The sequence below is a fragment of the Schistocerca piceifrons genome, chromosome 1 (assembly GCF_021461385.2).
Source record: "Schistocerca piceifrons isolate TAMUIC-IGC-003096 chromosome 1, iqSchPice1.1, whole genome shotgun sequence".
NCBI lineage: Eukaryota > Metazoa > Arthropoda > Insecta > Orthoptera > Acrididae > Schistocerca > Schistocerca piceifrons.
Genome location: NC_060138.1, coordinates 812,277,350 through 812,349,438, shown reverse-complemented (window position 1 = coordinate 812,349,438; position 72,089 = coordinate 812,277,350). Strand labels below are relative to the sequence as shown.

The window sequence follows — 72,089 nt, the reverse complement described above, 5'->3', positions numbered from 1 at the left end:
CGATATTGATGATTTAAACGAACTCTTAAAACAGTCAGAAAAAGGTATTGAACTACGGGCATACATTAATACCCTCAAATCTGAAATACGGACAGAGAGTGCTACGATCGACTTTACACAGAGTCATTCAATTGGTCCACTGCTAGGTTTTGCGAAGGATCGTGTTTTGGTGAAGGACGGAAGTAAATTTTACGCATCAGATCATGCTGTAGATATACTCCCAGTGAGTACAATCCACATTGAGTGTAATATTGCCACAAACTCATACCTGAACAATAAATTGATTCACTCAATTTACGGATTCTTTCCTACAGTCGGCACAGGGTATAAAACAGTTCAAGCCCCCACAAACGCTATATATCTCCCGGTGACTGTTCAGACACTGGACTACCTTGAACTGCGTATTGTGGATCAGAATAATCAGCTTATTAACTTTAGAGGAGAAGAGATTATTGTACGCCTGCATCTAAGGCGAGATGGGAATAAGGTATAAGGCTAGCACACCAGGCTCACAACCCGTTAGTGCAACGCGGAAGGGCAAGGTGATAATACGCCTTAATTACGAATTCCTCATTTCAGCAGGTTTAAAACCGCAGAATAACGTCGCTCAACGTAACTCAGTCAGTAGAGTATGATGACCGAATTATTCGCCATGAATACCACTCACACAAACCCTACGCTTCAAGCACATTTAACAAAAATGATGAAATTAGAATAGTTATCCAGCATCAGGACGCGGTAACACTGCCTAGCAAGAGCTTCCTCTATCTGGACTACACATTCAAGAAAGCTGACGGTGCTGCCGAAAGTGCTCTCGAAGCTCACTCGAAATGCCATAGCATTCCTGTTTCAAGAGATACGCTATGAACTCAACGGAATTGAAATAGACCGAACTAGAAATGTTGGCATTACATCAGCCCTTAAGACATACGTGTCAGCCTCACCCTCTGATTCAAACAGTTTGGAAAATGCAGGGTGGTTCAAAGATGCAGCGGATGGGGAGGGTGTACAAAGCCGATTTACCGCGTGCGTGCCACTAAAAATGCAGTCATCAGAACAACGCTAGGTATGCTTAAGAAAGTAAGATACATACAACAAAGTTATTGTTATACAGCTCTGGCCTCGAACTGTCAGCAGACCGACATGAGATGGCTCTGCCTTTTTTGGCATCAGCGCGTCGGTTGGTCGGTCGGTTGCTGAGAGAGTGGCGCCAGACATGTGGCCGACCAGGGCAGAGGAAACTTGCACTAACAAGGGAACCTCCCCATCGCACCCCCCTCAGATTTAGTTATAAGTTGGCACAGTGGATAGGCGTTGAAAAACTGAACACAGATCATTCGAGAAAACAGGAAGAAGTTGTGTGGAACTATGAAAAAATAAGCAAAATATACAAACTGAGTAATCCATATGTAAGATATGCAACATCAAGGATAGCGTGAGCGTAGAAGTGCCGTGATTAGCGTGAGCAACTGCGGAGTAAGAGGTCCTGGGTTCAAACCTTCCCTCGTCTGAAAATTTTTCTTCCTTTATTTTCGCAAAGTTATGATATGATCTTTCTTTCATTGACGTCTCTGTTCACTGTAATAAGTTTAGTGTGTATGTTTTGCGACCGCACCGCAAACTTACAGTTCGGAAAATATTCATTGACCTTGTCATTGAAGTCGCGAGCTATATTTGCTGGATTCATATTGCCCACGGAATACATCTCACGTATTTAATGCACTCCCGTCCAAAGTAGCGAACAGTCAACTGCCAGCCAGGGAGCCTCGTTAGCAGGAATACTCCTCTTCCGTGCGCTGCTGTCGACTGACGTCGTGTGTTTCGATGTTTGTTTAGGTGTAGTATCCTCATGCTACGGCGCAGTTACCTCGCATCGGACGGACGGACGGACAGATAATAATTGTCTGAAAATAAAATAATAAACTCTTCACTCTAGGGTAGATTTGAACCAAGGACCTCTTGAACCGCAGCTGCTCACGCGGACCACCGGACCACGACGGTCCTGAGCTCACTTCCTCCTTGATGTTGCCTATCTTGCACAGGGACTACTTAGTTTGTATATTTTGCTATTTTTTTCATAGTTCCACACAACTTCTACCTGTTTTCTCGATTGATCAGTTTTCAGTCGTTCAGGGCCTATCCACTGTGCCAACGTATAACTAAATCTGAGGGGGGTGCGATGGGGAGGTTCCCTTGTAAGCTGTAGCCCGTTAACTGGGTAGATGACACAGGCTCAAGATGGACTGAACTACAACAGACTGAAATTCTAAATCAACAAATTGTTAAACACAAGGATGAGCGATTACAAATGGGAAACAAACCAATTCCGCTTAAGGGAAGTTAGAGTGACATTCCTACATTAGTCCGCACAAACAGTGTCTACTCACATTAGCAAATGCTTGAATTTAAGCTACAAGAATCTGGGAATATTGTTCCCGGAACATCAATAACTCAAGATAGAATATTAGGCTTATAAGGCACGGCGATGTGTCTATGACGACTATATAACGTTTTGGCTATCACATACTACTGTATATTGCTTCGGAACATTGGCTGTTTTAAGTGTCAGCTTATTATAGCTCAACAAATGTTATGATTCTTGCCCATAACTCCACTAGAACTTCAATGCAGCGCAGGACATTGTACTTCATATGTACCTATGCACTTACCAGACGAAATGTCTCATCAGGTTCAGAAACTGCAATTGCCAAATGGGCTGACGAGAAGTCCTGGATGAAAATCAGCACCTGATTGTTGTAGCTCCTCCCAACAGAGATATAGGCATCACACACGCTACACTAACGTCAGCAACCCCAATGACCAGGGCACGGCTCCTCACACGCTACTCGTTGTATCCACTTCAAGTTCCTAACGGCTTCTCCTTTTCACAACTTAGTGCCCTCTCTATATCCCGCAACTCACTCGTTGCTGACCTACCGTTCGCACCCTCTCTTGGACCTTCCTCATCCCACCAGCCAGCCAGTTCTGCATGCACGGATCGTGAACCAGCTCGCCAGCGATATACTGAATCGAGCGCCGTGGCGTACTCTTGTATTCCCTCTCTGGACGGGGCACTCGTAAGGGTACTGCCTTTGCGACGTATAAATGTCAGAAGGCCGCGTTCTGACTGTGTTTGTCTTCTGTTACAATAAAGTGGTAAGCAACTGGTTCACCTGCTGAAGTGCACACTATTGTAGGTACGCGTTTTTTGATGATTTAGTGCGTCTGCTACATCAACTGTTAAGTTAGAAATTTTACTGTGTTGTCAGGGTTTGCTCACCCATTCATTTACGTCAGGGAGAGAGAGGGAGAGAGAGAGAGAGAGAGGGAGAGGGAGAGGGAGAGGGAGAGAGAGAGAGAGAGAGAGAGAGAGAGAGAGAGAGAGAGAGGAGGAGGAGGGAGGAGGAGGAGAAGAAGAAGAAGAAGAAGAAGAAGAAGAAAGCGACTACTCACGAAGCAATTATTCGAATGGAACGTAAATCGGTAGATGTGATGAACATGTGCAGACTAACAAGTGATTACAATTTCAGAAAAATTGGATGATTTTTTTCAAGAGAAAGAGCTTCACAAATTGAGCAAGAAAATAACGCATTGGTTCACATCTGGCTCTTATGCAAGCACTTATTCGGCTTGGCATTGATTAACAGAGTTAGATGTCCTCATGAGGAATTTTGTCCAATTTGTGCTTTAGATCGTCAAAATCACGAGCTGGCTTTATGTCCCTACCCATAATGCTCCAAACGTTCTCGGTTGGGAAGAGATCCGGCGACCTTGCTGGCTATGGTGCGGTTTGAGAAGCACGAAGACAAGCAGCAGGCACTCTTGCTGTGTCCGGGCGGGCATTATCTTGCTGAAATGTAAGCGCAGGATGGCTTGCCATGAAGGGCAACAAAACGGGGCGTAGAATATAGTCGACGTACCGTTGGGCTGTAAGAGTGCCACAGATGGCAACCAAAGAAGTCCTGCTATGAAAGGACCATCACTTCCGGTACGAAAGTGCAGGGTGGTTCAAAGATGCAGCGGATGGGGAGGGTGTACAAAGCCGGTTTATCGCGTGCGTGCCACTAAAAATGCTTATGGGTTATTTTGAGGATATGCAGCGAATATTTATCAACGCTAAACAGGAACTTATTTTGGTGAGAAGTGCAAGTGATGCCAATTCATTCCCTCAAACAGCTGCAGACAATGTTCAAATCAAGACTAATAGCATATCATGGAAAATGCCTCACATCACCGTTTTCCGACGAGGAGCGCTTGAAGCTCTTAAAAGTTCTGAATGCTGGCACCTACCTACCACTAACTTTCCGACCATGGGAGCTTTTTGAATACCCAGTCCTACCTACAGTGTCCACACATACTTGGGCTATAAAAACATCAGTGCAGTTGGAAGCACCTCGATTCATCATACTCGCATTTCAAACTCAAAGGCGTGCTATTGTATCAAAGGACTCAACTGAATTTGACCACTGCAAGTTAACTAACGCCAGAGTCTACTTGAATTCAGAATACTACCCATATGAGAATCTATATCTACAGTGGGACAGCAATGTATACAGTCTGGCATTTGACATGTATGCGGGATTCCGAGCATCTTACTACGAAGGTGTTGAAAATGAAGGATGCCTACTCAGACCACAGAGTTTCAAGAAGCTAGCAACAATAATCGTGATTGACTGTTCAAAACAGAATGAGATAATTAAATCAGGACCTATAGACGTACGGATTGAATTTGAATCTTCAGCAAACTTCCCTGATCAGACTTCGGCATATGCTCTCGTTCTGCATGATCATCTCGTTAACTACTGTCCACTCACTGGTGAAGTGCAACGAGTTGTATAAATTAATACGCACTCTGCTAGCTCTAGTGTAGATCACAATGTTACCTGAAGGTGTGAGGATCGTAGCTGACGTTCAAGGATCTTAGTATGATGAGTGCAGGCGTTTCATAATTAAAGACTGTGCATTAATAGTATTCACGCAAAGTGATGGAGTAATAGGAACATTTGTATCAAGAGTTGAATCGCCGAAACCATTTAAATACGTCAAGTTCATATAAGACAGTCAGAAGCACGATGTGGCTAACAAAGTTCTATCATAGTATTATGTGGGATGCCCCTGGCATCTCTAATAAACATTGATCACAAGGAGACAATAATCTACGTTAAAGGCGATGAGAAGACTAGCTGGCTGCATCGAATCTTCAAATATGCGGCTATCCAGAACCTGGAATACTACGATTGTCCATGTATCCATCAACTTAGACAGCGAACATGTGAAGAAGAGAAAAATAGTTTTGTGTCAGCATCTGAAAATGTAAAATTACTTTTAAAATGGCTCACAAATAAATAAATAATTTTTTTCTCCATAAGAATTCTTGTTGTTTTCTTTCTATGACACCTACTTCCACAGAAGTAAGTTTATTGGCGATACTGTTCGTGAAGCGCATTCCACTGGAGCTGTCTGAGCCAGTTTACCTGCTTCCACCTCGCCGGCGCGGCGATGAGTCAGCCATTGAAAGTGACAGGACCTGAAAGAGAGAGTGCTAGGGTCGGCTTCGCCAGATGCCCGCCATTTAAAGTGACAGGACCACAAAGAGAGTGGTGGGGTCTGTTAGTGACCGGTGGACGAAGTCCAGCACGCGTCATTCAGATTTCATCTCTGTCTTTAAATCAGTAAAAACCTTATAGGTCTCTCTCTGTGCCAGTGCAACGTATATGGATCATGATTGAGGGTCAAATAATAACAAACTCGTGCAATTTTTTTTACAATAAAATAATTGAATTTACTATTCAATTCAGATTATGTTTGCGACATCTCAGTTTACAGTAAAAGATTCACTTTTTTTCACATTATATGAGTTTACAGGTACATTAAATGTCTTCAAGTAAAAATATGAAAGTTCTGATCTTTACAGATACACGTTTTTTACATTATTCATAAATATATAAGCACTGTACAGAAGGAACTATATATATATATATATATATATATATATATATATATATATATATATATATATATATATCCACAAAACTAAAGCAGAGGTACTAGAATGTAATTATATTATCTTACAAGGTAAATAGTATCTCTAGTGTAGTTCCACTGGAAGCACTTTTTTTAACTGAGGGCAAACGTATTTTTAGTTGAAGATAGTGGCTCTAAAACATATTCCACTAGCAATTTAAATTATATTTCATTGAAGTAAGTGGCTCTAGACATTTTCCACTACAACAAGCAGGTGAACACATATTTCTCGGTATAAAGATATTTTCCACAGTCAAGTATATATAAAGAATTTAATTGGTGGAACTCACATTCTTAAAAATGACTGGATGGCTAGCGGCAGGTGAAACTTACAACTACTACTCACATCAAAGCAGATACGAACTGCGAAAATTGTATTTTCGTCTTCTTCTATTTAATTATAAGAAGTGTCAAATTTTTATCTGTTTTCAGTCATATAGCCATTGACTAGTAATAGTGGCGAAAAACATATACAAATATATATAAGACTTTTTTTATAAATGGGTTTATTTTAGTTTTTTCTGTTTTTATGATTTTTTGTATTTTTTTATAGAATAAATAATATTTACAAACATGCAAACTTAACACAGCCTCGCACAGATTCACACACACTCAGACATACACAGAAGTACGCAAGCTGATACACAATACAAAACATTCTCATTCATTATTTACACTATGATTAAAGGGTCGTACTACTATTCTGCAGACATCTCGCAGTCTCTCTCTCTCTCTCTCTCTCTCTCGCTCTCTCTCTCTCTCTCTCTCTCTCTCCCTCTCATTCGGAGTCCCCCACCCCTTCTCTCGCTACAAGTGAGTAGTGTGAGTACGGGCGAGTTTCAATGCCGTCATCACAGATGACCCTTTTATCGTCATGAGACGACAGACCGATTTCAAACTGCAGCACAGTGTACAGCTCGTGTGCTATCTATCGAATACTACTTTGCCGGACAATATGCGGCGGCTGCAGCTCAGCACCGCGAACACCACCACGTAGGCACTGCAAATAGTCTTCGATAGACAGAGCTCGTGATGCCATCCGTAGTACCCCCTTAGCCCGTCTCTGAGTGGGACCTTCCAATGTGCGATATGCATACATCTTAGACCGAAGACATAAACTCAACAATCGGCAATCCATTCGTCTCGTCTTTCATGAGACCTATAACCTTCTTGTTTTGCGGAACAATACCATAAGGATTATCTGCCGCATAAGAAGACGTGTCGAATTCATTGGCGTGGTACCTAATTACTTCATATGGATCGCCGTTCTTCATCCAATAGATGCAACTATCTCTATCTATATAAAGCAATTTAGGATCTGTGAAATGAGTTTTCGCAAACTCATAATGAAAGCGGTGCATGTGGAGTTTGGATAGGTCTGTATATGCACATCCCCACATAGGTTTAGTAAACTCTACTGCAGTTTTAGCCATCTCCACAGCAACAAAATTCTTATTGCAAATAGTGACCCGTTTAAAATTTGGTCTGGCAATGCATTTTTGTACACCATAACGCCATCCCATTGCGTTCTAATAAAAATTTCACGTCGTTCTCTCAAATTCTCCATAGTTTTTCCGAAAATTGAATTATTCATTAATTTATAAAAACCTCTCTCAAAGTCACACGATGCGGAAGTTCTCTGTCTCGTATTCAGATCAATATACTCCTTCAACCAGGGGGACTGCTTGAAGGAGATGGCCCGGGTGATTTTAACCAGCTCCATACCCAAGCTGAGGCATTGCTGGAGGTTAAGATAGTGAATGATGTACCTCTGCTTGTCCCCCAGCGTTGTCATCAGTTTCGGTGCGGAACCTCCTCGTGGAACTAGTTGCTCTGGACACAGCGGCAAATCGGCATGCGTGTCATGCAAACTAATAGGATATGTGAGTTCTGCCTCCACAACATACCCTACATCAGAATCGGCGGCCATACCCCCAATGATTATTTCACCTAACCCCTTGCATTCATCTTCGGACAGCCACCAAAACTCCCCAATCGGCAGTGATTGCTGCATGGCATGCCCGTATAAATTATTCACATCTAGATACATTATATAACTTGAATCAAGGGATGCTTTGAACCGGTCCGTGGGTTATTTGCTTTTGCGTGTCTATGAATACATTGGCAGAGCCCCCCACGGATCCCTCGCTCAAAGAAAAGGAGCATGTCAGGATCTGTCAATAATTCGATACTACACTTCGTTTTCTTGAGCATCGCGTCCCAAGACAACCCTGGCGCCGTGTAATAAAAGGCAGGATCCAGAGAATATGTGGTCATACATAGACTCCGGAACTTCTCGAAAACGTCCGCAAGCAAGCGCACGTCTGTGTCCATGTAAAGACGTGCGTACTCTCCTAAATTAGAAATGTTGAATCCCCGCCAGACATTCACGGCATGCTCATACTCTGCTTTCGTTGTGGTGTCGCCTGTGAGGTTGCTGGAGAATGCAGTTATGTCGGGTAGCCTGGTTTCGTCGAGTTTGGCCATACTATTCAGATACTCGTATGGAAAAACCCCTTTCCTAGTCACAAGTTGAAACTTTTCCTCGTCAGGAAATGAAGCTCGAGTGATATGCATATCCGCCGGAGGTAGAGTTTCAACAAGTTTCTGTAGTGGTGCCTGCATAAAACGTAGTGTATCGAGGAAGCGCAGCGTAATTCTTAGCGTCATGATATATACTTCTCGACGGTCTCAGGTAGGACACTGACCTGATCTTTCTCCAAACCGAAATCGGCCAAGTGCTCAACTAGAAAATGAGCGTCATACCCACTTAAATTATGAAAGAAAACTGGTATGTCCCTTGGTTATTGGTACTTCAAATTGCACGCATTGTGAGCTGCACCACGGAATTTCCCTGTAAGATGACAGTGGTCCCTACGAGGAGTTTCCGCTTTTCTGTCCAACGGCTGCCCACAAATATGACACTCGGTGGCCTTATTATACGAATCTTCATTCTCCTTCGATTTGGTCATTGGAACGTTGCCGCCGTACAGCTTATCAACTTCCAGTGAAAATTTTTCAAGCTCAGAGAGCAACCAAATCGATGGATTATCGTCGACGTAAGATTTGTATCGGTTAAGGTTGGTGTCATATGACGATACAATTTGGTACACTGCCGCATAAGGTACGTGTTTTTCTGTAAAGGTAGTGTGTGAGGTCGTAGGATCGCCTTCACAGCGGGTCACAGGAGCGAGGAGGCACTCATAGTCGGCGTACACAACAAACGGACACCGCTCCTTGTGGTGAGCATTCCTAAAGTTTATGAATTTGTTTTCCTCCATGGGCATAATAACACGTACCGCATCCTTGGAAGTACAGTCTACTAGATGCGTAGTTAATAAATGTTCAGAGGAGAAACAATTGAGACACCTTAAACAAATATGTTTTACATTATGATCAGCTGATAGTTGGGCAGAAAGGAGTCGGGACATGTCCTTGATCCAGACATAGTGATAATTGTCACCTTCAGAAAAGAGAAGCATATTTACATGCAGCTATCGCTCACCCGCAAATTTTGAGAAATGGAGGGGGCCGACTACGACAAGCTTCTCTTGCTCGTCTGACTTCCTTTTCTTCTTCTCCAGGCCATAAACGTGTACCGATATTCCGGTATTCTGCGCCTCAAATTTAGATATGTCCTGGATCTTGACAGGGAACTCAATACCATCAAAGTTATAATGTGTGTTAATATCACTGACTTTGTATGGATGATAAGGGCAATCTCTATAATTGTAGTTTCTCTCGCAAGCCAGGATTGACCATGCAAAGCAAGCCTGATCTTTTCTATTTTGGACATTAATGCATGCTTGTTTATTAGCTATATCTTTAGGGAGCTTGATATAGCTAGACCCTCCATTTAACAGATCATGGACATGTATATGGATGTCCAGGTGTAGAATTCTGCTGAGTGCCTTAGCTGAGCCGTTGACTCCCATCTCGGAAAAGCGGCCCAATATGACACTCAAGGTGGATTTACGAAACCATTCGGCGACTGATGTGCTCCGCGTTATCACGCCATTATCCCCTCAAAGATAATGAATGCTGGACTCTTCCTGACCAGACTGAACTTTGGGGGGGGGGGGGGGGGGGAGGGGGGGTGCGATAACTCAATGCAGAGCACTGCACTGCACTTAACGGCGGGATAACGTGGATTATCGACTACCCTGAGGAGTTCGGTTTCCAGGACAGGGAGGCATGCGTTTAAAAATCCAACAGGATCGCGGTACCCCCCTGCAGGGTTTTCGATGCGAGTGACCGAGATTCGCTCCTCGAAGGCGTCGCAATCGCCAAGTACTGCAACTGAGGTATGGTGTCACCGACCTGATCTACTTCACTAAAAGGGCGGGGGAGAGAACTGCCGCTAGCCACAGGGTGATCACTAATACTATTACTACTACTAATACTGGGGGTCTAGCCGGTGGATGATGGTGCTGGCGATGGCGCGTGATCATCGTTTAATGAGACTGGTATTCGTCTCGGCACACGAACCTTGCGCTGGCGGTGTCGTGGCCAGTCAGCTTTGGGAGGTGGAGAATGCGGCGACAAGAGGTCAGTGGGGCAGCCAGGCTGCGTGACCTTGGTAGTGGCGGTGGCGACCGCTTCCCTTGTGGCGGCTGTAGGCGGCCAGTGCGAGCAGCCGGGCAGAGGTTCGGCGATCTTGCCAGCTGCAGCTTCGCACACACGTGCTGGCTGCGAGGGGCCAGACTGTGTGACCTTGGTAGCGACTGCGGTAGATGCAGCTTCACGTGCAGCGACCAAGGGCGCTTTGGCAGGCGAGGCATGTCTCTGCGGGCAGTGTTGATGGCCGGGTTTAGCCACGACAGGCACACGCGCGACTGTCAGCTGGGGGTCGACCGCTGCAGAGATAAAGTAAAGTAATATAAGTACACTGTCTACGGTGGTGAATTCTAACGATGGCAAAGATAGTTATAATGAGAGTGGGCGAGTAATTACCTTTTTGGCTCTGACTCCAGGGCATGAACAGTTCATCTGGGCAGTCTATCGCACCGTCGAAAAAATAATCAATGTCCTCACCCAATAAGTCTTTATAATGGCCTAGAACAAACAAGATATTTTATAAACGGAATTGTTAGAGAAAAAGAAATAAGTATATTAATATTATTAGAGATAGGTAATTTTTGACTTACAAGTAGGCAACTGTTGCTGGACGGCCTGGATCTGTTCATCAATAGAATGAAGGTCGTCGATGGCGTTTCCTGTAACAGAAGGAAAGATAATTTTTAGTTATTTTCAGAACGAAGCTAGAGTGAAAGAGGATTTATTTTTCGGTATACTCACATGAGTGATGTTGTTCTGGAGCTGGGGGGTGAATCCAATTATGTATTGGACTACGTGGAGCAGACCCCAGCTCTGCTTCCAACTCTAGCTGAATTTGCCTTAAATGATCTAGAAAGAACGAAATAATAATAGTAATAATAATAATAATAATAATAATAATAAACCCCGTGGAGGCCCGGGAAAAGAATAGGCCTCCGGTATGTTCTGCCAGTCGTAAAAGGCGACGAAAAGAACAAACCACTAATAGCGCTAACCCCCCCTTTTAGTGTGATTAGTTGGTTCAGGACAGAACTAAAGAAGCCTCGGACAAGCGCCGTCATGGTCGGGGACGACGCTTGATCCCTATGCCCGCCCACAATGGTAACGACACTGCTAGCCAACTGGAAAATGATTTAAATCCAAATAGAGGTGTTTTGCAGGATATGCTTCCTGCAACCACCCTAGAAGGAAAACAAAGACAGAGGATGAGATGGTCAGATGAAGTTAATAGACATCTCATGTTCTGTTATTACCAAGCAACAAACCTAGGAACCAACACAACTGGATACAGATCACAAGTATACACAACATTTATTACCAGATACCCAGAATTAAAATTTTTAACAGAACAACAACTAGCTGATCAGATCCGTGTAATAATAAAAAATAACAGGATACCCCAGTCAGAATAAGAAAACATCAAACAACAAGTACAACAAATACTGGAACAAAATAATGTGCAATCAGAAGAAGAAGAAAATACAGTAATGGACTCAAATATCCCAGAGCAAACAAACAAAGAACAACACGCATCAATTAAACAATCAGAGGAAAACGAAATCTTAAGACAGCCACCAGACCAAGCACAAATAGAACACGAAGTGACACAGATGTTAGATATAGAAGAAAAATTTCAGCTGACATATATAGAATACAAAGACACAAATACAGACATTAGACCATTCTTGCATAGACCACCAAATAACCCACAAGTCGAAACAACAATAAAAACTATCAACACAATCATACACAACAAAATAAATGAAAACACAACTATAAGAGTTACAACTACTGGTTTATATAGCAGCACTCACTACACTAAATATACACACTAGGCAGAGATCAGAACCAACCAACACACATAAGAAACCCACAAAACCAGCATGGCAACACAGACTACAGATCAGAATAGAAAAACTGAGAAAAGACATTGGACAGCTAACACAATTTATAAGAAATGCAATGTCAGAAAAAAACGAAAAAGGTTAGGTAAAATCTCACAACAAGAAGCGATAGATCAATTAGATGAAAAGAAACAGAAATTATGAGCATTGGCCAAACGACTTAAAAGATACAAAAAAAAAGGGAAAATAGAAGGAAACAAAACCAAACATTCAACACAAACCAAAAGAAATTTTACGAGACAATAGATAACACACACATTAAAATAGACAATCCACCAAACATAACAGACATGGAACACTTCTGGAGCAACATATGGTCAAAGCCGGTACAACATAACAGGCATGCACGGTGGATACAAGCAGAAACAGACACATACAAGATGATACCACAAATGCCTGAAGTGATAATTTTGCAACATGAAGTCACCCAAGCAATTAATTCTACTCACAATTGGAAAGCCCCTGGAAAGGATTAAATAGCAAATTTCTGGCTAAAGAAGTTCACCTCAACACATTCACATCTAACTAAATTATTTAACAGTTACATTGCAGACCCATACACATTCCTTGATACACTTACACATGGAATAACTTATCTGAAACCTAAAGATCAAGCAGCCACAGCAAACCCAGCTAAATATCGCCCCATAACATGCCTACCAACAATATACAAAATATTAACTTCAGTCATTACACAGAAATTAATGACACATACAACACAGAACAAAATTATAAATGAAGAACAAAAAGGCTGTTGCAAAGGAGCACGAGGATGTAAAGAGCAACTGATAATAGATGCAGAGGTGACATATCAAGTTAAAACTAAACAAAGGTCGCTACTCTACGCATACATTGATTACCAAAAAGCTTTTGATAGTGTACCCCACTCATGGTTACTACAAATATTGGAAATATACAAAGTAGATCCTAAATTGATACAGTTCCTAAACATAGTAATGAAAAATTGGAAAATCACACTTAATATCCAAACAAATTCAAATAATATCACATCACAGCCAATACAGATTAAGCATAGAATATACCAAGGAGACTCATTAAGTCCTTTCTGGTTCTGCCTTGCTCTGAACCCACTATCCAACATGCTAAATAATACAAATTATGGATACAATATTACTGGAACATACCCACACAAAATCACACATTTGCTATACATGGATGATCTAAAACTACTGGCAGCAACAAATCAACAACTCAACCAATTACTAAAGATAACAGAAGTATTCAGCAAAGATATAAATATGGCTTTTGGAACAGACAAATGTAAGAAAAATAGCATAGTCAAGGGAAAACACACTAAACAAGAAGATTACATATTGGATAACCACAGCGACTGCATAGAAGCGATGGAAAAAACAGATGCCTATAAATATCCAGGATACAGACAAAAAATAGGAATAGATAATACAAATATTAAAGAAGAACTAAAAGAAAAATATAGACAAAGACTAACAAAAATACTGAAAACAGAATTGACTGCAAGAAACAAAACAAAAGCTATAAATACTTATGCTATACCAATATTGACCTACTCATTTGGAGTAGTGAAATGGAGTAACACAGACCTAGAAGCACTCAATACACTTACACGATCACAATGCCACAAATATAGAATACATCACATACATTCAGCAACAGAAAGATTCACGTTAAGCAGAAAGGAAAGAGGAAGGGGATTTATCGACATAAAAAACCTACATTATGGACAGGTAGACAATTTAAGAAAATTCTTTCTAGAATGAGCAGAAACTAGCAAAATACGCAAAGCAATCACTCATATAAATACATCGGCTACACCACTACAATTTCATAACCACTTCTACAACCCTTTAGATCACATAACATCAACAGATACGAAGAAAGTAAATTGGAAAAAGAAAACACTACATGGCAAGCACCCGTATCATCTAACACAGCCGCACATCGATCAAGACGCATCCAACACATGGCTAAGAAAAGGCAATATATACAGTGAGATGGAAGGATTCATGATTGCAATACAGGATCAAACAATAAACACCAGATATTACAGCAAGCATATTATTAAAGATCCCAATACCACAGCAGATAAATGCAGACTTTGCAAACAACAAATAGAAACAGTAGATCACATCACAAGCGGATGTACAATACTAGCAAATACAGAATACCCCAGAAGACATGACAATGTAGCAAAAATAATACATCAACAACTTGCCTTTCAACATTAACTTATAAAACAACACGTTCCCACATACAAATATGCACCACAAAATGTACTGTAGAATGATGAATACAAATTATACTGGAACAGAACCATTATAACAGATAAAACAACGCCACATAACAAACCTGACATCATACTCACCAATAAAAAGAAGAAATTAACACAACTAATCGAAATATCCATACCCAAACAAAAAATATACAAAAGAAAACAGGAGAAAAAATTGAAAAATACATCCAACTGGCTGAGGAAGTCAAGGACATGTGGTATCAGGATAAAGTTGACATTGTACCAATTATACTATCAACTACAGGAGTCATACCACACAATATCCACCAGTACATCAACGCAATACAGCTACATCCAAACTTATATATACAACTACAGAAATCCGTGATTATTGATACATGTTCAATTACCAGAAAGTTCCTAAATGCAATATAACATATACCATACAATTAAAAGGAAGTCATGCTGGATCAAGGTCCGCGTCACTTTCCATTTTTGACCAGACATAACGTCTGAGAAAAGAAAGAAAGAATAATAATAATAAGACATATGAAAGAAGAAAGGAAATTTTTTAAATTGTTAATGTAAATGAGTAGAATATTTTTAAAAAATATACTCACAAGGCAATTCCGACTGTGACTGTAGCACAGGAGCCTGTTGGACTCGAGCCTGCTCCTTGCATTCAAGGATCAAGCCTGCTAGGTCCACTATAACAATGAGATAAATTATATAAGTAATAAGCGGAAATATATATAAGGTATACAGGAAAATGGATAATGAAGAAATAGAAATTATTTACTTACTCGGTAATGGCATATCCTGGGCCTTGGACCTCTTGGCTGATGAGGGCATGCTGACTGAGTTAGCTCTCTTCATCTTGTCGAGCAGCGAAAAAACAAACGAACGATGCGGCGGACAACGGACGATGAAAAAGATTAGCAGGGGGTGACTCCTTATATAAGTGTGATGACGTAGTATCACATGATCTTAGGATGAATGAATGGGTGTTGAGGATTGTGTGGGGGTCGTGAACGAGTTCACTAGCAACTCTGGTGGCTGAAAGCTGAACTACGCAGATGCTTCCAGGACATGGGGGAGAGCTGAGCATTTTATAAAATAATTGATCGTATTTAGAATGGACATTGAATTGAGGATTTAAGATCATAAGATGTGTTAGGAGGTATGATTTATTATTACAAAGTATTTTATATAGATGTAATTGGAGGTTGACTGTATTAAATGGCTCAAATGGCTCTAAGCACTGTGGGACTTAACTTCTGAGGTCATCAGTCCGCTAGCCTTAGAAACTACTTAAACTTAACTAACCCAAGGACATCACACACATCCATGCCCAAGGCAAGATTCGAACCTGTGACCGTTGCAGCAGCGTGGTTCCAGACTGCAGCGCTTAGAACCTCTCGGCCACACCGGCCGGCGTCTGTATTAAGAATGGCGTTAGTAAGGATGAAGGACATGATTTAGAAAGTATAGATATGATTATGGTTAAGTATTTGTGAGCAGATATATAGAATTTGGCTCAGTTCTTATTTTGTGTAGATGTGGATTTGAGTTGCGAAGTTTGCGTTAGATCGACTTGCGGAGGGGAGTAGCTACGAGCACGCGATGGATTGCAGTATTTCGCGGTTAACTACATATGGGGTGAGCGATGTTCTCGGCTTAGGTACTGGAAGGCGTGCTCCAGCCATGTCCTAGATGGCGTGGATTGAACAACAGTATTCGGTTCATAGTTAGAATATTTACAGAGGCGTATGTCGGACGAGAGTATAAAGGAGGAGACTGTGACGTGGACAGCCTTGCGCTCGTGGCGCGAGAGAGAGAGGCAAAGGTGATTTAGGTTAGTGGCTTTCTTTGCTACAAGTGAAGTACACAGTAGTACATGTTAGACAATGAACATGGATCGGTAAGGGATCGTATCGGTCGGTAGGGAGTTTAACTACTTCATTCGAAATCTAGGTGGACTTTGCATTTTCGGACGAGAGACGTTAATTAATTGGTGAATTTAATTAAGTAGTGATGGGTACTTTGTGTTAAATTAAATTGACTGCATACGGGACTAGGGACGTACGATCAATCAAGTATACAGGAGTGGGGTAAATGAGAATAGGGTGATCACTTAAGTTAGGGCAGAACACACGTGCTGTTGTGGAAGTTTCCAGTCTTAAGGAATTAGGGTTTTTGCGGGAAAGTGCATGAGTACGTTCTTTGTCCAAGAAATACACCTGGTGGATGGCGAATGGCTGTGTGAGGTCGGTATCTCCATGTTCGGCCTTGCCCAGGGAACGGTCGACCGTTGTGTAATTCAGCTCAGAGGCAAACAATTTTGGAGGGAAACGTGCGGAGGCGACGAATACACGTGGTGAGCGGACAAGGAGCCGCTGTGACGTCGAACTCAGCAAGTTCCAGCGTGTCCAGCGAGAACATGTTTACGACATGGGGGCGATCGCTGGGCTCGCGCCCAGCGAGAGTGGCCGGCCGCCTCACGTGACAGGCGTCGGCAGTGTCTCCACGCGCTGGCCAGGGTGTGGCGAGGATTTGAACTAATTCAGTTGGAGCGCAGACGTCATGGTGACTGCACTGCGATATCAAAGATGTGTGTGTTCACTGTGTTGGAGAACAAGTGATGCCCGTATTGCTTGAAATAAAGTCTTCAGTCCCCCCCCCCCCCCCAAATCAAAGGATGTGACTTACGTTACTATAAGTGCAGTTTATTATTTGATGCGATTATGATAGGCTACCAGAGAAAAAAGGTAAGTGACAGAGAAAGCTCATACGTGTGATCATTTATGGTGTTGGGATTTGAACTTGTGATAGATTTTTGTTATGAATGTAAGGAAAATGGCTTTCTCACCGAGAAAATCGGACATCTTGAATAAATAATAAATGATAATAATAAATAAAAGTACAGTTTTCGAGACAATATCGTGTTGGAATTTGAATTTGGCGCAATTTTCTAGTGGAGGTATGCCTATAATAATAAATGATAATGAATGATAATAAATGACAATTAATGATAATGAATGTTAATAAATGATAATGAATAATAATAAAGACAAGTATGGTCTTTGCATGCGTTATCATGCTGGAATTCAAACTTCCCGCCATTTTTTCTTCTGGAGGTTTAGGTTAGTGGACATAGCACAATTGGCCTATTCTCCCGCCAAAATCCGCCATCTTGGATGACATCATGCGATGTTGCCAAGTGTACATGCCGCCATCTTGGATGACATCATCGCCGCAATCTTGAATAAATTTGGTAACAATGCAGAGTGTGCTGGCACGAAGGTTGTCTCACAACTTACAGGCTACTTATAGATGGTGGAAAAATCGAAATTTTTTGTGGCTTTCCTAATTACATTTCTATGTACATTATAAGGTTCCACATGAAAAATGACCTATGTATTCCAAATTTTAAAGTTACTGTCATGTATGCCGCCATGCCCCCTTTATTTCTGTTACAGAAACCAGTATTACTTCGAAAAGAAGTGTGAACTTTCTGTTTCCAGCAATTATACATATGATACATTGTATATGTTGGTAACAGTGCAGGTTTCTAGTGTCTGTAAATGATTGTATTTGCTAGTATTTACTTTTGTTTCACTGAAGCAGTTTGTTCATGTGTTACTGAATGTTTGTTGCCCAAGTGGTATATACACTCCTGGAAATGGAAAAAAGAACACATTGACACCGGTGTGTCAGACCCGCCATACTTGCTCCGGACACTGCGAGAGGGCTGTACAAGCAATGATCACACGCACGGCGCAGCGGACACACCAGGAACCGCGGTGTTGGCCGTCGAATGGCGCTAGCTGCGCAGCATTTGTGCACCGCCGCCGTCAGTGTCAGCCAGTTTGCCGTGGCATACGGAGCTCCATCGCAGTCTTTAACACTGGTAGCATGCCGCGACAGCGTGGACGTGAACCGTATGTGCAGTTGACGGACTTTGAGCGAGGGTGTATAGTGGGCATGCGGGAGGCCGGGTGGACGTACCGCCGAATTGCTCAACACGTGGGGCGTGAGGTCTCCACAGTACATCGATGTTGTCGCCCGTGGTCGGCGGAAGGTGCACGTGCCCGTCGACCTGGGACCGGACCGCAGCGACGCACGGATGCACGCCAAGACCGTAGGATCCTACGCAGTGCCGTAGGGGACCGCACCGCCACTTCCCAGCAAATTAGGGACACTGTTGCTCCTGGGGTATCGGCGAGGACCATTCGCAACCGTCTCCATGAAGCTGGGCTACGGTCCCGCATACCGTTAGGCCGTCTTCCGCTCACGCCCCAACATCGTGCAGCCCGCCTCCAGTGGTGTCGCGACAGGCGTGAATGGAGGGACAAATGGAGACGTGTCGTCTTCAGCGATGAGAGTCGCTTCTGCCTTGGTGCCAATGATGGTCGTATGCATGTTTGGCGCCGTGCAGGTGAGCGCCACAATCAGGACTGCATACGACCGAGGCACACAGGGCCAACACCCGGCATCATGGTGTGGGGAGCGATCTCCTACACTGGCCGTACACCACTGGTGATCGTCGAGGGGACACTGAATAGTGCACGGTACATCCAAACCGTCATCGAACCCATCGTTCTACCATTCCTAGGCCGGCAAGGGAACTTGCTGTTCCAACAGGACAATGCACGTCCGCATGTATCCCGTGCCACCCAACGTGCTCTAGAAGGTGTAAGTCAACTACCCTGGCCAGCAAGATCTCCGGATCTGTCCCCCATTGAGCATGTTTGGGACTGGATGAAGCGTCGTCTCACGCGGTCTGCACGTCCAGCACGAACGCTGGTCCAACTGAGGCGCCAGGTGGAAATGGCATGGCAAGCCATTCCACAGGACTACATCCAGCATCTCTACGATCGTCTCCATGGGAGAATAGCAGCCTGCATTGCTGCGAAAGGTGGATATACACTGTTCTAGTGCCGACATTGTGCATGCTCTGTTGCCTGTGTCTACGTGCCTGTGGTTCTGTCAGTGTGATCATGTGATGTATCTGACCCCAGGAATGTGTCAATAAAGTTTCCCCTTCCTGGGACAATGAATTCACGGTGTTCTTATTTCAATTTCCAGGAGTGTATATTTGTGAAGGTGCATATCCTTTAGTGTGCAATAAATACTAACTATACCATGTATCAAGAAATTCAATAAAAGGAAATTCCGTGGTAACCAGTTCACAAACAAAGCAAGCCACATTGTTGAAAGTAGCCTATGTATCAGTTCTTCAGGCAAGATAGTCCCGCATGGCACGCCTCCTGGTGATTCAAATTTTTGTGTTAACAATGACGCTGTTTGTAGTGGATTTGTTGTTGCTGATGTGGGAATCTTATCTTCTTTGATAAAGTAAGTGGTGAAATGTAAACAATGTGATGGTGTAGTCTGTCTGGAAATAACTGAACAACAAAGTAGCATTAAGATTTACTGTCAAAACTAGTTGTTCTGTGTAGATCCTGCAATAAACCTACCCTCCCAGTAGGTTCAGAAAGTACATAAAAATACTTTTAAGTGCCTTGACGGTTGTGTCTAAAGCCCCTATGAAACATGCAGTAGAAGGAACTGCAAATATGGGTGGAACCAGGGACATTGCTGTTGCACTTGAAGGGATGTGGCAACATTGAGGACATCATTCCTTGAGTGGTGTTGTAAGTGCTATTTCTCTGGAGAATGGAAAAGTTGTTGATGTTGAGTGCTTATCTAAGTACTGCCACACCTGCCATGGTAACACTGAAGGACATATTGAACATCAGTGTTCTAAGAATTATGATGGTTACAGTGGAGGTATGGAGTGTAATGGAGCTCTAAAAATATTTCAGAGGCCGGTGCGCATTTATAACGTAAGATATACTAAGTACCTAGGCGATGGGGGCTCCAAAACTTTCAATGAAATTAATGAGTTCGAAGTTTATGGTGATACCTTGGTAACAGAACTGGAGTGTTATGGGCATGTGCAAAAGAGGATGGGTGCTAGATTGAGGAAACTACGAAGAGAAATGAAAGGAAAGTTGCTGTCGGATGGAAAATCTCTGTTTGGCCGAGCAGATTGACTCAAACTGAAATAAATCTTCTTCAGAGTTATTATGGACGGGCCATTAGACGAACTGCACCTCTGAATGGTGTTACAGCAATGAGAAAAACTGTATGGGCCATCTAATTTCATAAGTTGTCCAAAGATGACCACCCTGTTCATGGACTGTGCCCTAAAGAAGCACATTCTTGGTGTGGTTACGAAAATGCAAAAGGAAGTGTTCAAATATACCGTCATAAGCATTCTCTTCTTTAGCCTGTTATCAATGAAATAAAACCAATTTTTAGAGACCTGAGTGACCCTGTTTTACTTAGTAAGTGTCTTCATGGGGGCATTCAGAATGTAAATGAATGTTTCAACCATTGCATATGGGAAAGATAACCCAGGAATGTTTTTGTAGGACTAAATACATTAAAAGTTGGTGTACTAGGTGCAATGATATGTTTCAGTGATGGAGCGATGGGAAGGTTGGAAGTCCTGAGAAATTTAGGCATAAAATGTGGCTCTAATATGGAAGATCAATTGCTTGCGTGTGACAGACAACGGATGCATGAAGCTGAAAGATTCGCTCTTCAAGTTACCAAAGAAGCAATAAGTGCTAAAAGGAATGACAAGAGGAAGCTTGAAGATGAAGAATTGTTGCTGGATGAACACTATGCTTCAGGAATGTTTTGAGGCACAGTTTAATTGGACTCATATCTTCATTTGCAATTTCTCGCAAGTTGCATTTTTCAGAATTCAGGTACATATATTACCTAAAGTTTATCAATCAATGTTCTAATTTTTTCTGTAACTTTCAGTAGTCCATACTTATGTAGTAGACCTAAGCTTTATTGCAGAATCAACTAAATTATAGAAAAAATAACATTTTCATTAGGAAAAAACTAGAAAAATTAAAATGTAAGATGTGATATTTTTTATCCTTGTAATATACATAATAGATGGAGTTAAATAGGTCTAGTACCTCAGCCATGATGTCATGCATATCTGGTAAAAATTTGGTCTCCTTCAAATTTATAGCATCGGATTAAGTGGTACCTCGATTTGAGGAAGTGTTCTGGAAAAGAAATTGCATCAGTTTCTTCGTAATATTTTAATAACCCCACGCAATGTCCATTATAATTATCCGGGCTGTTATGCCGTGGTCGGTTGATGAATTTTGTCTCCATTCCCAACGTTTCGTCTCGGATAATTATAATGGACATGACATTTCCGGCCGTGAAAGTCTACATTTTAGTAACCCCAAGCAAGTTCAAAAATATTCAAAATACTTCTAATTTGTTTACCTGATACCGACAAAAAATCTGTAAAACATATACATCATAAACAGTGCCTGACATAAATAGGTGTTGATTTTTACATAATATTGAGCCAGAAAAGTACCCTGTATCCTTAATGGAACAAAATGGACGGGTGTAAAGGTAATTTCCAGAGTACCCTAAGCAAGTCTGATAGGACCGTTATTGCTTGCAAGGCATATAAATGATCTAGTAGAAAGCATGGGAAACTCTTAAGAGTGTTCGGAGATGATGTGTTTGTGTATAATAAAGTAGCAACACCAGAAGACAGTATCGATTCGCAGAATGACCTGCAGGGGATTGATGAAAGGTGCAGGCTCTGGCAGTTGACTCTGAAAGTAAATAAATGTAACATATTGCGCATACATAGGGAAAGAAAGCCATTACTGTACAGCTACACTTCTGATGAGAAACTGATGGAAACAGTAGCTACTGTAAAATATCTACGAATAACTATCAAGAGCGACGTTTTTTGGAATGATCACATAAAACAAATAGTAGGAAAAGCGAATACCACATGTAGATTCATAAGAAGAATCTTCAGGAAACGTAATTCATCCACTAAGGAAGTGGCTTACAAAACGCTTGTTCGACCGATTATTGAGTATTGTTACCAAGTGAGTGAGAGAGAGAGAGATAAGATACAAAGAAGAGCAGCGTGTTCAGTCACATGATCATTTAGTTGGCGCAGAGAGCATTACCGAGATGCTCGGCAAACTATTAGCAGACGTTTTAAGTGAGGCGTTGTGAATCACGGAGTGGTTTACTATTTCAAATTTGAGACAGCGCTTTAAGGAAAGAGTCAGACAACATATTCCTTCCTCCTACAAACATCTCACATAAAAACCACAACAAGAAAATTTGATAAATTAAAACCAATATAGAGGCTTATCAGCAAGTATTCTTTCCGCGTGCCATTCACGAGTGGAACAGGATATGGGAGATCAGTTAGTGATACTGGAAGCACCATCCGCCGCACACCAAGAGCTGACTTGTGGACTATGATATAGATGTGAATGATTTTAATACATGGAAATGCAAATTAGGGGTGGAACGCCATCTAGAAGTTCAATTTCCTCCACAGAGTGCTCATGACTACATCAGAAGACCTCCATCGATCTAAATGGTTCACTTATCGTGTGATGACAGTTTGCAAAGATGATTTTGGTTGCATAGAGATTTGTCTTTTGCTTGGGATCGAAACTTTTAATAATCGGAACCCAACCTCGGTTCGTTTGAATTTGCCAGGAGGTTTTGTCGTAAGACCGAGCTCTTGTTCGTAATACAGTTACACATTTATGATCTTTCTTCTGAGCATAAGTAGTCTGTGATTTATATGTGAGAAATATACTGTGGTACTAAAGGACAGCTTGCTGGCAGTCTCTGTATCCGTCTCCAACATTGAATTCAATCATTGCATTTGCCTGTGCTCTGCCATCAGCTGCTGTAGCGTTGTAGCTCCTAAAATGGGAGCTCTGATACATCCGGCTAAAAGTGGAATATGATGGTTTGTCAGCTGTATTTACTACGCGGAATTTCCTATTCTTGTAGGAACAACGATAGCCCACACTATTTTTGATTGAGAACGAAATTGCTGTCACTACATTATTTCGCTAATGCATTAGTATACCCTAATAATGATCTCGTTCCTTGTATCAACAGTAGTTCCAACAGCTTCAGTAGCTCATCAGTTTATCAGGATCTTTTGTTAAGAATAACTAATGCAATGCATGGCGACTTCATTCCAGTACAAAATTTTAATACATCTGTAACTTTAGTGGCTAGTTTCGTGACAGCAACAATGTTTAATCCTTCTCATGTTTCTCCCTGGATCAGACACTGCATGTCGTTTAATATAAATGCCGACCATTAGAAGGCCACTCAGTAATTACATTTCCACGTGACCAACTGAGGGCTCTGTTACCCATCCTCATAACTCTTTTTAAGTTTCCAAATACGTTCAGTCACTATTAGCACGAGAATTTGACCACTGGAACTACTAAAAGAAAAAATTAAACTGTCCTAAGTGTCCAAATACATGTTGTGTGAATTTCGCAGCGGAGCAGCCGACCCAGGCAGAGACCTGCTCCTGCATTTGGCGTAACTGCCTGATGATAGCTCTATGGAGTGGCCGCAAATAAGAAGAAACTGGCGTGGAACGCCACGAAAAATCCCACGCTCCAGAACGCTTCCCTGCAATACGCAGAAAGAGTTCCAGTTCAACTTCCTGCAATCCCGAATTCACGAACTCCCTAGCTGGACTCTCCCGTTCTTTAGTGAGGTATCTCAGTGCCAGGGGCCCACATACATCGGATAACCCCACGCACTAAAGGCTATTCTCTTCCTTCCATGCTCTCTTACACCGCTTATTGCTCTTCGCGCTGATAGGCTGTCGGGACCACCACCAACCTCCTTCTTATGTAGGCACACAAAAAATTGTGTTTGCACAAAAAGGAAAAAATGCTTTTTCAGAAGAAGTAAAATTGTCGATCGACTCGGAACCTGTTCCAAATAAAGTATCCTTATGCAGGGAAGATGGCCAGTCCTTCCTGCATGTCCCCTCCAGTGACTCACACCAAAGCTACAGCACAAGAGGCGGGGATGCCAACTGTTCTCGTAGTCATCATCATCCCACTCGTCACCCATAAATAAGAGATGACTCGGCTCGAAAAAGGCCTCACTGCGTTGGGAGGTGGGAGAAGAGGTACTGCGGAATTAAAGCTGTGAGGACGGGTTGTGAGTCGTGCTGGGCTAGCTCAGATGGTAGAGCACTTGCCCGTGAAAGGCAAAGATCCCGAGTTCGAGTCTCGGTCCGGCACACAGTTTTAATCTGCCAGGAAGTTTCATATCAGCGCACACTCCGCTGCAGGGTGAAAATTTCATTCTGGAATCCTAGAATTAACTGATAAAACCTAAGACTTACCATCAATGTGTGGTAAAAGTTCGAAATTTTTTATTATGTCCATAGATTTCGAATTTTAACCAAGAGACCTTTGTAAATATTGGGATGTACCCATACCAACCGGTAAAACTGTATTCATTAAAAGAAATCAGCTTAGAAATTCATTGAAAGAGTTTTTATTTATTTTAAATCTATGTATTTTAAACATTGTTGCATTCCAATGTGATTATAATGAGCAATATTCCATATTAGTGAAAAATGTTGTAAAAATGTTACCTCGTGAATGTTAATTTTTGTTACAACAAGACTGACTACTGTGGCATTTCGAATTACATAACATGAAAGATGATTTACACAAGCATTTTTTTAGTTGAGCACTTTTTTAAGCAATTGCACTATGTGAACCCTTGTCCTCCAACAAAATATTGTTTGGCAACCACTTCCCATAGACTTATTTCTTCTCTTGCTACTTCTTCAACATTGTTAAAATTTTCATTGCACAATGCAAATGAGTTCCTAGTGTACAATGACTTCAGTTTACCAGCTTTGGAACCAAGTTGATAAAAATTTATCATCCTGAATGGTTATCACTACTGCTATTATAGATTTTGCATCAATTTTTGCCCTGTCTGCATCTGATACTTTAATTCTCACATTCTGTCCAACTGAAGGTTTTGGAATTTTGTTACATGAGGCTGCTTTCATTTTCTTTGCCTGCAATTGAAGACCTTCTTCGGCAGCTTCTCAGATTGGTCTCACTTTATTAACACTGTTGGAACTTGTCAGCGTCTAGTCACAACCATCAGCTGGTGCCGGTGTCTTGTTGTTAACTGTCGTCAAATCCTGTGTGTCTGGTGCTTCCTCACCTGCTGCAGCCGCACTTTCTACCTCCATTCCTTCTGTTCCATTATTTCATTCACTGGCATCAATTCCTGAGCCATCATTTTCAATTTCTTGTGAGTCAGTGGAAGTGGTATTTGACATTGTTCCCAATCTTTCTTCAGTGTTTATATTTTTTATTAAATTACGTGTAACAACTGAGGGTGAAATGCCCAATTTTATTGGAACCCCAAACATGGCTTCATACGGTGAACATCTGATCCCTTCATGATAAGCCCTATTTTTCATTGCTTGCACAAACCTCAGCCCTTCGGATCATTTTCAAGTTTCCTTTGTTTCCACCAAGCCGACAACATATTTTCGATATCTTGATTGGCTCTTTCGATTGATCCCTGAGACTACCTGTGCCTCAGCTTCCCAAGGACTATCTTCATATCACTCCACAACTGACAAACTTTGAATGAGTTGGTTACCAAACTCTCGACCATTATCAGAATGAAGGATATTTGGGGCACCAAAGGTGGTAAAAATGTCCAATACATGGTATTCTACTTCATTAGCCCTTTTCGAAGTTAGTGTGTGGAAGGTAACAAATTTTATCAAATGATCTTCTTATACAATTATGAACTTCGTTGTCTGAGTCTGTGTGCATGTCAATTAAGTCAATTTGGCATTGTGAATTCAGTTCACTGTGAATGATAGGTTTCACTACAACGTTGATGAGGCTAATGGGGTGGTAGCTGTCCTCCTCCAGTGGATTCTTGGCAGGCTTCAACACTGGTATGATAATGCTTTCCTGCCAGTGAGACGGGAACTCACCCTCAACCCAGATATGGTTGAAAAGGTCTAGGAGGTGTCACTGGCAGTCCACCGAGAGGTGTTTGAGCATCTGATAGTGGATGCGATCCGGCCTGGGAGCTGTATCAGGGCAAGCGACTAGGGCACTTCGGAATTTTCACTCACTGAATGGAGCATTGTACAATTCGGGGTGGGGCATATAGAATGAAAGGCTCCGACATTCCAACCACTCTTTCAGGGATTAGAAGGCCAGCAGATAATGCGTGGAAGCAGAACTATGAGCATAATGCTCCGCTAAGAGTTCTGCAACCATGTCGTCAGTACAGACTGCTCTATTCAGAGAAATACCAGGTACACTGACGGGGGTCTGGCGCCCCTACTTTTCTTTCAGACACAACTCACACCTATTCCCATTTAGACCTCTCTATATGTACTACCCAATTTGCACGTCGGTTTGAGTGGTACGCTCTTTCTGTTATGTATTCGAGTGACCACTTCCCTTGTGTTATCCATCTCCTGCATCATACTCCATCTTCATGCTCAACTAGTTGGAACATCTCCAAAGCAGACTGGGGGCTCTTCTCTTCCAGGGCGACATTTCAGGATCAAAACTTCGCAAACTGCGATAGTCAGGTCGCACACCTCACGGAAGTCAGTCTCACTTCTGCTGAATATTCCATTCCTCATACTACTTCTTCTCCATGTCGCGTACCGGTCCCCTGGTGGACCGCAGCATGTAGAGACGCTATACGTGCTTGGCGACGTCCTTTACGCAGCTTTAAACACCACCCTACGATGGCGAATTGTATTAATTATAAACGATTATGTGCGCAGTGTCGTCGTGTTATTAAAGAAAGCAAGAAAGCCAGCTGGGCTGCTTTCACAAGCTCCTTCAACAGTTTTACTCCTTCTTCTGTTGTCTGGGGTAGCCTGCGTCGGCTATCTGGCACTAAGGTCCACCCACCAGTTTCTAGCTTGACAGTCATGAATGATGTCCTTGTGGCCCCTGAGGATGTCTCTAATGCCTTCGGCCAATTTTTCGCAGAGGTTTCGAGCTCCGCTCATTACCACCCGGCCTTCCTCCCCCAAAAACAGGCAGAGGAGGCAAGGCCACCTAACTTCTGCTCCTCGAATCATGGAAGTTATAATGCCTCATTCACCATGTGGGAACCTGACCGGTCACGGTCCTCTGCTCTGGGGCCTGATTCTATTCATATTCAGATGCTGAAGAATCTTTCTCCTGCGGGTAAAGGTTTTCTTCTTCGTACTTATAATCGCATCTGGATTGAGGGTCATGTTCCCACATACTGGCACAAATCTATTGTTGTCCTGATTCCTAAGCCGGGGAAGGACAAGCACTTGCCTTCCAGTTATTGACCCATTTCCCTTACCAGCTGTGTCTGTAAGGTGATGGAACGAATGGTTAACTCTCGTTTGGTTTGGCTGCTCGAATCTCGACACCTATTTACCAATGTACAATGTGGATTTCGTAGGCGCCGCTCTGCTGTTGACCATCTGGTTACCTTGTCGACCTCCATTATGAATAACTTCTTGCGGAAGCACAGTGGCTGTGTTGTTTGATTTGGAGAAGGCTTATGACATCTGTTGGAGGGTGGGCATTCTCCGCACCCTGCATACATGAGGCCTTCGCGGTCACCTCCCTCTTTCTATTCGTGCATTTTCAATGGATCGAAAGTTCAGGGTATGTGTGGGTTCTGTCCTGTCCGACGCCTTTCACCAGGAGAATGCGGTGCCATAGGGCTCAGTTTTGAGCGTCGCTCTCTTTGCCATAGCGATCAATCCAGTAATGGATTGCCTCCCAGCTGATATATCAGGCTCCCTTTTCGTGGACGATTTTACCATCTACTGCAGCGCACATCGTACATGTTTCCTAGAGCGCTGTCTCCAGTGTTGTCTTGACGGTCTTTACTCCTGGAGTGTCGCCAATGGCTTCCGTTTTTCTGCCGAGAAGACGGTCTGTATTAACTACTGACGCTACAAAGAGTTTTTACCACCGTCCTTACATCTCAGTCCCATTGCTCTCCCAATCGTGGAGACAACAAAATTTTTAGGTCTTACATTTGACAGGAAACTTAGCTGATCTCCACATGTCATATTTGGCTGCCCATTATACCTGTTCCTTAAATGGCCTCCGTGTTCTCAGCGGTACGTCGTGAGGAGCGGATCGAACCATCCTACTTCGCCTATATCGGTCGATCGTCTGCTCAAAGCTGGGTTATGGGAGCTTTGTGTACTCCTCTGCACAGCCATCCATCTTACACTGCCTCAACTCTATACAACGTCGGGGGTTATGTCTTGCAATCGGAGCGTTCTATACTAGTCCTGCCGAGAGTCTTCATGCTGAAGCTGGTGAATTGCCACTAATCTACTGGCGCGATATACTGCTTTGTCAGTATGCCTGTCGGCTATTATTAATGCCCGACCACCCGTCTTATCGCTCCTTTTTTGACAACTCTCTCGACCATCAATACGGGTTGTATGTATCTGCCCTGCTACCCCCTGGAGTTTTCTTTCGTCGCCTCCTTCAGCAACTTGATTTTCCACTCCCTGCAACCTTTAGAGTGGGCGAGAACCAAACGCCACCTTGGCTTCAGGCTCAGGTTCGCGTTCACCTACACCTCAGCTCACTCCCATAGGAGGTTACCCTAGCTTTGGTATACCGCTCGCGGTTAGTAGAACTTCGTTCGAAGTTCATTAATACACTCTTCATTTATACAGATGGCTCTAAGACCAATGACGGTGTCGGGTGTTCCTTTTTTATTAGGGCACACAGTTCCAAATACCGACTCCATGGCCATTGTTCGATCTTCACAGCTGAGCTATTTCCCCTCTATCAGGCTATTCTTTACATCCGCTGCCACCGACATTTTGCTTGTGTCATCTGCTCTGATTCCCTAAGTGCCATCCAGAGCCTCCGTGATCCGTATACAGTTCACCCTTTGGTGCACCGGATCCAACCTCTCTTCAGCAGCTGGCGGACGACAGTTCTCCGGTTACCTTTATGTGGGTTCCTGGCCATGTCGGTATCCCTGGGAATGAAGCTGCAGATGCTGCGGCCAAGGCTGCAGTCCTCCAGCCTCAGACAGCTTCTTGTTGTGTGCCTTCATCTGATTTTAGCAGGGTCATTTGTCAGCGCATTTTATCGCTGTGGCATGCCAGTTGGTCTACTCTTACTGAAAACAAGCTTCTGGCCTTGAAACCTCTCTCCACGGATTGGACGACCTCTTCACGCCCTTCTCGGCAGGAGGACGTTTTGGCCCGGTTACGGATTGGACACTGCCGGTTCAGCCACCACCATCTGCTGACGGCTGCGCCGGCGCCATTCTGCCCATGTGAGCAATTGCTGACGGTACGCCACATTTTAACGTCCTGTCCAAATTTTAATACACTGTACATTGATCTTGGCCTGCCATGTACTCTGGATGAAATTTTACCGGGTGACCCAGGATCAGTTGCTCGCGTTCGTTTTATCCACTTGACAAACCTGTCCAAGAACATTTGATTATGCTGTTTTCTTTTAATCCCTTGCCTGTTAATGTGCCTTTTATAGTGTCGTCCTTTTTAGTTGCTGTTTTAACATTGTGCCTCCCAGTGGATTCATAATTTAGTCTGGGCGCTAATGACCACTGTAGTTGTGTGCCCTAAAACCACAAAAAAAAAACTACCGCACAAGTCGTCATGCATGCCAGTGGATGGATGGTAGAAGGCCAGGGCTGCAGAATGAAAGGTCGATGGCTGAGTACATGCCATGTGCCAGATTGAAATGTGTGGAGGCACCATTATTTAAGAGAGAAAAGTCGAGGTGTGCCAACACTTCCTCAATGACAGTGCCTCGGCCTGTTGCCACCAATCCACCCCCATAACCCTATGGGCGTCAAAGTCGCCTAGTAACAGAAAAGGTGGCAGCAGTTGGGCTATTAGCGCATCCAATACATGCTGTGGGACATCACCATCTGGTGGAAGATAGAGACTGCAGACAGTAACAGCCTGAGTCATCCACACCCTAACAGCAACAGCCTCTAAATGTGTTTGAAGAGGGACAAGCTGTAAAGAAAGTTAAGGGCATAGATGCAGACTCCACCAGATACCCTCTCATAAGCTGCCCAATTCTTATAATAACCCCAATAGCCACAGAGGAGGGGGGTTCATATTGCCAGAAACCAAGTTTCCTGGAGAGCAATGCAGAAGAAAGGGTGAAGGCTGAGAAGTTGTCAGGTCTCGGCAAGGTGGTGGAAGAAACTGCTGCAATTCCACTGCAGGATAATAGGATCGTGAGGCTGGGAAAGCCTTGAACATTCAATGAGGCGGTTTACACCTCAGGGTCACCTGCTGCAACCGACTTATTGCCTGAGCAGTCTGATTTATTATGTCTGAGGGTCTGGTGAGATCTAAGTCCTCAGCGGATGCCAGAATCTTCACCTCATCCTCAGATGCAGAGCTTGTATGGAATGGTGGTGTGGGTGCCACGGCAGTGCCTTGGCTCTTGGGGTTCTTTTGCTTTTTCGGTTTCTCTCACTGCCCTTTAGTTTTGTCCCACTGCGAGGTCTTCACTGATTCAGTCTCAGGGACTGAGGAGGACAATGAAGCCCTACAACCAGCTACCTGTGGTTGCTTCAGCCACTGGAGGGTGTCAGCTGACGCTGCTGAGAATTGTTGTGGTGTGATTGCTAGAATGGCTTCAGCTATTGTGTCTAACTGCTAAGGTGAGGGCTTCAAGAGCTTCATAAATTTGTGTCGTTTGCATAATTTAGTGAGTCTCTGGGATATGACTGTCAAGTGTTTCCTTGAACAGTGCCCAATTTACATGCTTGTAGTTCAGTGTGCTGCGTTGTTCATTGTACTGAATTGTGTCTTCCATGTGAAGCGTAACAGGTGTGTAGTTTGAGTCCAGTGTATTTACAACTTCAGCACTGAGTGTGACTGTGACGCCCTTGAGAGCAGCCGAAGAAGTAGTACGCTTCCTCAGCTTAGAAGTGGGGATGGGGTCCCCAATGATTACGGGGTCGCTGCTCCTGAAGTAGGTGGGGCAGGAGCAACAGGGAGGTAAGTGTCCCCCACGGTCAAGGGGACAGGTGTAGTCTTACAGCTCAAAGAGCCGACTGGAATTTGCTGAACTGATGGGGCTATCACTGTTGTCGTAGCAGTGGCATAAGAGGAAGACATTCACACAGGATGGAGTCGTTCGAATTTCCTCTTAGCCTCAGTGTAGGTCAGTCGGTCCAGAGTCTTCTACTCCTGATTTTTCTTAGTTTCTGTAAAATCCTGCAGTCTGGCGAACAAGGTGAATGATGCTCTACGCAGTTGACACAGATGGGAGGCGGGGCACATGGAGTATTGAGATGTGATGGGCGTCCGCAATCTCGACATGTGAGGCCAGAAGTACAGCGGCAAGACATATGGTGAAACTTCCAGCGATTAAAGCACCACACCGAGGGGAGGGATATAGGGCTTGACGTCACAGCAGTAAACCATCACCTTGATCTTCTCAGGCAATGTATCACCCTCGAAGGCCAAGATAAGGCACTGGTGGCAACCTGATTATCCCTCGGACCTCGATGAACGCGTTGGATGAAATGAACACCTCACCACTCTAAAATGGCATGCAGCTCGTCATCAGACTGCAAAAGAAGGTCCCTGTGGAATATAATGCCCTGGACCATATTTTAGCTTTTATGGGGCGTGATGGTAACAGAAAAATCCCCCAACCTGTCACAAGCGAGTAATGCCCATGACTGGGCAGAGGATGCTGTTTTTATCAAAACTGCCCCAGAGTGCATTTTGGACGAGCCCTCCACCTCCACAAACTTGTCCTCTAAATGCTCTACAGGACGAGCCCTCCACCTCCACAAACTTGTCCTCTAAATGCTCTACAAAAAACTGAGGCTTCATCGTCATGAAAGACTCCCCATCAGCTCTCGTACAAACCAGGTACAGGGGCTGCCATCCTTAGCCTTTTGCTCATCCCGTGGTGTGGCCAGGGAGGGGACTGATTTCAGGTCGTACTTCTGTGCGTTGAATTGAGCCCAGGAGCGCATAGAGGCTGCTGGTGGCTGGCCACCAGCAAGAGACGATTTACCACACTTCATTGCATGTCACCCGCCCTGATGCCACCGACTTTGACCAAGGGCTCTCCCCACGGGTGCCACCCAGCCTCAGCAAGGGCCACCTGGCAAGATGGCCATTGCCGGGAGTCCCGATGCCCCAGGGTGACAGGCACCTACTCCTTGGCATACATGGGGAGTTAATGGCGCAGGCATAAGCAGAGCGATCCCTGTGTTGTCAGGGGGCTACAACCAACAGGGTACATGGTGGCCCCACCACAACAGACTGGTTACAGTGCTGAATATCAGGTGCGAAGAAGCCCATGGTCGTCGTTGGCGCAGAAAGTGACACTGCATAGTGCATGGTGGAAATCACACCCAGGAATGTATCCTTGCACAAGAGATGGAGAATGAGCGGGACTGCAATGTGACAACAAGATAGGGTTCCAAAGCTGGTAAACTGAAGTCATTGTACACTAGGAACTCATTTGCATTGTGCAAGGAAAATTTTAACAATGTTGAAGAAGTAGCAAGAGAAGAAATTAGTCTATGGGAAGTGGTTGCCAAACAATATTTTGTTGGAGGACAAGGGTTCACATAGTGCAATTGCTTAAAAAAGTGCTCAACTAAAAAAATGCTTGTGTAAATCTTCTTTCATGTTATGTAATTCGAAATGCCACAGTAGTCAGTCTTGTTGTAACAAAAATTAACATTCACAAGGTAACATTTTTACAACATTTTTCACTAATATGGAATATTGCTCATTATAATCACATTGGAATGCAAGAATGTTTAAAATACATAGATTTACAATAAATGGAAATTGTTTCAATACACTGCTAAGCTGATTTCTTTTAATGAATAGAGTTTTACCGGTCGGTATGGGTACATCCTAATATTTACAAACGTCTCTTGGTAAAAATTCGAAATCTATGCACGAAATAAAAAAATTCAGACTTTTACCACACAATGGCGGTAAGTCTTAGGTTTCATCAGTTAATTCTAGGATTCCAGAATGAAATTTTCACCCTGCAGCGGAGTGTGCGCTGATACGAAACTTCCTGGCAGATTAAAACTGTGTGCCGGACCGAGACTCGAACTCGGGACCTTTGCCTTTCACGGGCAAGTGCTCCACCATCTGAGCTAGCCCAGCATGGCTCACAACCCATCCTCACAGTTTTAATTCCGCCAGTACCTTCCACCTTCCAAACTTCACAGAAGGTCTCCTGCGAATCTTGCAGAACTAGCACTCCTGGAAGAAAGGTCCCAAGTTCGAGTCTCGGTCCAGCACACAGTTTTAACCTGCCAGGAAATTTCAAATCGGCGCACACTCTGCTGCAGAGTTACAATTTCATTCTGGAAATATCCCCCAGGCTGTGGCAAAGCAATGTCTCCGGAGTATCCTTTCTTCCAGGAGTGCTAGTTCTGCAAGTTTACGCAGGAGAGCTTCTGTGAAATTTGGAAGGTAGGAGGCAATGTCCCGCACACAGTTTTAATCTGCCAGGAAGTTTCAATTCTAGGATTTACCGGTCATCTTACTTTTACAGTAACATATGTTTCTATATCCGACTGTTGAGAATAGCATCTCTGACTAAATTTTCAATGTACCTTCTCACATAAAGGCATTCCCGAAAACCTTTCAGTGCATTTTGTCACACACTCATTATTCTATGCTTGAAATACTCACCCTCTCTTCAATTGCTCACTTGCTCTATTTGAAATTTTCTCTTTTTCAGTTTCTTTGAACTTGCATTATGTTTTGCTATGGTCTTCAGTCCAAAGACTAGTTTAATGCAGCTCTCCATGCTACTCTGTCCTGTGAGAGCCTCTTAATCTCTTGGTCTCCCTCTTAAGATTTTTACCCCTCACACTTCCCTTCAATACTAAATTGGTGACCCTTGATGGCTTAGAATGCATTCTATCAACCGATCCCTTCTTTTGGTCAAGTTGTGCCACAAATTTCTTGTCTCCCCAATTCTATTCAGTACTTCCTCACTAATACGAGATCTACCCATCTAATCTTTGGCGTACTACGGTAGAACCACATTTCAAAAGCTTCTATTCTTTTTGTCCAAACTGTTTATATTCACTGTTACCAAGTCTGTCTTCTTCATAAATGTTTTTGTAGTCAGTGCCATTCTACCTTTTATATCCTCTCTACTTTGACCATCATCAGTTATTTTGCTGACCAAATAGCAGAAGTCATTTACTATTTTAAGTTTCTTGTTTCCTAATCTAATTCACTTAGCATCACCTGATTTAATTTGACTACATTCCATTATCCTTGTTTCGCTTTTGCTGATGTTGATCTTATATCCAACTTTCAGGACATTGTCCATTCCATTCAACTCCTCTTCCGAATCCTTTGCTGTCTCTGACAGAAGTACAACATCACTGGCGAACTTCAAAGTATTTTATTTTTTCTCCCTAAACTTTAATCCCTATTCCAAATTTTTCTTTGGTTTCCTGTACTGCTTGTTCAATATATACAGTGAATAACATAGGGGACAGTTACAACGATGTCTCACCACCTTCTCAACCACAGTTTCCCTTTCATGCCCCTCGACTCTCACAAACTGCCATCTAGTTTCTGTACAAGTTGTAAATAGGCTTGCACACTCTGTATTTTACCTCTTATACCTTCAAAGAGTATTCCAGTTAACGCTATCTAAAGGTTTCTCTAAGTCTACAGATGCTATAAATTTAGGTTTGCCTTTACTTAATCTGTCTTCTAAGATAAATCGTAGGTCAGTATTGCTTTGGTTGTTCCTACATTTCTCTGAAATCCAAAATGATCTTCCCCAACGTCAGCTACACAGAATTTGTGCTAGCATTTTGCAACCATGACTCATTAAACTGATAGGCAGGTAATTTTCACAACTGTTAGCAACTGCTTTCTATGGAATTGGAATTATTACATTCTTCTTAAAGTACAAGGATACAGACCCTCTTTAACTGCAACTTGCAACTTTCACTACTTTGTTTAGGTCTGGTTACCCATCTGAGCTCTTGATATTCATACAGTTGCTTCTTTTTTCCCCAAGGACGTCTTTGATTTTCCTGTAGGTGATATCTATATTTACCTAGTGAAATACACTTCTAAATCGTTACATTTGTCCTCTAATCATTTCTGCTTTGCCATTTTGCACTTCCCGATTTTCTAAACATCTTTATTCCCTTTCACCAGCTTCATTTACTGCATTTTTTTTATATTTTCTTCCTTCATCAATTAAAATCAGTGTAAGGATTTCTACTAGGCCTCTCCTTTTTACCTGTTTGATCCTCTTCTGCCTTCACTGTTTCATCTCTCAGGAACCACATGTTTGTCTGGCCTTTGTTTTGCTGAGGCATGTAGGCCACCCCACCAATGGCAAGGTCCTTGGTTCAAACTGCAAATACATGGATGGTTTGAAAAGTTCTCGGAATCACCACGAGAGGCCAATGCTAGTGCAACGAGTTTTTCATGAGATGTTCATTGGACTGTCACCTGTAAACACATGCCACGTCAGTGCTATTTGAAAAGAGCTGTGGCGGTGACTTGGCTCTGTTGCTGTTCCCGCGTAGCGATTTGCAAAGATGGAAAAAATCGAGATTCCAGCAGTGATTAAGTACTTCGTAAAGAAAGGTATGAAAGCAAAGGACATTGATGCCAATCTCCAGAATACACTGGGGGACTCTGGTCCTTCATATTAAACTGTTGCCCAGAGGATAAATGAAATTAAATTTAGTCAGGAGAGCTTAGATGATGATCTGTGCAGTGATCGACCAAGATATGTCACTACTCCAGAAATCATTACAAAAGGGCACAAAATCTTCCAGGAGGACACCGATTAAAAGTGCGCGAAATTGCTCACACTTGCCAGATGTCATCTGAGAGGGTATATCACATAAGCATTAGAAATGAAAGACTTACCTGCAAGATGAGTGCTGCAGCTCTACACACTGGATCAAATACGCATGAGAATGGACATATCGGAACAATTTTTGGCCCATTTTAGAAGAAACGAACAAGATTTTTGCTCTGGTTTGTGGCCATAAATTCAACTTGGGTGCACTACTATACCCCAGAGACAAAACAACAGTCAAAAGTAGTGGAAACATGCTGATTCTCCGCCACCAAAGAAAGCAAACACAATTCTTTCAGCGGGAAAGGTCATGGCATCAGTGTTCTGGGATGCAAAGGGGATTCTGTTTGTAGATTATCTCCCCACTGGGCAAACAATTACTGGAGAACACTATGCTAATCTCCTGGACAAATTGCAATGAAAGATACGCAAAAAAGGCCAGGTTTAGCAAGGAAGAAAGTCATCTTCCATCAAGACAATGCGCGCCCGCACACATGTGCCGTCACCATGGCTAAATTACACGAACTAAGGAATGAATTGTTGCCACACCCACCTTATTCACCTGATATGGGTCTGTCAGACTTCCATCTCTTACCAGAACTGAAAATTTTCATGGTGGATGAAGATTCACCTCAAACGAAGAATTGATAGCCGGAGTTGACAACTATTTTGCAGGCCTGGAGGAAACTCATTTTCAAGATGGGATCAAGGCACAGGAACATCACTGGACCAAGAGCATTACTCTACAAGGAGACTACACTGGAAAATTAAAAAAAGTTTCAGTAATTTAAGTACTTTTTCCCTACACCATTCCAAGATCTTTTCAAACCACCCTCATACCTGCCAAAACATCACAGAAAATGCAGCTGACGACTCTCTTAGGTGAGATGCTGTGTCCCCCCCCCCCCCCCCCCCCCCGCTCTCTCTCTCTCTCTCTCTCTCTCTCTCTCTGTGTGTGTGTGTGTGTGTGTTTACCCCAGATCATATTTTTATATCCTAAGTTTCTGCAACTCACTGTCCCAAAATAAATATCAACAGAAACAGTAGGTTCCTAACATCCATTTTACTGTCCTTCTAACCTAATCTGAAATACAAAGTTTGGGGGCAGAAGAAACTGGCCAAACCCCATGGCCTGAAGCTATTGCTCGAGCTCTCTCAGCCCACTATTCCCATTATCCTTTCTCTGAGACCAGAATACTAATTCCTAGGAACTCTAACCTTGTGGTAGGGTCAACAACCATACCCATGTACAACAGCCTGCAACAGCAAAAAGAATTTAATGGGCTCCGTGAATAGTGTTAAACTTCAGTACAGTTGTATTAACAGCAGTCTCAGCCCAGGCCTGGGTGCAGTACCAGGAATAATCATCACCAGTTTACATGCTGATCATGCCAGTGATGACTGTGTCAAAATTGTCATTTATAAGTAAGTCTTAATGTCACCTGTAGCAAACAGGTCAGCAAAAATGGCTCTGAGCACTATGGGACTTAACATCTATGGTCATCAGTCCCCTCACAGGTTAGCAAATCGATTCCTTATGTCTGCAATGTCAGCTGGTGAACAGACTATTCATATTTGTTTCCCGCAGAGCTATCCATCAAGACTGATATCTTTTGGGTAATATAGTCTGATTCACAAACAATGGATGTTTGCACAAGTCAGGAAATGGAAAGGGATTACAGTGTTGCCAGTTGCAAGCAACAACTGCAGCATGTGTATATAAGTGCTCTATGCTTGAAGAAAGCACGTATCCTGCAAATCATCTCTCTCACTTGCTTATGTACAATTTGTCACTTAACATCGCCATCACCGATGACAACTCACAACAAGTGGAATAAAAATTCAGTAAATAACTCGCTACAATCATGTTTAATGCTCACATTGGCTACGACATTCACAGCAGAGCTCTCAGAACACTACTGAACACTCAGAGAATGTGTGACATAGGAGTGCAGAACAAGTATAAACTCTACCACCATCGTTCATGACTAAAACTGTAATAGCTGCACAGGCTCAACATCTGGACTGGATACTGTGATATACCCTTGTTCATCCATAAGTCCTCAGTAAGCTGTGATTAAGGGCTATCTGTCCAGTTCTTGGTACTCACCGATGTCAACTTTTACACTGGAATTTGTCAGTTAAAAGGCTTGTTTCCTTCACTGGCATGTGGACCATCTACATGAATCAATAAATGTACAAGTCTAATATTGAAGCACCAAATACAGTGAGAAGTAAATAAAATTATGTAGGTAAAACTGAATCAGTTACACTGTTTGATACAGTTCCTAACAACACAAAAAGTAAAACAAAGAAGACGAAAAAAAGATAAAAACGGCATGAGAAATTGGTATAAAAGTTAATCAAGTTCGAGTATGTGTATACAGAATATGTTTTATGTAAAACACGTGTAAATTGTGTAAAGAAACAGGGCAGTAAGAAACCAATATTCCAGAAAATTTTTCATAATTATTTTAATATAAAAACAATACACTACAGACACTGCACCAGAATTACACATACTTTCCATACCACTTATAATCAGCTTTTGACAACCACTTTCTATATCCACCCATATTGTTCTGTATAACATATTTAAATGTGTATGGGTTCATATTCTCCTTTTCTCTTCTTTCTTCATCTTCTTTCATTTTCTGAAGCATTTCATGGCTGACCACTTTAGCCTTAAATGGCAACTTTTGAGCTATCATTTCCAGAAATCCTTTAACCTGGAATTTATTTAAGAAACTCACAGTTCAGAAAATTGAGAAAAATATGTACAGTTTTTTTAACAAGAAGTACCTACTGCTATATTTATTAATTTTGTCATTCAAAATGGATAAATTACAATTTTTCTAAGAACTCAAAGTTTCTGAAAGAGATTTTAAAAGAATCTGATCCAAATTATAATTATAGTAGCGTATACACCCACACTTTCATAATATCAATGAAAAGGATAGTTTGTGCCACCTTCCTGCTCCTGCTCTTTCTCTTCAAGGTGTTATATTTTTAATGTTCTCCATGCAGACTACAGAGAAAGTTTCACCTTTCAGAACAGGTCAACCAAGATGCACTACACAAGGATTGCTCAGACATCTCAAGACAAGATATAGCTTGCACATTTCAAGGGCTGGAATTTGTTGGTATAGCCTCAGAATTACTTGCAAACTTACAGCACTTTATGGCAAACATGCCTCTCAGATTTCAGTAAAAACAAAAATGAGCTTCTATTCAATGGCTGATTATGGACTTACACCAAATGAAAAGACAAGACTCTGCATGGAAGATTCAAATAAAACCCAACAGTTGAACTTTATCAAATATACAGAAAACTGGAATAAAGTGAAGCAAAATGTACACAACGCCAAAATCCAGCATGCCCACTAAGTTGTATGCAGAAAGTCGAATCCTGCAGCTCTGTGGAAAAAGATTGCAGCTTTGATATAGCAAAAGCAAAGTCAAATATTATTTTCATGCCTCTGCACGTGAACCTTTCATGCTACAATACACTATCAGCCAAAAGACAGCACTCTTATGAAGAATGAGTTTTCCTTCAGCCATCTTTTGACATAAACAGCATATAAAACCATATGAAGAATCTCTTCTGAAGTAGTAAGTAATGATGGAGTGAGCACAGATATGATTGAAAATGATCTGAAATTATTATTCCAGTTCATACTGACATTTCCAGTTTCTCTCTCGTTCAGGTTACTTACACTGCTGACTGAAAATAAAGCTCAATTTGACCACTAACAAAGAATAACAACTCAAAATCAAGCTAATAAGTATATAACCTGCAGTACCCAAATTCATGCAATTCACTGATCATAAAAAGTAACAGCCCAACTTAAAACTTACAATAAGTACTACAAATATCATTCAGGCATCTGGAAACATCACAGCACAACCATTTCTGCAATAAAAGTGACTGAGGACATTTAACTTGTCACATATAGATCATTTTAACACTGTGTGGTTTCAGGAAAGCTTTTAATACTGTTGATTTTGAGATATTACTTACGAAAATGAAACTGCCGAATTTCTGACACAGTGCATTATTACTGTGGTTCAGCAGCTACCTTGAAACCTGATGTTAATGAGCTGTCAATGAACTAGTAGAGTCATGCTGGAAACCTCAGGGTTTCCCCATGGTAAAAGGGTGCAGTCCTAAGTACAGTGTTTACCTCCATGTACATCAACTACATTTTATATATGTTATATATTCTCGTAACTATCACTCATATCTTGAAAATGTCCGGCTGTATCTCAGCACCAGTCCCAAAGATCATTGCTTTTGCCATACCGTATGAACGATGACCTTTGTTCATTATTAAGATAGGCACAAAACCTAGATCTTAAGCTAAATCTTAAGAAGTCACAGGTGATCTTTCTATTCAACAAAAGTTTCTCAGTAAAAAGTTTCACAAAACAGTTCCTCCTATTATCCAGCTACCCTATTAAAAAAGTAAGGTATTGGCATAATCTCAGGTAAGTATCCAAGAAAACAAGAACAACAGGATGCAGAAAATCTCTGTTGCCTGACAGAATTCAAAAATTTAAAATACATTTCTACCTACAACATAACACCTACCACATATTTTTCTCATTCTTCCCCCACACCAGTTAATTCAAGATTTTATTCCTTTTGTTATTATGTGAATGCTTCCCCTTGCCAGGAATGCTATGCCATGAAAAAATTACTTAACACAATGTTAACAAGACTGATAACTGACTATTTTCCTATTTTTTTATTATTAATACTATTATTAACTCATGTACTTTGCATATTGCACATTACCTCTCGAAGAAAGTCTGGTTGGACATAAAAAAGAGGACCTCAAGGCATTAGTTTTGCTGCATGAAATGAATGCAAGCATAAATAAATAGTGCAGTGCGTCTCTTTCTCACTAATTTTTAATCCTTTAGTATAATTTTTCATTGCTCGGTGCTCAGTCAGTCCTAGGATTTGTCTCTCACTCCACTGCTACATTTTCTTACTTCTTTTCAGCTTTCAAGTGCCTTGCTTATCTTGATTACCTCATCTTTACCAGGTCTCAAAGGAGGAATAATCAACATTGAGGGATATGACAGGAATGATCATTCGAAGCAAAAAAGTCAATAAACATGGGCTTTAAAATGGGTGCCTTACAAGCTACAAGCATTGTACAATAGAAGAGATGTGTTTCATAGCAGCAAAGATTAACTAGTACTCACAGTTCTTCAGGTAGCAGTTTAGAGCCCATGTTCACTAGACTTTCAAACAAGAAAGTCTAGTGAACATGGGCTCTATCACTCCCATCATAGTCCTGAATGCTGACCATTCCTCCATGGACACCGCGTATAATCTTCAGCTGTGTGTTCATTTTTCACTTAACTCATTTTACGTTTTTATTTTCTATACCTATAATATAACTGCACTTTATTGTAACTACTAAGTGGCCACTATCAATGTCAAACTTGGGTAGGAATGACTACACTGATGTCCAAAATTAAATCAACAAACTACTATTTCCCTGTCCTGTGTCAAATTCATGATATAATCATAAAAACTGTCAACAGATGTCATTACAAATGTGTTCTGCATGGAGGATGACATTCCAATTTCCAATCAACGGAGTACCATTCCAGCAATGTCAGGGCACCTATCAAGTAGGGTAGTGTCTGCAGGATAGTCCCACAACCAAAATCACTGTGTACACAGTCACAGACAGTATGGCACAGAGAAGACACCTACAGACACACTGCTGTGGAGGGCCATAGGAACAATGGAAGCAGAAGAGTCAAAAACTGATGTGGCCTAATGGCTTAATGCGAATTGTTCTGTTGTTTCTCAGGTGAGGTGACAGTTTACAGAGACCAAAACAGTATCCCGAAGACCATGACAGGGCTGACCACATGTGATATCAGGAAGAGAGGACCATTATTTGACTGTAAGGTAACAACGGTACTGCCTTATTACTGCACTGCAAGTGGCATCTGACCTCGCAGCATCCCCTGGACATGTTGTATCAAGGCACACGTTGTACACAAGGCTTCAGCAGAGTGGCCTTTATTGGTGGAGACCTACTGTCTGTTTATCTCTGCCATGTCTTCACATAAGAGAACGTCTAGAGTGGAGCCATCAAAATCCCACCTGGGCAGTCGAACGGTGGGCCAATGTTCTTTTCACACCAGTCCCATTTGGACTGAAGAGTGATTCTGAATGGATTCGCAACTGGAGGGCACATGAAACACAATTTCGGGACCCAAACATTGTAGAAAGAGACAAATTCTGAGGAGGATCCCTAATGATGCGGGCAGGAATTATGTTGATCTCTCGAACACCTCTTCATGAAATTGTACAGGTGAATCAGGAGGATTTAACTGCTGTCAGGTACCGTGAGGAGATCTTGGGATCTCGAGTGCAGTTGTTGCAAGTTGCTGCAGGCCCAGACTTCGTGTTGATGGATGATAATACTCAACTCATAAATCACGGGTAGTTGATGTTTTTTTGGATATGGAAGATATTGCGCGCACGGCGTGGCCTGCTCACTTTCCTGATTTGAATCCCATACAGCATGTCTGGGATGCATTAGGGAGACTGTTTGCATGACGTCAGCATCCACAAACCACTCTCAAAGACTTGTGAACAGCTCTGCATGAAGAATGGGCGTTATTGCCGTAACATGAGATTGATCACATCATTCGCAGCACGTCCAATCGTTGTCAGGCCTGTTTTGGTGCCAGAGGTGGTCACACCCCCACACTCAGCATATTAACCAGTTGTCAGAATGTGTGCGCAAATCTGTCAAGTTGGAAAAAAAAAAACAAAGAACGTTTTTGTCTATCATTATGAATGTTGCAGTTGAGTATGTTCGGTATTCTTTACATTGTTTCTACTTTACTATCACCTGTTTATACTGTTTTGTGGCAAAGTAAACACAATCTTACAATATTTCAAATTATTGCTTTAATGTTGGACACCAGTGTAGATTTAATTTGATTTCAGTGTTATAATCCTCACTTCAGGGCCAACAATATTTACTGAACTCAAATGAACTTCCTATAATAACTGATTAAAATTTCTATCAGTGCACAAAACCAAACAATAATAGTTCTAGCTGGAAATTAATATGCAGTAGATCCTGACTGAATTTGATGTCAGTCCAAGCACTACTGCTTTGTTATAAGCACATTTTTAAATTATAATAGTACAAATAGGTCCTGGTAAACAGCAGCACCAGTTTCAGTTCACTTGTAGAGGTGAAGCTGAACTTAAAATACATCCAGCAGGGTTACTAAATTCTATATCTTTGCTCAACTAAAGTTATTTTCAATCTAGAATTCCCTCCCAGTACTTTCAAGAGCTTTTCCCTTCCAATCTGGACTTTTTGTAAGGAAAATTTCACAGTGGTCATAAAATTTCAATAGCCTTTCATCTCTAGTATTTATTCTTTCTAATATCCCCGACTAACCCATTCTGGAGACTGTCTACAAAGGAATTAATATCTCATATAAACATGAAATTATCATATTTCTTTTTTCTTCTGAGTAATTCTACTATTTGATTTCTTATATCTTCTATTTCTTCACCTTCCTTCATTGTTGTTGGGAAGTAGGCTTGTATTATGCATCTACTTACTGGAGAAATCTCTAGATGATGATGATGATGATGATGAATTTGGGGTGCTCAACAGCATGATCATCAGTGACCTCAATGGGTGTTTGTACGAAAATCTAGTCTGTGTGTGTGTGTGTGTGTGTGTGTGTGTGTGTTTTGCGGAGGGGAGGAGGGAGGAGGGGGGGGGGGGGGTCTATCCTCACAAGGTAAATTGCTTATATCAAATGTAAAAACCATTTTTAGATGCACAACACTGACAGCCAATGAATAAAAATGCTGAACTGCCTTGTCAGGTCATCCACCCAAGAGCACTTTGTGCACCCTTAGCACTTCTGGGATGAGGCGTGACATTTCACAGAATTTTACAACACGTGACAACGTTGTTGTCAACAAGGACAAGTGACAGGTCTGACTAAACAGAGGGCTGCACTTACGTCAGCATATAAAATACATGTAGTTATTAGGTCTACAACTTTGCTTCCGCCGTTTTGCAATAGACGGCAGTAGGGCAAGTGGGCTTCGGGTGGTTGGTCGTATGTGTAATACAATAAGCTTAGGCATCTGTAAACATAATGCCATAAAAATATTAGTCGATTTGTGATTGCATCATAAGGTTATGCTCGATTAAGTACATCAACTTACGTCCCCATTTCTCGCCATTTGCAGGAAGTTTTAATTTTCTGTTTTAACGTGAAGAAATCTGTGGCTATGGCTCTTAAAATGCTGGGTAAGACCAATGGTGAGGGAACTATTAGTGGAAGAACGTGCAGAGAATGTTTTCAATGCCTTAAGAACGGTGATTTTGATGTTGAAGACCGGCATGGCGGTGTAAGATAGAACGTTTTCGTAGCTACTAAAACAGATGAAGACAGTCACAGGACATCATTATAGAAAGTAATTGATGTGTTCGAGCCCAACACTGAAACACAAACGGCCACAATACAGTGGTAGGCACATAAAAGTAATTTTGCAGCAGGTTAGTGCTCGACCCCATGTCGTAAAATCCAGCAAAATATAAGTGGAATCATTGAAATGAGAAGTCCTATCCCTCCCGCCGTATTCCCCATACGTTGCTCTCTCTGACTTCCACCTTTTTCGATCAGTGGCATACAGTCTGGCTGACCAGCACTTCCGATCATACGAACAAGTGCAAAATTGAATCGATTCATGGATCCCCACAAAAGACGCCCAGTTCTTCTGCCACGGGATTTGTACGCTATCCGAAAGATGGAAGAATGTAGTAGCCAGCGATGGGCAATACTATGAATCATAATTTTTTTGTAAGTTTTTCACAATAAAGCCCCAAACTTCGAGAAAAAATGGCGGAAGCAAAGTTGTAGACATAGTAAAACAAACTGTACCAACAGTGGCATATTATAAGCTTCTCCCACCAGATGACACCACCATATGTCAATAGAAAGTGTTATTTCTAGTCTGGTGAGCATTACTTCCTTCCACTGGTGTGGTTGGGATGAGGTCTGCCAATGCTTCTGTTGTTGATTTAGTGATGCCTTCGATCTGCTCCAGTGATTTCCCTACTCTATATACCTCCGCATCATGATTCATTAACTGTTCCTGTAGGTAATCTCTTGAAAACCTATCAGGAAAAATTGCTGAACAGCCATGTGCATTCCCTTGTTTAAATCCATCTGCACATGTAGCAATATATGTATAAGGATAAAATCTTTGTACAGTCTTAAAAATAATTAAAACAAACTTTTACAAATGTAATCTGAAGTACAAGATTTCTTGCACTCTGGCAAGTTTACAATAACTTTGGGCCTCTGAAGATACCAAGGCAGCAGTTTGCTCTATCCCTGGCTTCTTATTTGATGGTCCGATACACCCGGATCCAAGAAACATTCTGTAGGACATATTCTTAATGACTTGGTCACATGTGGCCAATTTCTGGCCTCTCACTCAGTTTGAATGCTCCACCACACCAAATGCATACGACTCAGGCACTGCCAATATTTTCGGGGGTTATTTTTGCATATGGAGGTGCCACCAAATTTTGCACACAGACTCTGAACTGGATTGGTCCGAGAGGCTCCAATTGATGGCCTAATACCCTACTGGTGGAGATCATCTAACATCTTGAGGTAGGATCCATAACGGTTGCCGTAATCTTGTCCACATCTGACAATTGCTCTATAAAACTGTAGGAGATGGGAGCTGTTGGCAAATCACATTTTCTGCTGACGTTTCAAAACATTCAACAATTTTATGCTCTTTGTTTGTATATCTTTTAAGTGCAGCAGCCAGGTTAATTTCACATTACATTAGGCCCAGAAAGTCCATAAATTTCTTAAAATTTAAAATATTGTCCACAGTTTAAGCTCTGATTGATTAAAACTTTGACATGCATGGTTATAAATTACACAATGTCTTCTCCAATGAGAATCTAAAACTAGTTTTATTAGCTCATTTTTCTAGCCTGCTGGTGGTCGGCCATAGTTACCTCACGACTATTGCAAGATCAGATGAAGAGCAGAAAATTGTGAGAGCAGAAAATTGTGCATCCACAAACAATGAACTTTTAACAGGGCTTCTGACTGCAGAAAGGGTGCCATTGATAGCTATTGTGAAGTGTTGCACTGCCCTGATGGACTTTATTCTCTTGAATATAGTGGAGCGATTTCACCTCAAATCATATAGGTCAAGGGTGAATGTGTCACATCACTATTTCAAACTTTGCTGAAACAAATATATGTTGAAGTTCCACATGATACCTGTCCAAAATTACAATAATTTGATTTTCTGATGATTTGTTAAAATGCTACAGACCTCTCTAAATGAGAGTATTTGTGAAATGTCGTGACAAAAGGGAAAACAAAAATATTGTAATAAAGAAACCAAAAGTGATACCGATCTGAATTTATTTTCAATAAATACTTTGTTCTCAATACTATAAAACCTCATTAATACATACACACTTCTAAGATGGATTTTTTTAAATAATTAACTATGAAAATTTGTAACTTCTTGTGAATTTCAATATCACGTTTTAAAAATATGAATAGTCACAGAATGTTATCTGTCTTCACGAATGATGAAGTGCAAGGACTGCTAACTGTCAGTTATGACAATAATGCACGAAATTCTTAAACTGTCAAAATATTTGTACATAAAGATGAAAGAATCTGAAATTTTTTGGTTATTTAGAAATTATTTTCTCCAAAACCTCCATCCTAAATGTTCTAAAAAATTCATGGTACGTTAGTTGGTCATTGTACATAGGTAATGTCCAATCAGAGTGGACAATATTTGTCTGTACAAAATGTGAGAAATTTTTTAGGCAGACCTAGCTCTACCCTCAAGGTCAAAATATCATGGACACTTAAATTTTTCAATTGATCACTGATTTTAAGTAAATGTCATGTAAAACTGGTATTTCTGAACAAAATAATAACTTTACAACATGAAAAGCGAGTGGGAAAATAATTTATAATTTTGTTCGAAAGCTTCTTATAACAAAGACGAGTTACATGATATTTATACCCATTTTTCTGTTTATGATATTATTACTGTCTTCGGTTATGATTTTACTACTTCATGACTTTCCATGAATTAAAATTGTCTACAATGTAACAACCAACACGACCCTGTTGAAAAGCGTTCATTTGGTTTTTTCATCTGCTTCTCATTGAGCTTGTATAACCGAGCAGAATTTGCACACAGACAAGGATGATCCAACAAAAGCAGTACTTGGGAAATGCGAACTGCACACTGATCTTTTTTAGATGAAGGCAATTTGAAAGCATTATCCGCACCAAAAGATGCCATAAGGGAGTCAGTTACATCTTGCAGCTCATGAGACACACTTATTTTCTGTCCCACCCACCACTGATTGTCATATGCACAAGCAATGAAATGCCTCACTACAAAGTCTTCTAATGTATACTGTGGTCTCTGCATTTCACACACAGTAACAGGCTGCATTTCATGCAAAACCATTCTTGCAATGTATTTGCCCCTTAGTCACTTGATTGAATTTCTACCACAGACTTCATAGCAGACCACTCTTCTCTCTTTTTTAAATGGAATTCCCTTAATGTACTTTCATTTAGAATTAAGTGTTTCATGATTGTAACTGATATGATGTGTACAAGTCCCATAGCATCTCTTATAGCATCAACAACTTCATGCTGGAGATTAAATCTTGTTGCAAGGTGTTTACAAAGACCTCCTACCACATCACATGCACTTTTCCTATGACCCGTTGCTGAAAATATGCATTTTTTGTCTTAATTCCTGTGCTACAGTGCTGACCAAGCTCATAAAGCTGAAAGTGGTTTTCAAAATGAGATGCTGCACCATTAGTTACATACACACATTTAGGAACTACATGGTCTCTAAATGCCATGTCATCAATTATTATGTTGACAGTGTAGCATGCATGTGCATTGTCATTAATGAGATAATCACTGACAATAACAAAACAGTGTGATGTTCCAAGGAAGTGAGCAACACATGTGAATACTGATAGCTTTGATGTGTGCCAGTGGTAGCTTTGAATTTCATTCTGCAAAGCAACAGACCAGTTTTCAGCAAAGTCAAAATGAAGAGCTAATGTGTCAGTATTCTGGGATGTGGCTGATTTTATTTCTGTTATGGCCTGTCTCTGAATCCTCTGGATATGATGGTGAGCTATTCCTTTCATAACACAATGCCTAACCTCTGTAACAAACTTCTCTGGCTGTACTGTCTTCTTTGTCATATCTCCTCCATCCCACAATGAATAGGTTATGTCATTGTCAATATCCGGAAGGTGTAATGCTTCAACAGTCATCACTTCAGCTTCAACAGTCATCACTTCAGCAGTAGGACATATTGCACAACCAACAGTTATCTTGTGACTCTTGACATACAAACAAAAGCATCAGGCCCATCTCTGTGTACTTCTTCCCTGTGACACTGTATATTGCAAAACAAACAAGTTTCGAATTAGTGCAGTACATACACACGCATAAATCCTTCACTGGCTGGCATTTTACCCAGTTTGGTCATAAGGAGTAGAATTTTGAGAGACCAGTTTTTAAATTTGGGTTCTCCTTTTCCATTAGGAATTATGCTTCTCTTATAGATCTTGTCATATATATTTTTGCCTTTATAATTTTTTCACCATTTTCACTAACAGAGATAACATTAGCCTGGTTAGGACTTTTCCTGCTGCAATCTTTGTCATCACTTAGGTAATATTCCACAGCAACAGTAAGCATATCATCTTGCAACGGAAGGCCACAGTAACAATCTGGGTATGCCCAAATAAGTTTCCCATTCTTTATTTTACGGGATTTTGAAATCAAATAATGTGAGGAAGTGGGTATGTATTTCTGTTTCTGCTGCTTAGAGTAGCTACCAGGTATCAGTGTCAGTAATTGTACCTTCTCAGTATAGGTGGCTGCTGAGGTAGCAGTATTTAAGTTTTGAAACCACACATCACATTTTGTGCACATATCACTACAAAGTGTACATGATATACTTCACAAAGTTTTGTAGATGTTTGCTTGTGTAAAACTTGTTTCAATTTCTTCCATTTTTCTTTTTACATACTGTTTTCTTCTTGTGCTTTTTACCTTTCCTGGACATTTAAGGGGGGATATAGTAGAGGCTATAGAAGAAATCCTATCATTCAACACATCTGCACTGTCTTCTTAAGTTTCACATTCATGTGATGGTGATCGTTCAGGTCGGTTGTCACTAAATTTCTTCTTGTATTGAGTGCAGCAATTCCTGCACAATGGATGTGATGCTAATACCTTTACTTGAGGACCGAAATATTTCTGCAATACCTCTGACAAATTTCCAACAACTGTGAAGTGTTTTTCACTTTTCTTGAACACCACCTTCATGTGTATTTTTTTCAGTCCACACACCTCACTCTTTCACTACTGTTTTTCCTCACTGACATTGTATCTAACAAAAAGTTCAAACCAAATACAAAACTCAATGCAGACTGGTTCATGTGCAAGTTTTCACTCATTTGTTACAAACAGAAGAGCACTGAAAAAGTGTTGCCAACATGCACATTTTACAGTAGAAATTCAGTGATGCGAAATATGCAGAATGTTGAAAAATTTATAACACTTTACACAGCAAAATATTGCCTACTGTGTTTGCACTGACTATTAACATATTAACCAAATAATATTTTGTGTAATTCTTAAAAGTTTTCGGATGAGGTTTTTCAAGTAAATAATTCATAAAAATACATTTTTTTTACATTTTTAGTAATAAATATTTACATAATACAGATAGCTGGAGTGGAGAAAATGCGGTTTAAAATTACATCAGCAGCAACTGGTAATATGACGGAAAAGATAGCGTTCTGTGACTTTCCAAATCAGAAAAAAAATTTAATGGAAAAATAACTTAAATTTCATATTTTCATCTTAGATTTGTTAAAGGAAGCCCAAAAGTGTGTGGGTGTCAACTAAATTTCAACACACTACAAGGGAGCTTTAACGCAAAACATCTGCTAGGCCTCCTGTACTTGTGGTTTATTATATATATCGAAAAGAATCATTCGATTTGGCATTTCTATATTTCTGACACTAATAAACATATACAATGTATTTTGTTTTTTTGATGCCTTTTCATATGTGATCAATATGGCCCCCCTTGAGAAGCACAGCATATGTCACTGCAGTATTCAAATTGTTCTTGTACTGCAGGGAGCTTATCTTAAGTTACAGCTTCCACAGTTGCTGTTATGAGACGTCTCAGTTCATTCATTGCTTCTGGTAATGGAGACACATTAACAGAGTCTTTTTATAAACCCCCACAAAGAAATAATCACACACAACCAGGTATTAAGTCTGAATCATTTGGTACAGTGTGACCAATAAATGATTCAGTAACCCTTTGATTTAAAAATTCCCGCACTTCCAGATGCCAGTGTGGCAGTGCCCCATCCTGTTGCTAAATGAAGTCTTTCAAGTCAGTCTCCAACTGTGGGAAAACAAAGTTACAAGCACACCGAGATATGTGCTTCCTGTAATATTCTCAGCAAAGAAATATGGATCATACACCTTTTCCCGTGAAACTGTACACAACACAATAAATTTTGGAGATTCCTTCTCATGTTGTACAACTTTACATTGTTGTTCCATACCCCATATTCTTACACTATGATGATCCACCTTTCCATTTAAATGGAATGTTGCTCACTAAATACTGAACACTAAGCGTGGAAGAAAACTGTCATCCTTCATCTTGCCAATAACAAAATTACAGATCTCCACACATTGTTGTTTGTAACCTCCACGAAGAGCTTGCGGTAGCCAAATTTTGTATGGTTTTATGTGTAAACATTGGTGTAGCACATGCCAGATGGACACTGGGGACATGTTGAGCTGTTGAGCTGCATGGCGACAGGATTCCTGTAGATTCCTAGTGAAAATATGGCAGATGCATTCGACGTCTGTGTCAGACACTCCGCGATGGCCCAGCGATTTGCCTTTACACAAACAATCTGTTTCTCGGAGCTGCTCATGCCATCATCTAATGCTCTGTGCTGCAGGAGGATCCACACCATACCTGGTATGAAAACCTTGCTGAACGTTATTACTGACCCGCACTGTGCAAAATGTAGAACACAAAACGCTTTCTGTCATCCCAACACCATTTTTACTAGAACTGAAGTGTGGCCATCACTGCTGCTACCTAGCGGGAACTTTTTTTTTTCCCCTGAGAAATTCTTGACCACAAGTTGACATGACCAGTGGAAGCACATGTTATCAAAGGAGGACTGATTAGGAACTGGCAGATTTGTTCCCAAAGTCACATTCATTAAGCTGCCAAACAATATTGTGTCTCTAAGTGGTGTCACATACTTTTTCAAGGTAAAAACCGCACTGACTTAAAGAATTAAGTCATCTAGGGTGGAAGTGCTTCATCTGATACTGCAATGGGAGCAGCACAGCAGATTTTGAATTTGAGGAACCACACAAAATGGCAGTGCACCATTTGCTATAGAGTCTTTCCATACAGTTGATAAGATCTAATCTGGTAACTGTTAGCAATGATCTGATTCTTGCATGATTTATACAAAGGATTTAATATTTCTCCTCTCCATGTTGGTCCATCAAACCTGTTCTTATTGAAACTAGATACGCATTTGTCTTTGTCTCCCGACAGATATCACAACACGCTATAATGAATCAGATCCAAGCCTGGGGCAGTTTCTCTTGCTGCAGACAGATATGATTCCATTTCTCACATGGAGTATGTATTGTTGTAAGTTTCCTCATATATGAGAAGGAACTTCACCTGATCTCTTCAGTTTTGTGGAATGCCATGAACTCAAGAGTTTGTCTGATTGATGGGGTGATATTAAAAAAGTGTTAAGCCATAGTTTGAGCCAAATCTCAAGATGAGTCCACAAAGAATCTATCCACAATGTGGCCGAAGAGGATGTGTATTGCCCTTGCCTGTAATTCTTCTTATTGGCTCTGAAACTTGCATGGTCAATGTGGATCGATAATTGGAATTCACTAATTCCTTCCAGAAGTTTCTCTTCCTTTATTTAACCACTTACCACACTTTCAATCTCACAGTCCTGAAGTTGCCAAGCTGATCTGCTGTTGGATTACATTTGAATTTCCACAAAGCTTCACACCTGGAACTGATTCTCAAGTTGTATTTTTTATTGCACACAGAGCAGGTTGTCTTCTGCGATGGTTGCCAGACTTTGATATCGATTTTTCAGCAGCTTGGTGGATCACACATGTAATATGATCCTCCATCTTCTGAACACTTTCTTTTTGTCTGAATTCTGGAGAAATGTCTAGTTTTATCAGAAATAGTCTGTTATTAACATGGAAGGTATTAACTATATTGTTGGTCTATTATATCTTTAACAACAGACACTGGTTGATTTTCTTTTTTACCCTTGATTGGCTTGAAAACTAAAATGTAGGTGAAACTACTCACAACACAAAGACACTTTCTTTTGTGTGTTTTCAAGATACATGTCTTCATCATCAGAAATATCTTCATATAACAATATGCACTGCATGGAAAGCACTGACAAACTTTATCCACTAAAACTCCTCAAAACAGTATCATTATTGCATAATGGTTCAAAGGAAAATAATTCACATCAAAATCAATAAAATTTTTGCAGTCAATTTCCTTGCATCCACGTCCTCTTCTCAAAATGTAGCTCACCAGTAACTGTACTTCTGGAAAAAACTAAGCATATGCTGACCATGAACACTGGTAGCATCATACTGGCAGCAATTCATGGATGAGGCTTCATCTTCTTACAAGAAAGAACATAATGTAAAGCTGACACAAAAGCTGAAGATCGGTTTGAACACCACAGTGTTTTCCTAGGCATTGTCCTATTGGAGTGCTATGCCCTTGACTTTTCCTGATCTTTGAAGTGACTTAGTCATTTTAATGTGGAATCAGAACCACAAAGCAATCAACCTTTTTGACATTAACATTGACAGAGGAGACTGAACTGATAAGTGACTGATAAAAACCTTACAACTGATCACAGATCAAACCCAAGCCCTTTGGATTTGTAGTCTGTCACTTCACTACAGAGCCACAGTGCCACAATTTACAAAACACATATTTCCCACAAGGAAATATTTCTGAAGTCATCTGACATGATATCTCCCACTTTTTTTCTATTTAATGACTTGAATTTTCCATCAGTGCTTGGCAGAACATGATAATAATATGAAAAAGAAATACTTCCTAATGTTCTGATAAGTAACATTTATTCACTCGTGAACCGGCTTTTGGTTCCTTAGGCCATCTTTACGAGACAACTGAATGTCACAAACAGTGATAAAATGATATTTGACTTACACAAATATTATTTACACAGAAGATATATCACTCATAAATAATTACATTAATTAAAAAAGGAAAAGTTTTTTGTGCAAGTACATTTACCAACTAATGAAAAAAATTAAGAATTTACTATTTCGGTCTATTATTTGTAACTAAACCTAAATTTAAAAGAGGGAAAAAGGAAATAAAGTTTGATTATTTAATACTAAATGACATTCTGTGTCATACATTTGTTAACTTCCAGTAGGTTCATTTTCAGCTTTTCTTTACAGAATGTAATACTGCATACTACATAAAATGACTGGTTTTTTGTTATTAGCCATTTGGTGAAAGTTAAGTCTTTCTTTCTTTCTTTCTTAATCTCCGGCTTCTCTCACATTCAGGTAACCTAATTGCAGCAGCTCTGCCTAACTGACCAATAGATACTTTCCCACAGTGCTTGCAAGTGATTTTATATGCACCACTCTGTACCAAGGTTTGCAATTTGGCTTTACTACTCAATAAAAATTTTGATATACTGTTGGTATTATAAAATGTACTTCTGTAGTTGTGAGAATTCTCCTTTTTACAGGGGTTATCTGAAATCTTGCCAGTATCTGGGATGATAATCAGATTTTGCAACTACTGAATGGTTCCTGTTGGCCAGCATACAGAAATGGTGTACTTTTACACATTTTTAGTATATTACCAATCAAAGCAGAGCTGTAGCCATAAATTAAAGCAATATTAGTATATTTAATATTATACCATTCTGTATGTAGGCCAATAGGAACCAATCAGTAGTTACGGAAACAGACGCATCACCCCGCATATGGGCAAATATCAGATAACCTCAGCAGAAAGTTGAAGTCTGGCAACTACAGACATGGATTTTATAATATCAACAGTGCACCATAATTTTTATTCTGTAATAAAGACATGCAGCTCTTGGCACAGAGTGGTTTACATAAAATCATATGCACAACTGTGGGAAAGTATATATTGGTCACTCAGGCAGATCTATGGCAATTAGGTTATCTGAACGCAAGAGAAGCTGGAGATTAAGAAAGATTCAACCTCTGCCTACAATCTAATAACAGACAACCACTAATATGATGCTGAATGTGAAGTATTACATTCTGTAACAAAAAATGGAAAGATGACCATGCTGGATGTACTGGAAATCAACAAACATAAGACAGAATGCCAATTTAGTATCAAATGATCAAACTCAATTTCTTTTTTCCCTCTCCTTCAAATTATATTTGTTACAAATCATAGAGTAAAATTTCAAAGTCCAAATTATTTTCCATCAGCTGTTAAATGTATCTCTACAAAAAAACTTTGTTTCCTTTTATACTGAATGTAATTATTTCTGTATGACAAAAAATATCTTTTTTGCATCTTCTGTGGAAATAATATCTTCGTAAGTCACACGTCATTTTATGTGTGTTTCAGACATACAGCTGTCACCTGAAGACAGCCTAAGAAGCCAAAAACCAGTTTGTGACTGAATAAATACAAATTTGGAGAACATTAGGATGTGTTCCCTTTTTTATATTATTTTTCTGTCTAGTTTCTGGTACATCAAACATATCTAATCAGCCTCTTTCCTGATTTTTTTTAGAATTTTTTCAGTTTTCAGTAGTGTTCTCTTATCCCATATTGCAATTTCAATTTCCTATCTCACTTTTTTTCACCTAGCATTTCGCTGAAGATCTGAGAAGTCTCACATAGTTCCTTCCACTACCAGACCCTGGGCTCCGATTCCCTTTCTTTCTTCTGACTATTTATTCCTGGTAACAAAACTTGAGAGATTCTTAAGCCTCTGTAATATGGTGGGTTCTCTTTGCCTTCTACTCTCTCTTGCCACTGATCTTCAATGAGATTCCTCTGCCTTGAGGTAAATGTTTCAACCTATTGAGAACGGGCTGACCTAACATACTCAAGGTGGTCTCGAATAAAGAGACCACTTGTACTCATATTACGTCACTTCCCCCCAATGTTTCACAATTAAAATGTCGAACTCATTAAGGAGATACAATATGATTTACTGATTATGCATAAAAATCAATTAAAATTCAGCATGTGCAAAGATACAGTTCCAAATGCCGTGCATTAAAAAAGTCCTGCACATTCATAAAACTGTGCAGATCAAGATCTCTCACTGTAGTATGGTCTCGAGAGCAGCACACATAACAAACAAAATAGTTTTTCTTTCTGTTTTTCCCAACCTCAGCAGGTGTAGATACTAATGCCTTTACTGACAAGAATATCCAATGTTTCAAATGTGTCAGCAATCTGTGGCATTTATGCCACATTGCAGAGTGTGTGTGTGTGTGGGGGAGGGGGGGGGGGGTGAACATTAACAAAACCGACACACTGCAGGGACAGATTCCTGACTACAAATAAAGGAAAAAAGGTCCTACAAATATGTGTCCGAAATGCATTATTACCACAGTAGATGACACTGATGAATGACAGTTCTCTGACCACTTGACACCTGTCCCTTGTGTGTCTCAGGCTGTGTGACTGACAGCATACTGCAAGCAAGAAAATGGTCCAGTATTCATGTCAGGAACAAGCCAAGATTGTGCCTGCGTACAGCCAAGCAGATGGAGGTGATTGAGAGTCAGCAAGGCTATACCAAAACAAGTACCCTTACAGACAGACACCAACCACGTCATATAACATTTCAAGCCCTTTTTAGTGTGTGCGCAACCATAGATCCTTTCAGACAGACGAACATGCAGGGATGCAGAGGATGGTGTGTACAACAGATTTGGAGAACCAGGTTCTACAGGATACTGAGACAAACCCTAGCACAAGCTCAGGCAAGTGGCCCCTCAACATGGTATACATGGTGTGACCCAAAGTACGATTACGTGTATCCTGCATGACAACCACTATTACTCCTATTAGCTGCAATCCCATGGAGGCCACACCAAACATCTGTTGTGATGTGGATATGATTCAGTTCTGTACTGTGTTTTGGAACAATTCGTTGTCATTGCATGCTTACTGTCCATTTTCGGACAAATGTTAATAGGATCTTTTCCCCTCCATTTCCAGTCAGGAATCCATGCCTGCAGTTTGTCAGTTTTATTAATGTTCACTCTGTACATATATTTTATATGTATAGAATTGTATTTGCCGATTCACTGCTGTCACCAAGTACGCTGATAGAGACACGGGTTACTCACTCCAGATGGTCATGACAAATGAACCCATAGTGTGGTATAGCTCTTACAATGAGCTGCTTTAAAGTTTGACTTATTAAAAATCAATTTAACAATCCTGAAGTCTTCGCCTAAGTTAATGCTTTATAATTACAGTTTCATTTATTAAAAATTAGATTACTCTTAGTCTTGGATCAGTCATCGGTTGGCCACTGTGACACGAACGTCCAAGTCAGTTATCAGTCACACCTGGTGATATGAACGACTCACTTTTGACAGAATGGGCAAGTTATTTCCATATAAGTAATATAAAAGATTATTTCGTTTCATGAAATGTTAATTTAACCTTACAAGACTAGGGCAAAAGGAAATGAAATAACGTTCATTACTCGCAGTGCTAGAAATAATGCTGTATGATTATAACTGTGATCCTAACACTAGTTTATGAACTTAATTTGACTCTCACACAGGACTGATTTTGTTACATCACCAGATGTGAGTCCTTATTTCACTTTGATAAATAAATAAGATGGCATTCCTCTTCTTAAAGTAATGACTTTGGACATTATTGCAGAAACAATAGTAGTAATACCAGCCGCCACACTAAATTTCACTGTTACAAATTGCAACTAGAAAGCGCAATCTAACGGAGAAGAATTCCAATGGAGACAACACGACAGCCTCAGAAGAGATAAGGGGGCTTCTTCTCAAACAAGCAATCAAATAGGAAGCACAAACTGCAGGATTTACTTCAACAGTTCATCCAACATAGTCCTCCATATGCAATTTCCAGTAAGGGACAACTTACTGTGTTAGCATTTATAGATGCAGAGTTATGTATATGTTGATCATTTTCAATAGCTGACATTGGGAAAACCACTTTGTGACATATGCTAGCACAGACAGTGTGTTTTTTATTCCCCACCCCCACTCTACCTGTTCTTTTAAATTTTCCATGAGGCTGATGTAAAGGGTATTTGATATATCCCTGGAAAACTTAAATGATAATGCACAAATGTAAAATTCTGGGAGCCGCATCCTAGATAATTAGTTATAGAGATGCAAATCTGTAGGAATGAAACACAAGAACAGAAGACAGTGGATGATAGAATAGTAGTAGTCCACATCATACGTAGCAGAGATGCTATGAGAATCTCTGGAGAGGAAAAAAAAGAAATACACTGAATGAAGACTTAAGCAATATTCTCTAAATTGTATTGACAAGTGCCACATATCTGTGATCCAATCATTATAAATTATGTATTGGAAGCAGACTTGCCTATTCCAATAGACATTAGTAACAAACTAAGCAGCAATTCCTTTAATAATTTACAACTATTTCCTGTTCTAATAAATTAACAGGACCAAGTCAGAGCGAAATAATGAGCAAAATTCCGGTCATTGGAACATGTGTGCTTCAATTCAAGCCACAATCCTATCCTTTCTCAACAGGTAGAAGCTGTGGCGTACATTTAAAGTTTACAGAATTTGTCTCCAAAGTGATTTGGAACTAATATATAGTAAAACACATTTCATAATTTATAGAATTCCCATATGAGGACACTTGAAGGATGGTCAGTAGCAAATACACTGAATGTATTAGGGAACTATTATGTGGGACTACTGATGTTAATTATGTTGATCCATTGTGGACATGGGACAGTCGCTGGTCAAATATTTAACATGAAATTCATCAAACAGTCGTGCAGTGCCTCCTTTGAAGACTTGAGAGCAACTATTATTGGAGTTGCAGTCAAGTTTTCAAAGGAAGCATGTGAGAATTCACGGCATCCAGAAACAAAGGGCCCCATTATGCCAATATCGATTATTTTTTGAGAGTTGCATACGCGAGGTGAAGACAGCATAATGAATTGCCGAAACTGGTCATGAAAATAAAATAACTTCTCAATTGCATGGCTGTTTGGAGAATTTCATTGCCAAAAACTGATGTTAACATTTCTTGCTCACACATATTTTTATTGGCTAAGCAGCTGTTAACAATTACATCGTTCCAAATAGCCCAAAGAACTTCCTAGGCTATGGCTATGTCAGTATGTAGTAGGAGTGTGCATCTCCTCTGGTTTCCTATTGAAGGGCTGGCACAGCTATCAGTTAAAAAGTTATGTGGGCTACTGAGAATGAAATAACTGTTAATCAATAAATAATATATGTGAACACTTACTGGTAATCTCAGTATTCAAATTTAGTGTTCTCACTGGTGCGCCATGCCATCAGCAGGACCAATGTAAACATATTATGGGAAATCCGCTCAGTCTCCGGTATATTAATAGCATGAGCTAAAATTGTTACTCCTACATATTATCACAGACATGTTTTGCAGTCAGCCTCATACATAATTAAAATCCATGATTCATCCAAAATGACGTATTTTCTTATTTGTGCACAAAGTTTCAAACTTTCACGCAAGACAGAAATTGGTTTGATACTAAAAAGAAATAACAGGTTCTACATATTGCTATTTCCTCAAAACTACTTATTGGATTTTGGAGATCGAAATGTAGTTGAATCCATTTCTTTTGGAAGAAATTACTACACTTCCAACTGAAAAATAAATAAATAAATAAATAAAATAAAAATGAAGTCGGGTGACGTTCTCAAATGAGTCTGTGATCAAGGAGTGAATTTCTATCATCAAGGAATGGAGCAATTGGTATAATGTTTTAGCAACTTACAGAAACTTAATGACTTTGTTGATAGTGTTGCATTTGCATCATTTGGAAGTGTAGTACAGCATTCAATAAAATTACCTGGCCTCCCATAATAACTTGTAACTTAATTTTTAAACTTTCCTCATACTGCCATTTCATACGTACATGGGCTGAAACAAACACTTTTCTTTCATCCAAATACATTTTGTGAATGCACCAGTTTTTAGTTTCTTTTCCCCGCAGATAACTGTGAGGCACACACAATTATTCTCTGTGTAACATATGAGGTGACACAATTGCTATTCTCAAAGCTTCTGACTCAGCCTCTGCTTCTTCACAGTTTGACACCATTACAACTGCTACACTTTTTGGCAGTTCAGACACCATCACAACTGCTAATACTTTAGTAGAAGCTATCAAATATGTACCTTATTACATTAAACACAGTACAGTAATTAATTCTGCTGATATTTGTGTACATAAAAAATGGCTAACTTACTTCCGCAAATTCACACTTTCCACCAACTTCAACAATCACACGTCCTGCTTTCACAGGTGTCACGTAATGATCTATTGGACCTTTCCCACCTCCCATTCGTTGTCCTTGACCCTGCAATGGATTAAAATGGTTATGCAAAATCCAAATGATAAGCCTAAAAATGTGCAAAAAAATGGGAAGAAGCCTAAAAACGTGCAAAAAATGGGAAGCATACCTTTTTCGTAACAGACTGCCATGGCGCATCAATCCTCCATATGGCAAACATTCTTGAATCATCCATCTTCCGCAGAATTCCTAGACGTATCATTTCAAAGTGACCCCATTTCAGACGGCCACCTCCTGTAGCCTAGCCACAAAATGAAGCACTGAAACAGGGCTTCCACAAGTAATAAAAGTCAGAAAGTAGTTTCAAATTTCAACTTATGAACTTTAAGAGACTTACTATAATCCCATACTGCCTATGAAGAAGTTCATTATGCACAAGTTCTGGACCCCGCATAAGAAGCAGCCGTTTCATCATTTTTGGTGGTCGAACACTTGGTGGATACTGAGGAACTTTATCCATGAACCGCAACCTTGCTCTTTCAGGAAACTCGATGTCTGGAAAAAAATAAAAACTGATACTGCTCAATGTTGTTGAAAAAGTACAACACAGAAAATTAAGATTTTTTCCTTATATAAAAATAAAAGGTCATACAGGTCAAGTATTTTGGCACTGTAAGCTGGGAGATCCTGAGTACGAGGTTCAGTTTCCTAATTTGAAATGTTTTATTTCTTTGTGTACACTAGCACTTGACCTACATAATTATACCATGAGTATTGTCTCTTATGTGCATCTATTGAATGTATATAACTTTGATGTGTGTATATAGACATTAGGGGAGAAAGAGAGGGGAGGTGGGGGCACATAGTCTACTACTACAAAATAGCACTAACAGTGCCACTGAGTGTTTTAAACATCTGGGCTGTGAGATAAGTTATGATTATGATGATCATATTGATGAAAAGCTGCACAAATTTAAAGCAATATGTGAAAAATAACAACATCTAGCCTAACTACAAAACCTGAAAAGATACAAAAATTAAATCTCACAAAACTGTGGCAATATCCTTGCTGAGAGTAAGATAAAAAAAAAAAAAACATTACGAATGATGACAAGGGCCACTGGGCTTAACATTATCTTTCAACTAGCTGATCATATTAACACTGGCACATGTAACTTTTACTGATTACGCAATACGCAGTCAACTTCCCACAGTTCAAGTGATAACGTTTTGGTATGAGATCAAGGAGAAGCTACTTCTGTTACAAATACACTCCTGGAAATTGAAATAAGAACACCGTGAATTCATTGTCCCAGGAAGGGGAAACTTTATTGACACATTCCTGGGGTCAGATACATCACATGATCACACTGACAGAACCACAGGCACGTAGACACAGGCAACAGAGCATGCACAATGTCGGCACTAGAACAGTGTATATCCACCTTTCGCAGCAATGCAGGCTGCTATTCTCCCATGGAGATGATCGTAGAGATGCTGGATGTAGTCCTGTGGAATGGCTTGCCATGCCATTTCCACCTGGCGCCTCAGTTGGACCAGCGTTCGTGCTGGACGTGCAGACCGCGTGAGACGACGCTTCATCCAGTCCCAAACATGCTCAATGGGGGACAGATCCGGAGATCTTGCTGGCCAGGGTAGTTGACTTACACCTTCTAGAGCATGTTGGGTGGCACGGGATACATGCGGACGTGCATTGTCCTGTTGGAACAGCAAGTTCCCTTGCCGGTCTAGGAATGGTAGAACGATGGGTTCGATGACGGTTTGGATGTACCGTGCACTATTCAGTGTCCCCTCGACGATCACCAGTGGTGCACGGCCAGTGTAGGAGATCGCTCCCCACACCATGATGCCGGGTGTTGGCCCTGTGTGCCTCGGTCGTATGCAGTCCTGATTGTGGCGCTCACCTGCACGGCGCCAAACACGCATACGACCATCATTGGCACCAAGGCAGAAGCGACTCTCATCGCTGAAGACGACACGTCTCCATTCGTCCCTCCATTCACGCCTGTCGCGACACCACTGGAGGCGGGCTGCACGATGTTGGGGCGTGAGCGGAAGACGGCCTAACGGTGTGCGGGACCGTAGCCCAGCTTCATGGAGACGGTTGCGAATGGTCCTCGCCGATACCCCAGGAGCAACAGCGTCCCTAATTTGCTGGGAAGTGGCGGTGCGGTCCCCTACGGCACTGCGTAGGATCCTACGGTCTTGGAGTGCATCCGTGCGTCGCTGCGGTCCGGTCCCAGGTCGACGGGCACGTGCACCTTCCGCCGACCACTGGCGACAACATCGATGTACTGTGGAGACCTCACGCCCCACGTGTTGAGCAATTCGGCGGTACGTCCACCCGGCCTCCCGCATGCCCACTATATGCCCTCGCTCAAAGTCCGTCAACTGCACATACGGTTCACGTCCACGCTGTCGCGGCATGCTACCAGTGTTAAAGACTGTGATGGAGCTCCGTATGCCACGGCAAACTGGCTGACACTGACGGCGGCGGTGCACAAATGCTGCGCAGCTAGCGCCATTCGACGGCCAACACCGCGGTTCCTGGTGTGTCCGCTGTGCCGTGCGTGTGATCATTGCTTGTACAGCCCTCTCGCAGTGTCCGGAGCAAGTATGGTGGGTCTGACACACCGGTGTCAATGTGTTCTTTTTTCCATTTCCAGGAGTGTATAACTGACAACCTTGCAAATCAGGGGTAACAATATATTGTCTTACCAGGTGGGATGGCTCTGGTAAGAGCTCGATTTCTATAAGCTACAGGAAGAAAAGATATTGTTAACAAGGGAACTCTTATTTTGCATATCACTGTATAATAACAATAACAATAATTATAATAATAATAACACATACCGAAAGAAAACTTTTAAGTAGCAGTCACATTAATAATGTTATAACATGGGCCTCTACCACCGTCACTAGTTCAGAAACTGACAAACACCTTCATAACAGAACATAAAGCTCAATGCATTACATCAGAGGTTTTAAGAGTAGTAGGTGAAGTAGCACTTCACCAATATTTTTATAAAAGTTTATTTATCTTACCACATATGCTGGTTTTTACTCCAAATGTATTTCCCTGTTTTGTTTGGTACTCCACAGAACTGTCTTGTAGCAGCAAGCGCATGATTTTACCCAGGCAAAGTGGCTTTCCCCTTTCCCACAGCTCAAGCTCATTGGTGCAACCACAGGCCAAGCATAGCTATATGGTTGCTACAGCAACCATGACATCACATGCTCGAGTTTGCCTGTGAAAGGGGCATGCAGTGAAGTAGATATGGAGCTTTTATTGTCGGCTACTCAGTTCAAAACAGCAGGCTATAAAGCAGTGGAGGTTGCATGCATGGAGCATGCTTCCATCTGAAGTGCATTTAGTGGTGTATGTTTCAAATATGAATTCTGCGTATAATCCAGGGTGTATCTTATTACAAACACCCTTTTCACATTCCATCAAGCCTTTTATTCCAAAACTTTGGATCACATTTTGATGGGAATGAATGAGAGGTTTTGTTTGCTTTGCCAATACCACAATGTCTGAAGAAAAGTGCATGTTTTCCTTCTTGTGCACTTGAAAACATGCAAAATTTCTTTGGGGTTGTATTCTCCAAGATACAACACTCAAGAAGCAAAACTCCCTATTCTGTTTCCCCACGAGACGTGCAGGAATATCCATTGGAAAGACATTAGAAATGCTTAATGAGAATAGGACATTTTTCAGATACTTATACTGTTCTCCTTTATTCTGTCCATCTCTTCTCTACAGCAACTGTGAAACGAAGCTTTTCTTGCCTCAAGCATAAAAACATACTTGAGTAAATGCAACTGCGGAAAAGAGACTTTCTTCTTAGAGAATATTTCAATTCAGAAAAAACTTCTAGCACAGTTAATAAAAACACAGCCATTCTAGGAAGATATCATCAACAATTTTGCAGCCTTAAAGGACCAAAGAATTGATTTGTTGCACAAGATCAATTATTAAGACAAGCTTGTGTAAATATAGGTATATTTTCCTTTCCTGCTGTCTCTTCACCTAACTTCTCAGCCATGAGCCATCACTGCATTACATGGTAGCCTACATTAACCAAAAAACCTGGTACTGCTGTCCTTAACCCTCAGTTGTTGCTCCCCAATAGCCAATGACAGTACACAACTCACTGTCGGACATCTGCAACATGCCCAGCCATTTTATCAACAAACTGTACCTTACAACCAACAGGCAACCCATAACTGCATTGTTCCTATTGCAGTGGAAGGTAATATGACTGCACTGAAGACGACAACATGATTTGTTGCTCCTGACTACGATCCATCACGGTAAACAGACAGATATCAAGAAACTGAAGTCTTCGGTAGGCTTGGAAAACAAGCCTTTGGCATGTTACAATACCTGCCAAGGATAATGAAGTAGTGCCCATATCATCTGTTTTTGCACTCCAGCTGATTTCACTGCTGATTTCAGAAGGCTGAGCAACAAGCCAAATATGTCACCACGAAGGAGATGCTCTGGGATGAACAATGTCTCTACTGAACATCATGTCAATCTCAACTTGAAAAACATAATATTTTCTATTGAACTATTATTTTCCTCAGTGAACTGTTGTTCCATGCATGCACACAACATGCAAGAAATCTATTCTGATTCCAAAAATATCCTCAAATCATCACAGTAGCCGTGCTTCTGGAGAGTGTGGAGCTGGGCTTCAAATTCTTCACAGAATAGTTTGTTGACTTTGTACAGCACAATATATATAAACTATGTAGAATATATAATCACCTCAGTAAGACAACTATATCAATAATCAGTAACATCAGGCTCCAATAAACACTTCAGCAATAGCATGCAAAAGAGAACAGAATTGTTCTTTTTAGCTGGCCGCATCTTTCATCCAAAACAAAAAAGTGATCACAAAAAGAAGTGCCTGAGAAAACCAGTCCGAGCCTGGGACAAGAACCAGAGGTAACCATCAGAACATTAATGGAGCTACTTCAGAGAACTGGCACAAAATAAGCAATTTACTGGTCACTTTACAGACTCCCATTTTCACAATATGCAAATGGCCCTTGATACTTAAGGCCTCTGAAGAAAATATGAAGCATGAAGACGCTACGCACTGTATGCTTTCCATTTTGTTTATCTTGTACTTTCTATAGACCAAACATAAAAAACCCAAAAGCACGTAAAATGTGATTTTATCAAGCAGTTCGTTTGGGCAGCTCTGTTTCCCATATCGCTATGACACCATGACACTACACTTGCATCTCAAACTTAACTTGCTAATATTATGTACCTTACTCTGCATTATACTATAACATTAATTGCCTTTTCCAGGTCTGTAATCTCAGGGATCAAACATTGCAGTGTGTAGATTATACTCAATAACAGAACAGTCACCGAGTTCAACTGCCTCCCTCCCCCTTCACCCCAGGGAGTATCCTTCAAGCTGAATGTCAAGGTAGTGGAAGATGTTCAATAACATGCACAATTATAAGCATTACTTATTTTTACTGTGCTGTAATGTGACTGGCTAATATGTAACAGGATTGGCACCTCAAACTTCAGCTCTCAGACATGCATTATTGTACAGCGATCAAAATAAAGGTTGCATATTGCTGAAACTTTAATTCTGAATGTTGTGACCTAGAACTTCATTACGATGTCAATACAATGATTTGTTTGTAATGTAATTCTAGTGGAAACAGCCCATGAGGGGGCAGTATGTGCAGTCTATGGCCACCATGCCACCTGTAAATATTGTAATATTGATACTGTGTTGATTCAGGATGGTCTGGACAACAATAACGTACAATCAGAAACTCCATATAAGTCACTCTGATGAAGCATGGAATGAGACATTTGGACATTGCAGCGAATGTCACTGTGAGTCAAAGTGATGTTTCTTGAATTTGGAACAAGTTTTTAGCAACAGGATTAGTTGAGGATCATCAAATAAGTAGCCAAGGAGAAATAAAACAGGCGTGCAGGACCAATATCTGTGTATAACAGCAGTACACAATAGTATATGTCTATGGCAGTAGTTGCAAGTAGTCACAGGAGTGCAGGTGTCAACAGAAAGTATACATAGTAAGCTTAATGAGCAGGGATTACATGCCAGGAGACCTCTCAAGGCTCCTGCACTAACGTGGCTCACATGAGCAAGAAACCACGTTTTTGGACTTGGCAGCAGTGGGACGACACTCTCTGATGAGACCCACATTAATACTGGTATTTGTGTTGGGAGGCAACGAGGACAATTTTTACATCCTAAATGTATCACAGACCGTGTCACCCTTATCAAGGTACATGTTTTGGGGTGGAGTCATGTATGGCTGCAGGACACCTCTTGTGCCAATACATAGGATGATGACTTCTGTAAAACATCAGAATGACACCCTTGCATGCATTGAGGCTCCATTTGCTGAACATACTCAAGTAGGAATCACACTGATAGACTACAATGCACACCCCCAACGTCACAATCTTGTGAGCACCTTCTAGTGGAGCGAAGAATCAGTCAAACAGAATGGCTTACATATCAACCAGTCAAATGGAATGACATCAGATATCAATTGCACAGAGAATGCACGGCCCATACTAAAACAAGCAACTGTCATTCGACCTGCTCCACCAGAAACCTTATAGGGCATCAAAGGGGCTGCTGTGAATGAATGGGACAATATCCAACAGGCTTATACTTATCTGGGCAACCTGGTAACGAGTATGCCTAACAATATTCAAAAGAGTCTACATTTATAAGGAAGGCCAATGGGTTCATAAAAAATGTGATATGCAAGATGACAGTGAGAAGAAACTGTAATATTTTCTGTAGAATCATTTGTATGGCTTCATTTTGTTTGTTTGCATTTATCAAGTGGAATTATGTTTATCTTCTTTATTTATTTATTTTTTTCTTACAGCTGCAGCTGACATGTCTAATAATGACAATAAAGCAATATGCAATACTTATTCTAACCCACCATAGTAGTGGCATGTGGAACTTAATTATTAAAACAGTTGGTACGGTGTTTGATATCCAGTTCTCTCCCTTTGTACTCCACAAATCACTATACAGAGCATACATAGTGTGCCAGTATATCAGGGAAATTGTAAGGAAACTGTTCTATGAACTGACAATCCACAAGTCATGTAGACAAGCTTAAATATTTATGGAGTAGTACCACCCAACCTCTATTATGTAGATCACATGTGAAAGAAATGAAGCTGAAATTAAAGTTCTGTAAACCTGTGCTGATTCAGGTGGCAGATACATTTTGAGGCAGCAATGTACACATCGGCAATGGTAGACCTTTAGGGAATATTGTGCACAAGCTGGGTATAACATTGCCCTCATGATTAGAATAAATGTTTAGATACTAGAGTCAATTAGCAAATAGAGCCAAGCAATACTAGTCATGTGTGACCTTACACAGACAAAGAGCACGTTTTTCAGATGCGAAGTAGCAGTTGCCTTAATTTCTCAGTAATAATTATTAGCATTCAACAGCCTTAATAGTTACTTGACACAATTCAACTACTCATTTCAATCAACAATGCTCTCATAAAGGAAATAATTATTACGGACAACAGCAGTGTGTGCCGCTTTGCTAAGGAGTTACATTGATATTGTATAGCAGGGGTTATGATTTCATGTTAGATACTATTAGTGCCGTGTGTTTCTTATGGTCCGAACTGATGCAGAAGCTTACTAGTCATTTGTCACTGATTACCTTGGAGGATTATATGATGTACACAACCAAGTTTCTGTATGCTTTTAGCTTGACTGTGGTACATATGGAGTTGGCCAAAGATCCTGCTGTTTGGACCAGGAACCTTTATATGTGATGGTGTTGCTGTGATAACGTATGGCAATCCATACATAGAGAGATCAGACTGAGAAATTTAGGTTGGCCATCCAAGAGATTGTTTTAATTACTTATAATTATCGTTCTTTCATTTCTTTCTGTGCACATGAGACTGGAGTGAGTGCTTTATATGTTTTAGATTGATATCCATATTGTAGAGCAGTGTTATCTGAATTTGTTAAATACAGGGGAAAATTTGGGAAAGGGGGGGGGGGGGGGGAGTAGCACTGGAAATAATAAGTCATAGTTCAGGAAAAGGAAAGTACAGGAGGGGTGTTCCTCATGCAGCTTTGTGGTTATGGGGAGATGTTATATCAGGTGGGGGTTTCAGATGATGTTTTCAGAGTGCTTCAGAACAGAACTAAAAGGGCTTTAGTGGGCTTGATTGAAGAATACATTGAGGAGAGGACTACTGTAGTTTCTGATGATTTTTCATCATATAAGGGTTTGTCAAACTGGGATATGATAATTCTGCTGTCAATCACAATGCTGAGTTTAAAGATTACAGTACTGGGGCATGTTCCAATGCAATAGAGGGGTTTTGGGGGCTTATTAAATCAGTTATAGAGATTGGGAAAAGGTGCTCTTCCACCCTGCAGTCATCCTTGGACAAATACTGCAGGTGAAAGATTGTCCCTTATGACTCTTGTGCAATTCGTTGTTTTCTGAGGGCAGTGGGGAAAACGGATAGGCCGAGGGTTGTGAACTGAGTAGGTCGGGTAGGGGCGGGGATGTTCATGATTTGGTTTGTGCGGGATGGGGCATGTTTTGGTGGCAGTTAGGGTAAGTTGAGGAATTATTTAGTTTTGTTTCCTGATGGCTCAGGTTTTTTGTTTTGAATGCAGTTAATTTTTCTGTATTTTGATTTGGGTATTGTGGTAAGCAGTGCAGTGGTTGTGGCAGAGAGAGAGAGAGAGAGAGAGAGAGAGAGAGAGAGAGAGAGAGAGAGAGAATCATGTAGGAAGCACCAGACACTGTGGCAGTGCACTGCACTTAAACTTAGAGAATGTACATTTTCATCATGGCAAACGAAAGAGGGCTGCTCTTTATTGAATGTGACTTACAGAAACTACTCAGAATGGGATGCAGCTTTAAATCAATTTAATTTAAATGGAAATACATACCACAGTTCACTATTCTGTTGAGTACATTGTGATAGTTATGTCTGTCCATTGCTTTTCGTTGTATGTTCTTTGTTAGTTCAAAGCATGTTTCTTCTCTCAAGCATGAGATTTAACCCTACATCCATAGAAAGAAATCCTCAAGTTCATAATATTGATAGGTCTGCCTCTGAACTAACACTTCAGAAGAATGAGTGTGTTAATACTACTGTGACAGGTGGCACTGTGAAATTTAGTAATCATGTTCAATGTTCATTTTATCCGCATATTGCCACAGAAATTGAGATGTTTTTCTTCTACTTCATTCATTCACATTATGTTCATTTAAAAGCTGAAAGAAGTTTCCTTCACACTGTTAGTTTTGGTCTGGGTATTAATAATGAGAAATGAATGACTTTATTAAAGCATAATATCGTTCCATTTAAATGCATGTACTAAAGCAAGGCATCAGATTTGGATTATCCCTTGTAGCTCTAACTTGCTCAGGTACCTTTGAAAAGGAAATGCTGGGAACATTCCTGTTTCATCCTTGTTTAATCCAATACGACTCACCATCAACAAGCCTTTAATCCCTAATTATGTTTCCAAAGTAACAGTTTAAATAAAGATTACCTTAGATGAAAGTGTGTATAAGCCATCAAATAAGCAAGAATTGAATAATTACTGAGCTGTGTAGTCCCACATCATTTCTTGCTTTCTTTAAAGTGTAACACAATAAACATAACATTTCTTGCCTCCCTCAACTGTTCTCTCATTTGTCCGAGACCCAAACAGATTCTCGTGGAAAATACATCATGGCACCATACATATTCAATGGCAAGAGCTTTTAAAGTCTTCATACGATAACAGAACATGTAACAGCTTTCTAATTCTCATGAACGCACAAAATGAAATTTACCAATTCACTCACAGCAGTCCCTTATCAAAATGAAAAGCTAAAGGTTCCTCTCTATGTCCACACACAAAAATGAGATGAAACCATTAAAACTGTGGTACAAGCTTCCACAAGTAAAAGCATAATTATGACCTGTGAACAGGAGGAACGAATGACTGTTACTCGGAGTTGATAGTCAAAAAATAAACAGTAACTCAACATCCGTTGTTAACAAAACAAGAGTGAATCTCTCTCTCACACGAAAGTAATTTTTACCAAATAATAGTGATTTGCACTTTATACCTATAGTTTGTGTGAATCACACACACTTTAACAGTTCGAGCAAAATAGGATGACATTTACGAAAGAAAAACTTAATTGGGGGTTGAGGGTACGATGAACGACATTCTCCTAACAACTTTAAAATGTCTCTCGCACATACAGCAACAGAGAAACAAAATCAATATCCTGCTTACCATCGTATTTTGGAGGTGGAGGAAAATGTTTCATGCCTGCTGTCTGTTCTGCGCAAATCTTTGAAAATGAGCCTGTTAAACAAAGGAAACTATTAAAACTGTTATATTCATTTAGGTTTCCCATTTGATAAATACAAATTACACCCAATAGGGTGTTACAGAAAAAAATGCACATACTGTTTAAAATTTTAACCAAGTTCGATCGCATCATTTTGCTTCTTCTATCGTTCGCAGAACATTAAATGTTATTTTTAATAACTGTTATATTAAACAATACACAACATTCTCTATACCACTACCACAATAACAACAACTTCATAGCACAAAACAAAACAGTGCTTAAACCCCAGAGCAGCCAACATACACACGATAAAAGGTGCAAAAATTTCACGCACGCCGAACGGAACGAAGCGTCATTTATCCTCAGGTAGGAAGTTGAAACACTGACATTGGTGAGGGGATGCTGCTGTTTGAGTGCTGTTATCCGCTAAGTTCTACATCAATATCTACACTCCGTAAATCAATTTATTTTTTCTTTATTGTATTTTGATTCCCCTAGAGGGGTGCGGGCTGGCAGCAGCGTAAAGGCCCGTCCACACGTTACGATCTGTCTGCGCAAATGTCTGCGCACATCACATCTGCGCAGACAGATCGTTGCGTGTGGACGGAAGATTTGTACCAACCTGAGGTGTGTGCAAACCTGGAAGTTGGAGTTGGAGGTTTGAGCGAAACCTCTCAAATCTGTGGGTTCAAACCACATCTGCGCAGACAAGTTGGAGCGTGTGGACAGGAGATCGCCGCAAATCTGGCGCGAAACAGCTGTTTGCTCAGTCTAGTGTTTGCGTGCACAGGGCATTAAATTGGCTGATACTCGTCAGTGTTCTCAAGAGTTTGTAAGTGAATTCATTGAAATGTGTAGAAACCACCCATGTTTGTGGAAGATTAAAAGTAAAGAATATAGTGACCGAGACAAAAAGACTGCAGCATACAATGCTCTAATTGAGTTATCCAAAGTTCAGAAATCTAGATCTGGTGTAGGAGTAGATCAAGTATACCAGCCAACGTTATGGTATTTTGATCTGCTTGGCTTTCTTAGTGATCAAGAAACGCCAAGACCAAGCAGGAGTACAATTGAAGATGAAATTGGAGTGTCAATGTTACCGCCAGCCGTTCATGAGGAGAAATTGCCATTCTTATACAAGTATTTTTTTCTCATAATATGAAGGGTTACAAGCTTTAAGAGATAATTAGAAGTTTCGACATCCCTCCGCAAATAATTTCGCCAGTCGTTAGGTTCGTCCTGCAACTCTCTCAGTAAATTTACGTGAGAAAACTGCTTTCGCTTTAGCAGCCACTGTCTACACCATTTTGCCCGCTTTCTCTGTTTCCTGCGGTTGGTCTGAATGTTTTTTGCAACACAAGTTGCGAACACAGACCACAACAGAACTTC

The 72,089-nt window shown here is 40.9% G+C and overlaps 1 protein-coding gene across 1 annotated transcript; it reads right to left on the bottom strand.

Annotated features, from left to right (window-relative positions):
• Positions 1-38,960: 38,960 nt before the first annotated feature.
• On the bottom strand, positions 38,961-70,978 carry LOC124713997 (39S ribosomal protein L16, mitochondrial). The gene is made up of 6 exons (XM_047242987.1): positions 70,817-70,978; positions 70,640-70,711; positions 60,685-60,842; positions 60,457-60,588; positions 60,243-60,353; positions 38,961-39,232 (listed from the first exon to the last, which is right to left on the bottom strand). The coding sequence occupies exons 1-6, from the start codon at positions 70,848-70,850 to the stop codon at positions 39,017-39,019; spliced, it is 723 nt and encodes a 240-aa protein (XP_047098943.1). The 5' UTR covers positions 70,851-70,978; the 3' UTR covers positions 38,961-39,016.
• Between the last annotated feature and the right edge of the window lie 1,111 nt (positions 70,979-72,089).

Coding starts and splice junctions, on each gene's coding strand:
- LOC124713997 (XM_047242987.1), bottom strand. CDS start 70,850: ATGATGCGATCGAACTTGGTTAAAATTTTAAACA. Junction 60,843..70,639: donor TCCACCTCCAAAATACGATG/GTAAGCAGGATA, acceptor ATTTTTTTCCAG/ACATCGAGTTTCCTGAAAGA. Junction 60,354..60,456: donor GGCAGTCTGTTACGAAAAAG/GTATGCTTCCCA, acceptor AATCCATTGCAG/GGTCAAGGACAACGAATGGG.